A 72,089-nucleotide genomic window follows, 5' to 3' on the forward strand; every position below is an offset into this window, starting at 1 on the left:
ACTGGAATTTACTAATTCAAGCAGGTCCAAAACATACAGATGTCAATACTGGGCAACTCAGTATCAGATGATAAAATTGTCAGTATAAAATATGCATACATTGAGAAAATTGGTACTTTGATCACTCTAGCTGTATCTCACTGTTAGTCACTCCATGACTCTTTTTAGAATCATGTACCCCTTTTGAAAGGACTTATCACTGCTGGGAAATCTTAATTTCTTAAATGTATGTCATATATTCTTATTTTCTTCCACTGTTCTTCTAGTTACTATTTTCCTCTTGAGGCCTAAAATTTCATATTATTTAGTGTTCTGTTGTGCCAATCCTATTCTTCAATTTCTAGGAATTTTTCATCTCAGAATTTGAAAAATTTTTCATCTCAGAATTTGAGCACATTAAGGTGATGGTTTTCAAACAGAGTTTCAGCCTTGACCCATGGGCAAATTCATTATATAACTTCATTAGGTGACTATATATATATTATATATATGTGTATATACTTGTATATACACATGCGCACATATACACACTGAGATATGTATAAGTGATATATATATGCAGTTGCATGTATATATGTATGTATGTTTACATATATATCAAGTTACATATATACACACATGTGTGTATTCATATATATTATATACATACAAAGATGATATAAATGTGTCCTCATTCAAAATATTTACATTTAGTACAATCAGTAATGTGGCTAGGTGTCAATCTATGAACTTGATATTTGCTTATTGTCTTTTTTATTCACTGGTCTTTTTGCTGCTTTTTTTGGATATGATGAGTACACTTTTAATGATTCTCTTTTATTTCTTTTGCTGACTTATTAGCTACAATTTTTTTAATTTTTTAAAATTTCATTGAATATGTTAATATTTAGAGTTTACATCTTTAAGTTATGACAGTCTAGCTTCTGATGATATTATACCACTTTATGCATGATACAAGAACTTAAAAATCATGAAGTTCTCTTTTTTCACTTCCTGAACTTTGTGCTATTGTTTTACATGTAATATTAAACCCACACTAATAAAGTTGAGCAGCTGAATTTAAAAAATACTTCACTGATTTTACCATAGATATAACTTAGAGTTCTGGCTGAATTCATTTCTGCTGAATTTGCTATGGCTATATTCTCCAAACTAAATTGTATAAAAGTTGTAACTCAAAGGAGAAATCTGCAAGTGTGTATGTGTGTGTTGTGAGAGTGTGTGGTGGGCCATCTCTGCAAACCAATAGAAATAATTTATATCACAACATTTGGGCCATGCTCTATGAATAATGGTCAGTGATTAAATAATTGAAATTGTTTTTATTTGTATTGTTTTGTTTATTTTTCTAAGAAGTGGAGGATAATACAACAATTTTATACTTCTATTTACTATTTCTAAGAAGTGGAGTATAATACAGCATCTCACATTCTATCACAATTTCAATGAAAATGAACTGAGAAAGCATTCAAAGATTGTTTAGCAACTCATATCATTTTTTTTTTACAGAATTAAAACAATCAGTCTTTTAATAAATATTTAATTGGCAGTGGTTTTCAAAATAGATGTCCAAATGAAATTACTCTGCATCAGCCCCTGTGCTAGGAGTTTTTAAAAAGTGTTGATGTTATTTAATCCCTAACATGAACTATAAAAGTAAGCACTAGTTACTCCCATTTTTGTAGATGAGGAAATGGAGGTGCTGAAAGAAAATGTAACCTGTCATATCTTCTAAACCATATTCCACATAGAAATGCAGACCATATTCACTGGACAAAAAAGAGTTCAAAGGTTCTATCACTCCAGTGGAGGGCCAGAGGTTTAAAGATAGCTACATTTTAGCTTTGTCAGTGGATATTTTAAAGGAAGGAAGCCAGGAAGCACCATTAAGAGAATGTTTGTATAGTGTTCTGTGATGGCAGAAAGATTTTTTCTGACCATTCACTAATTAGGCAGCTCTTTATATACAGAATTTCCTGTGGAAAGTAAATAAAACCTTCCAAGAGCCAAGAGCCAGAAAAAAAAATAAAAGCAGACTTGAAGTGATCATGGAGCCATAGGAAATGCTAGTACAAACACAGCTAGACAGAAAAATAGGAAGCTATGTGTTGGGGGAAAAAGAGCTATAGCATTGAAAATAGGTCATGGAGAGCCCAATCAACATGAAATTGTGCAAAAGAGAGAAACAGCAGAGTGCAGTAATGCTTTTAAAGAGCCAGACTGTGAAAGTGAGCAGCAATTCGGATTACAGGATAAATTCATGTTCATTAAGTTGCAAATGAAGTCCATAAAGCTTCCTCAAATGACATAAGAAAACTGCAGAAAAATAAAAAATTTGAAATATGCACACACATCCTTCTCAGATTAATGAACTGTTGTCACTGAGATATAATCAAACAGCCTAAGTAAACCTACCTCTACTGTTTACATGTATCATTAGTTCTGTTTTAATTATTTACAAATCTATTCTGTTATTTTTTCCCCATCCAAACACATTGCTCTCATATTCTTAGAGCTCTTTTGAGAAACAAAACTCTTTTTTTTTTTTTTTTTTTTTTTTGTAGAAGAGGGATTTCTAAATCTCAGTGGGACCATCCTCATAAATACGTATTTGGGTGAATCTCCCCGTACTCCACTACCTTCCCATTAGAGCTCACAAAAAGGGAAACTGCATTCTGAAAGCAGGTGTCTGCATAAACTCACCATAAGTTTACAAAGACAAGTTCTTCTTGCATGTATAAACTTGCAAATATTAATGGGAACACATTGTATTTTAAAAAGTACTCTCCAACCTTACTCCTTTAAATTTCTCTTCATATTTTAGTTATGACAGCTAGTGCCTTAGATACTCTATTTGATAGAGATGCATTATAAATCAAAATCAAGTTCTAAGTAGTTTTAAGGCTCTCTTGCTCAGTAACTCAAAGTGCCACATTGATGGCCCTTGATTAATTTAATTGCACACTGTGTAAGTTTCATATAGTTTTCACAAAATTACAATATTCACAAAGTAAAAAGTATATGCAAAGAAATAAATTATATAAGAGAAATAGGAATATTGACAGCATTATACTACCTAATACTCTGTGAATAATTCTATAAATATCCAAGGAAGATATTTGTGTGGCAAAATTAAAACACTATTTGAAAGGTTTTAATAAATTTTACTTGCCCCAACATATTTAAAAAAGGCAAGCCAAAACATCAACCTGTATTTCTGAAATAGGTAGGTGTTACCTAATAAGTAAACAGAGAGCTCTACAATATATAATAGGCATAAACCACACTGCATGTTTAGTGTAACTGAATAATAAAAACAGCCTACATAGGATTATGTCTTTTGTTTTCATATATGTGCATCTTATAAAGTATAATCATAAAATATTAGGACTAATATGTTTTGCTGAATATGGTGCTTTCTTTTGCAGTTCAAATTATATTTTAAATTATATATTTAAATTATAGAAGTAATATATGCAAAAATTATGGTAGGACATGAGAATATTAAACAAAAAATACCATTTTGATCCCTGAAACTCCCTAGAGGCTGCTACTCTTAATAAGGAAACGGTTTCTGGCCAGGTGTGGTAGCTCACGCCTGTAAAGCCTGAACTTTGGGAGGTCAAGGTGGGAGGATCCTTTGAGCTCAGGAGCTGGAGACCAGCTGGGGAAACACTGTCTCTACAAAAAAATCAAAAATGTGACATGCCTGTAGTACTAGCTGTTCAGGAGGCTGAGGTGTGAGGATTGCTTGAGGCCAGGAAATCGAGGCTGCAGTGAACCTTGACTGAGCCACTGCACTCCAGCCTGGGTGACAGAGCAAGACCTTACTTAAAAAAAAAAAAAAAAAAAAAGCAAAAAAGAAAAAGAAAAAGAGTTTCCGTTTTGGTTACTTTTATAGTTACCAGTATAAGTTTAAATTGTATACTTCTATTTACTATTTTATAACGTTCTATAACATCTGTTGGCTACCAACTATGAAAGGTGAACAATTGATACATCTACACTAGAACAACTGAAGTGCTTACACTGTCTCTTACTGCCCTTTTCCACCACAGCTTCCGGTTGTGGTTATTACATTTCATTTTCTGCGGCAGTGTTTATAAATTTAGTGCTTATATCCATATTCTATGATTAATTAATTTTAATGAGTATGTGTTAACGCCCTACTATAAAATGTGATACTATTATAATTTCTATATTTTCTAATAACTCTCCCTTTAATATTTCACTTTTAGTTACTTTTAAATTTTAAAGGTTATTTTTAGGGATATCTTCCAACACTAAAAACTAATCATCTGATTCTCTTGACACCAACTAGATGTTCAACAATTCAGTTCAATTCTAACACTAACTACTCAAAATTAGTGCAGATTCTGTCATTTAAGGCCTGAGTTCCAAAATACTGCCCCCAACTTTAGATGCTGGTTTCAAGTCCCAGACGTCCATACTTCTGATGAACATCCTCATAATGTTTGATAATTTGTGAGGGTGGTCTCAAAACTCAGGAAGACGCCACTTATATTTACTGATGTATTAGAAGGTTACAAATTAATAGCCAAATCAAGAGGTACATAGGACAAGGTCGGAAGGGTCTTGGGCTGAAAGCTTCTGTTGCTGTGGAGCTGGGCTGCCGCACAGCATGTGCATGGGTTTGTCAGTTCTAAGGCTCATCACATTTTGTTCAAGAGTCTTTATAGAGCTTAATCTCCAGCCCCCTTCCACAAAGTCAGAAGGTGGCATTAAAAGTTCCAATTATTCTGATCATTTTGAAGTGATCTAGGGATGTCACCCTGAGTCACCTTATTCACATCTCCAAATCATGTGAGGAGCTCAGTGTCAGGATCCAGAGACAGATACCAAATATATTTCTTATTATACCATAGTTATTATAAATTATATTTTATTTGGTAATTGTATTAAATATTAATGGCTGGATTTAGTTTACACAGCATTTGAAATTTATAAAATTATTCTCTGTAAAAGCAAGAGTGTGACTGGAAAGCAAATAAAGGAAATGTAGTCTTCAATCAATTAAATTTCCTGTGGTAATGACAATCTTCCAAGTGGCAGGGTCTACTGGATCCTCTTTTAATTATTTTAGAATTGGTTTATGATCTCTGTGTTGTATATACATATACTTGGTTATAGCATGATATTGCATCATATTTTCATTTAGTATGCTTTGTTACTGAACTGTGTATACATACTTCAAAGCATGCTTATTTTTCTTCATATTTCATTGAGAATTCAATGGTTTATAAAATTCTAGGAACACCTATTTTTTCCTCCCAGAGCTGTTAATATATGTTTCAATAATATACAACTATCTAGTTATTGGTATTTCACCTGAAAGAAGTTTGATTATCATTCATTTATTCATTCATCTGGCAAATACTTATTGAGTTCTGAGTATGTATAGAAACAACAATGATCAACAGTAAAAAAAAAAAAAAATTCTCCTTGGGAAACTCTATTAAAAATATTGACTTCTGGGTCCTGTGATGACAAATTGAATTAGAATATCTGGGAGTATGGTTTGAGAATTAGTACATTCTTAAAGTTATCCATCTAACAGTCTTCTAGGGTTGAGAACCACTGCTAGAAGGAGATTGGGCCACTTTACTATATCATCTGTATCTCATACAAACCCTTCTATTTCCATAAAAGTAAGAAAGTAAAGGACAACAAATACTGGGAATGTTCTTTGGGTTTTTTGTTTATTTTATTTTAATCTTTGTGGGTACATAGTAGTTTCCTATAGGTATTTATTTATTTATTTATTTACTTATTTAGTACATGAGATGTTTTGATACAGGCATACAATATGAAAAGTGCACATCATGGAGAATGGGCTATCAATCCCCCGAGGCATTTATCCTTTGAGTTACAAACAATTCAATTACACTCTAAGTTATTTTTAACTATACTATTAAGTTATTATTGACTATAGTAAACCTACAGTGCTATCAAATAGACAGTTTGTATTTACCAAATAAAAATCATTTTATTCATTCTTTCTAACTCCTTTTTTGTACCCACTAACCACCCCTACTTCCTCCCAACCCCCCCACTGCACTTCCTAGCCTTTGGTAATGATCCTTCTACTCTCTATCTCCATGAATTCAATTGTTTTGATTTTTAAATGCCACAAATAATTGAGAACATGTGACATTTGTCTTTCCATTCCTGGCTTACTTCACTTAACATAATGATCTCTCCAGTTTGATTCATGTTGTTGCAAATGACTGAATCTCACTTATTTTTTAATGACTGAATAGTGCTCCATTATGTATATGCAGCACATTTTCTTTGTCCATTTATCTTTTGATGAACACTTAGGTTATTTCCAAATATTAGCTATGGTAAACAGTGTTGCAACAAATGTAAGAGTGCAGATACATCTTCAATATACTGATTTCCTTTCTTTTGGGTATATACCCAGCAGTGGGGTTGCTGGATCCTATGGTAGCTCAATTTTTAGGTTTTTGAGGAACTTCCAAACTGTTCTGCATAGTGGTTGTACTAGTTTACATTCCCACCAATAGTTTACAAGGGTTCCCTTTTTGTCTTTTCTTTTTTTATTATTTATTTATTTTTGAAATGGAATCTCGTTCTGTCACCAGGATGGAGTGCAGTGACGCAATCGCGGCTCACTGCAACCTCCGTCTCTTGGGTTCAAGCAATTCTCCTGCCTCAACCTCCCGAGTAGCTGGGACTACAGGCGTGCCACCACGCCCAGCTAATTTTTGTACTTTTAGTAGAGACGCGTTTTCACTATGTTTGCCAGGATTGTCTCGATACCTTGACCTCGTGATCTGCCCGCCTTGGCTTCCCAAAGTGCTGACATTACAGGTGTGAGCCACCTTGCCCGGCTGGGTTTCCTTTTTCCTACATCCTCTCCAGCATTTGTTTTGTCTGTCTTTTGAGTATAAACCATTTTAACTGAGGTGAGAGATTATCTCATTGTAGTTTTGCATTTCTCATTTGCATTTCACTAATAATCAGTAATGTTGTGCACCTTTTCATATGCCTGTTTGCCATTTATATGCATTCTTTTGAAAAATGTCTAGACAAATCTTTTGCCCATTTTTGGATCAGATTATTAGACTTTTTCCTACAGAGTTGTTTGAGCTCCTTATAAATTTTGGTTATTAATCTCTTGTCAGATGGGTAGCCCTCTGCTAGGGCCTTATGGAAGGAAAACGTGGGGTCAGAGCCTCCACACAGAGTTCCTACTGGGGCACCACCAAGTGGAGCTGTGAGAAAAGGACCACCATCCTCCAGACCTCAGAACAGTAGATCTACCTACAGCTCTCACCCTATGCCTGAAAAAGCTGCAGACACTCAACACCAGCCCATGAAAATAGCAAGGAGGGAGGCTGTCCCCTGTAAAGCCACAGGGGTGGAGCTGCCCAAGAGCATGAGCACCCAACTTTTCCATCAGAGTGACATGGATGTAAGACATGGACTCAAAAAAGATAATATTGAAGCTTTAAGATTTTACTGCTCTGCTGGATTTCAGACTCGCATGGGGCCTGTAGCTCCTTTGTTCTGGCCAATTTCTCCCGTATGGAAGGACAGTATTTACCCAATACCTTCACCCCCATTGTATCTAGGTAGTAACTAACTTGCTTTTGACTTTACAGACTCATAAGTGGAAGGGTCTTGCCTTGTTTCAGATGAGACACTAGACCGTGAACTATTGCGTTTATGCTGAAATGAGTTAAGATTTTGGGGAACTGTTGGGAAGGTATAATTGGTTTTAAGGTGTGAGGAAATGAGTACTGGGAGGAGCCAAGGGCATAATAATATGGTTTGGCTGTGTCCTCACCCAAATATCATCTCGAATTGTAGCTCCCACAATTCCCACATATTGTCTGTCGGAGGAACCTAGTGGGAAGCGACTGAATTATGGGGTCAGGTCTTTCTTGCACTGTTCTCTTGATAGTGAATAAGTTTCACAAGATCTGATGGTTTTAAAAAGAGGCATTCCCCTGCACGAGATCTCTCTTTGCCTGCTGACATCTATGTAAGATGTTACTTGCTCTCCTTGCCTTCTGCTATGATTGTGAGGCCTCCTGAGCCATGTGGAACTGTTAAGTTCAGCAAACCTCTTTCTTTTGTAAATTGCCCAATCTCCAGTATGTCTTTGTCAGCAGTGTGAAAACAAACCAATTCTTCCTAAAAATACAACCCGTCCTAAAGAGGAGAATATCAGAGCTGTCTAATTCTTCTAAGGTTTTTATTTAACGCAAAACCCATAAAAATACAACTGTGAAGAATAATTAAGAACTATTTGGTCCTAAGGAACTCATTGTTGAGACAGCAGTACCTAAGGCACAGCAAAAATCTTAGGTGGTAGACCATTGTTATGGCCTCCCTTACAGTCTAAAATGCTTTAAAAAGACAGAGAGAGATTATTTAATTCTGGGCTCTTCTGGACTCTCAAATCCCAAAATACTTTTCTCTCCTATTTTGGAAAGTCCTCCTGGGAATGATCCATGGAAATTCCTCCTCAGAAAGTATCAATTTCCCTATGATGTTATTCTTACCATAATCACTGTACATCCTTGGGTTTAGCATGAGAAGCAAAATTCCATAACCAAGAGCGAAGTATTCTGCCTGCTTTATTAAATTATAGTAATATTTCATTACATTAAAGGAATTGAAAGCTTCCTTCATTCTTGTGTTCTGATTTCCATCATCTGAAATTTTTCACATTCTTAGCAAAAATTATGTCCATCTTTTAAATTTGACTTTAATACAGTAGAGACTTAAATGGTCTGTTAGCCTGACTGAACCACTATTTCTAATAGCTACCTTTCAATTTGCTATGCTCATTCAAAACTTGAGTCTGTTTTTCATCCATTTCAATGTTAATATGCACTCTAGTGGTTCCCACTTTGAAGTCAGAGGGAAAACTTTTGTGCAGAAAAAATGCCTTCAGGGAATACAATAATGCAAATTATTTCTCAATTGAACATAAAATATTTAGCACAGCCCGGAAATTTTAGATATAAAGTCTACCTCTTCTCCTTTTTCATAAAGAGAAAAAATCTTCAAATATATTTTTCACGTTTCTAGTCAATACTGTTAACATGATGAATATGTCTTGATGTTATTATTAAAAATGAAAATTGATGTTATTTTGCTATAGAAAAAAATGGTAATTTGAAACCATTATCTATCTACTAACTACATTTAAGAGTTTACACTTTTTCTCCATTTCTTCCCTTAATTATCATTAGTATTTTGTTTAACTTCTTAGACACACTTTCAACAGGAGATATAAATAGGAAAAAGTAGACATTATTTTATTATGCTACAGGTCTAATTCATTGCAATTATAAAAAATATTAAATAATACTAAGCTGCCACTGCAGCAAGCTTAATTTACTCAGTTACAGAAATGAATGCACTAATTACTTCACTAAAATAAAAAAATTAAATGGAATACAAAAGATATAGAAGATACAAAGATACAAAGGTAATTCAAGCATAATAGTAATATTACCATTTATACTTAGACTATGCAGCACAGTTTCTTTAAGGTCGATATGGAATAAAAATCATTTTGTATCTATCATTAACATTTGACATATTATTATTTTCATACTGGCTCAGAACACTCCCTTTGCAAAGAGGCGTTAAGTTATTAAAAAAAGAAATCTGGAACATTTAAAGCCAAAAGAACCCTGACTGAAAGGAAATCTGCTCTCTCTGTTAAGTGCTAACTCTCCTTTAAGCATTTGTTAGTATGCCAAGCACACCATCTGTGCTCTATTACTTGTTGTTTTGTAATCTCAACATCTGTTTATGAGAAAATATGTGCTTGCATACATTAAAGACTTGCTTTCCATACAAGAATTTGAAAGTTTTTTATGTTAATCCACATGTAATTTACTCTTAATTTTTCTTTGTGTTCTCACCTGAATAATGAAAGCTAAAATATTAGAACATCTGAAAAGCAAAGACTAACAAATCCATGTAACACAACATGAATTGAAAATAGGAATATAAATTTATGTAATCTTCATGAATTTTATTGTATTTAGACTTAAATTTTATACAAGTAATCTGGAAATATCAGAGATCTTTTACTACAAAATTCTATCCACAACTCTGTTGTATTCATAACTTAATAAAATTACTTATTTGAATGTAAGACATCTACTCACATAATATTTTCTCTGCTGTAAAACCTTTACTTCTCATTTTTCATTGAGGGAAATCTGAACTTTATGATGGGTACCCAATCAATTGTCACCTCAGTTAAAAATAATTTTCCGGCCGGGCGCGGTGGCTCATGCCTGCAATCCCAGCACTTCGGGAGGCCGAGGCAGGCGGTTCACGAGGTCAGGAGATCCAGACTATCCTGGCTAACATGGTGAAACCCCGTCTCTACTAAAAATACAAGCAATTAGCCGGGCGTGGTGGCGGATGCCTGTATTCCCAGTCACTCAGGAGGCTGACTCAGTAGAATGACGTGAACCCGGGAGGCAGAGCTTGTAGTGAACTGAGATCGCTCCACTGCACTCTAGCCTGGGAGACAGAGCGAGACTGCGTCTCAAAAATAAATAAATAAATAAAAATAAAAATAAAAATAAATAAATAATAATAATAATAATAAATTTCCAACTTTACCCACATATGTCAATCCGGTTTTTACTACACATAATATGCAGTTATACTTTGTTTTTTTTTTTTGTCAATGTTATAATTGCACATAAATAGATTTATTTGATAAATCAAATAAAATTGAAAGACATAATAAAAACTAGAAACACATTCTTTAGGTCTTACTTAACCTAAGCCCTTTTTCCAGAGACAACTATTTTCAAAAGTATCATTTATTTTGTCCAGGTATTTTTAAATAAAATAAAGATATTCTTTAAGTTTTATTTCCCAATCTATCAAATTTAGACATCACTTATTAATTTCCTCTTATGCTAGGTAGTGGTTTAGCCATTTTATTTCAGGCATCTTTCCCTACCTTTCATTAAGCCAATATAGTTACATCATAAGTGTGCATCAAATCAACAGACAGTGCTGATTTTATTTTTATGTATAATTGTGGTTTGTATTCAATCCAAGAATTATAGATAATATTTATTTGTATATTCCTATCATGTTTTTCTTGACATAAATAATTGCACTTCTTTCATTTGTTTAGATTTTTATGCATTAATTGTTATTTTTCGTTTCTAAATACACCAACAGATTTGTTAAATGTTGGGGATAATTTTCTCAAATGCTCCAATATATATTGATAACATATAAATTGCATTTTTAGATTTTGCATGCTGTTCTGAGTGGTTATCTTCTGTGATCGATGCTTAACTGTCATCTTGGAGATCTGCTCTCCTCAAGTAATAGAGCAATGGTGCCAGATGGATTACCTGTCCTCCAGAAATTTAGTATGCTTGCTTGTGTTGCTCCTTGTTTGGTTGTCAATCGTCTTTAATAGCTTTCTAAGTGCTTAGAAATTAAAATTTGTGTATCATTTCTCATATTAGGAAAAAAGTGCCACAGACTTGGAAATGGGCAAAATATTGCTGTGTGTTCTCTTTCAGTGAAGTGCTGGGCATTGTCTGGCAAACATTTTCAGGAATGGCCTGAACTATACAGGTATGTTCCCTTAAAATTCTTTCCATTGACTAACCTATTTTACAATTGCATAGGGGTAGAAATCAAGGTGTAGAAAACTGACGGTCATTCAAATTATGTTTTTCCATAGCAATGCAAATGAGTTTGTCTAGTAGGTAGAGATACAATTGATTTCTGCCTTAGAGAAAAGATGATCCCAAACATTAACTCATACCCCTCTAGTGGATAAAAATCTGGCATATTATTCAAATGACATATTGCTTTTACACAAAAGATGTGTATATATATATATATGTATGTGTGTGTGTGTATATATATATATATACTAGGAGTGTATATATATCTACACACACACACACATATATATATATATATATTCAAATTCTGCTTTGAACTGGTGTTACCTTTCTTTCTATTTTTTGTAGAAATATAGTTTTGCTATGTTGCTCAGACTGGTCTTGAACTGTTGGTCTCACGTGATCCTCCCACCTTGGCCTCCCAAAGTGCTGGGATTCCAGGTATAAGTCACTGTGCAAAGCCTAAACTGACTAATAGGGAAAAATAAAATCTTTGATGTATTTTATATATTAATAAAAGTCACATTTTAATCTTTTGTTATATTTTGAAAAGTAACACTTCTATTTGAAAATATTTTGTTACAGTCTCCCACTAGATGGATAGCTATACAGGACAGAATAATTTTCTTTCAGAATTTTTAAGGCATTATTTCACTGCTTTTTAGCAGATCAGAAACTTTATATCTTTTCCATTCACATGCCTTTGTATATCATCTGAATTCTTTTTCTCTGGGGCTTTTAGGGCCTTCTCATTTTTAAGAGTCTTCTTATATTTCCGGGTGTAAATTTTCAGAATCTACTGGGTATTCAGTAGTTCTTTAAGCCTGAGAATTCCGATTTTTCACATGAATATTCCTTTATCTATTTGAGACAACATGGAGTAGTGGTTACAAATGTAAGCATTACTATTAGACTATTTATTATTATTATTATTATTATTTTGTAAATTTCTGTATTCATATTCTTACTTTTCAAGAATTATTTCTTTTAACCTGATTTTTTTCTTCTGGTATAGTCTTTTTATGACAAAAATACATTGTCTACAGTTATGACTAGAATGGTAATTGGACAAAAAAGGATACAAAAAACGTAGCATTAAGAGAACCTTTGTAATTCAAAGGACATGTAAAAATGCTCATTTTAGCTACAGTACCTGGAAAGAGAAGTGGCAGGAAATGGGGATGAAGAGGTAATATGTGGCTAGTGAATGAGTTATCTTCCCTATTATGTTATTATCCCTATAGTTTCTCAATCTGCTTTTTCTGTATCATGGTTTGTTGCTTTAACACAATGTCATCTTACCAAAATTTCTGTTCTTAAAACTTAGTATTAAATATTTATTTTCTGCTTCTTAAAAGTCAAATTTACTTCTAGTACACTTATCTTACCATCCAAAAATTGTTTTCCATTTGAAAACAAACTTTCACCATTGTTCCTTTCACCCACTCCCACTCTGCAGCCCAGCTTTCTACTCTGACATTTTACTGAGCAGTCTGGGCACTTCCGCCGGTTTTGTATGTCACTAATAATGTGACCAGGCAAACTGCTTTAACTCCCTGGCCTCATTTCTAACATCTGTGAAATGTGGATAGTAATTCTTACCCTACAAGATTATAGGTAATATTAGTTAATGTAATGCCCAAGTTAATTGGTATGCACCATCAAAATCATCACGGATTTTGCATGTTGTTTAGCAAAAGGTGGGATAATCAGTAGGATTCCCATAAACATCACTTTAATAAAAATACAGAGTCCAGAATGAAGGTCCATTTGGGAACAGATTTAGTAAATTATGGTTCCATTAGCACAGAGTACTCAAACTGCATAAATCATTTCTGTCCCATCAGTACACCAATGGCAGGAGCCCGACATGAAAGGGCTGTCAAGATTTTTATAAATTATCCTGCCTAATCTTTCATTTTTCAAAAAGTTATGTTCTATACCATGCAATTATATGGTTTGCATTTTTTGCTAGGTTCAATTGTATATCAATCTCATCTTTTAAATTCTTTAAAGACTGGAGTCTAATTTTAAGTTTTTTATCCCTTAGAGTTTTTTGCAGAATATTAAGTAACTGCATTTAGTTATAATAATATTTATTAACTAGTAGGTGACAAATGTTTATCTGAAATTAAGAAAAGGAATCTTCTGCTTTTTAAGGGCAAGGGAATGTTTATTGGAATCTAAGGTATGGAACTGTGGAATGTTTCTGTTGGTAGAAAAAGATTAGTCTGGCCGGGCGCGGTGGCTCACGCCTGTAATCCCAGCACTTTGGGAGGCCGAGGCGGGCGGATCACAAGGTCAGGAGATCGAGACCACAGTGAAACCCCGTCTCTACTAAAAATACAAAAAAAAAGTTAGCCGGGCCCCGTGGCGGGCGCCTGTAGTCCCAGCTACTCGGGAGGCTGAGGAGGGAGAATGGCGGGAACCCGGGAGGCGGAGCTTGCAGTGAGCCGAGATAGCGCCACCGCACTCCAGCCTGGTGGACAGAGCGAGACTCCGTCTCAAAAAAAAAAAAAAGATTAGTCTGGCTTCAGTGAAATATAGTTGTAAGTCATTCAGTTTAAAGAAAGGTCCTGTTTTCTTCTTGGAACAGAACAGAAAAAGAGTGTTGTTGTCCCCTTCAAGGCCAGAGCTATTGTCAGCACGGCAGTTACCAGCTAAGTGTAGTTGTGTGCAACAGAAAGATAACTTCATTAGCATCATTTGTAAGAGTCAGCGTGGGAGCACCAGTGAGGCCTAGAAAAAACAAAGTGTGGAACCTGTTCATCATCCTGAAGTACTCCCAGAGAAGTAATCAAAATCATTTGAGTGAATAAGTAATTTCTGGTGATGAAATTGAAATGATCCAGTGACATTATTACTTGGAGTATAACTATATATATATATTATACAGAAATTAATGGATGCACAATTTTTATCCTGATGTTTTTATCATACTGAGATGATATGAGCATGTTCATTAAAGACTTTTTATGCATATTTTCAAAGACTGTATAATATTCTATTCAATAAACCATTGCCACTACACAACTTTTTTTTTGTAAAAAATAAGTTATAACTATGCCACTGATTATGTAATTGGGTAAAAATTTATGTTTTGTAGTCTCAATGTATATAAAATGGTTTTCTTAAAAAACTAGGCTCTTTCCATTTTCTTTCTTTCACCATGTATTAAAGTATCTATTTCTTTAGAAGTTTACCAATATTTAATGTTAAATGTATAAGCATTTTTAGTCACTATAGAAGTGAAATATAAACTTTTTCTTGATAACAAAACTGGAAAGAGCTTTTGGATTCTTTCTTCTTGGGGAAAGTTTAAAATTTTTCATGGATGGGAAGAAAGGGATACATACGTATTTGAATGGCTAAATGGGCAGAGTGCCGTAAAGACTGCTTTTATCTACTAATATCTTTTCTTTATCAACAAATATTTTAGTTGTGAACATTGCTGCTTAGCTAAAGACTACATTCCCTATGTTCTCTGCTAGATTGAACCACGTGATTACTTTCTCACGAATGAGATGTGAGCAGAAGTGATTATGTGCAAGTCTCTTCTTATCACTTTTCCCGCTTCTCCTAGGTTGAAATTAGAACACATAAAAGTATCTAGAAATGGTCATTCTGGACCACTATAAAGCAAATGTCTGTTGAGGATGTCAGGGTGTTAGCTTTGAAAAAGCCTATTAAAATGCAGATGAATGTGGAGGTGACATAATAGCCCTAGATTGCCTAATCAATTTTTCCCTACAAAAAGAAATAAACTTGTATCTTATTTAGCTTCTTTGAATTTGCTCTGTATGTTACAGATATCTTTATTAATTAAAAGGAGAAAATAGAGAAAAAAATAACTGATTGATTCTGGAAAATGCCAATAGTTTGTCTTTGTATCTATTTTTGAAATAGTAATATTTTTATATTATATTTTATTGTGTATTTTAATATATTTATGTTAATTTTTAATATAACAATTTCCTTGGATATTTTTACCATTTTACTCTTCCAAAGGAGCTTTAGAATCATTTTGTTCAGTTTTCATTGTATTAAATTGGGATTTATATAGAGTTGACCTTAGTTTTTAAATATTATCTTCCTATATTGAAGTTATATATTTTTCCTAACAAAATATATAACTCAATATATTAATGTATTGCTGCATATATATTAGTAATGTATAAAATTTCTCATTGTTTAGTTGTAAAAGTTATCTAAGCTATTTTCTAAATGTTTTCTGGAGTATACATGTGTACACTCATATTTGTTTAACATATATCCAATACAGATAGTTTTTAAATTGTTTTAAACAATCTGAGAAAATTTGTTTGTAAATATTGATATTTCAAATCCTTTTATTTCTTTTTTTAAGAGTTGATTTTTGGTTTTTATTGTTTTTTTTTTAATCAAAAATGTCTCAAATTTTTTCAACTGATTTTTAGACCTGTTGAGATGGTCATTTTAAAAATGTGACCTGTCAATGTTTTAGTATATTTCCCAATATAAAATGAAGCATTTTTGATTGATCACTGTTAGGGACTGAATTGTGTTCCCCCTCGAAAAGATAGGTTGAAGTTCTAGCACCCAGTACTGCAAAATGGGACCTAATTTAAAAATAGGATCTTTGTGAATGTAATTAGTTAAGATGAGGTTACACTTGAGTAGGGTAGGACTTTAATACAATATGACCAGTGTCATTATAAGACGATGATGAAAAAAACAACTATCTGATGAGAAGGCAGAGACGGGCATTATTCAGCTGCAAGCCAAAGAATGTTTAGGATTGCCAGCAACACCAAAAGCTTAGTAAGCCTTGGAGCAGATGATTCCCTAGAGCTGTGAGATAGCATGGTCTTACTGACATCTTGATTTTGGACTTCTAGACTCCAGAGCTCTGAGACGATACATTTCTGTTACTTAAAGCCACTCAGTCTGGGGTACTTCATTAAGGGAGTGTTAGAAAACTAACATACAATGTTTAGATCGACTTTCCAAATTTTTCTTTATAAAAGATGTGATGTTGTAGAGTATTTCTTCTTCCTGTGCTTCTGAAACTGTCCCTATAAATTATATAAAGTTAATCAGAGAAAAAGAACGGGGAAAAAATGAAAATAAACCAAGCTTACAGCACATTCAATATTAAGCATTAGGTCAGCTCACTCTCTGACCTGCTTCCTCATAGTTGTTTGCAGCCTATTGTCCTGGAATTGTGCAGACTCTGTCACAAGATTATAATTCCTGTTAACTTCCCTATAGATAACAAAGTGAACATTGTGAAATGTTAAGTTTTTCATGTGAGATATTCTTTTAGGTCCTGCATACTAGTGAAACTACTGACATCAGCTGGTCTGAAGCTGATCTGAAGAACCCCCACGAGGAGCTGACTCACTAAAAATACAGTTTCCACATCCTGATGATTCTATACCACACATCCCTAACAATCAATGACCCCAATGTTCCTGTTTCTCTACCTCCATGATCCCCTTAAAAATCTGTATTAGTCAGGATTCTCCAGAGGAACAGAACCAATAATATATATTTATCTCTTAATAAACATATATATAAATAATATAAAAATATATAACATATAAATATATAATATATATTTATTTATAACACATAAATATATAATAGATAATATATAGATAATATATAGATACTATATTTATATATTATATAAATATATATTTACATGTATAATATATAATATATATATAAATATATTATATGAATTAGCTGAATTAGCTTACACGCTCATGGATGAAGTCGCAGGATAGGTTGTCTGCAAGCTGAAAACAGGGAAGCTGAGAGTACAGTCTTCAATCTGAGAGCCCCTGGGAAGCTGCTGGTGAAAGGCCCAGAGTCCAAAGATCGAAGACCAAAGAACCTGGAGTCTGATATCCAAGGGCAGAAGAAGAAGAAGCGAGAGTTTGGCATAGGAAGAAAAAGCAAACCAGAAGACTCAGCAAACAAGCTTATCCCCTTTCCTCCACCTACTTTGTTCTAGCCATGCTGGCAGCCAACTGGATGGTGACCACCCACATTGAGAAGGGTCTTTCTCTCCCTGTCCACTGATTCAAATATCTATTGGTCTCCTCTGGCAACACCGTCACAGACACATCCAGAAACAATACTTTTAGTCACCTAGGAGTCCCTCGACCCAATCAAGTTGACACCTAATATTAAATCTCACAAAACCCCAGCCCAGAACTTCTTAGGGAGACAGATTTGAGGGTGTCCGCTCATCTCTTCACTCAGCCACCCTGTGATCATTAAACTTTCTTTGTTGCAAACCCTGAGGTCTTGGTGTATTGGTCTGTTACTGTGCAGCAGGCATACAAACCTGTTGCTCCTGTAACACTTACTAAAATGTCAAAAGAGCTTTCTGTTTTTTTAAAAAAAGATATATGTTTAAATACTGCTAAAACCCATCTCTAATGCTACACACACTGACAACATAGTGATCATTACATCATATTCAAACATAAGCATATACATTTGTGTCATTTTAAAAATTCAAACACCATAGTATTGACTCATATTGACTCACTATACATTTGATACTTCACCACCTCTTTTTGTCAATATCTCTCCAGTTATTCCACCCCAGGGTAGAAGAACGAAACCTCAGGGTCTTTGTGTTGAGTAACATGGGGAAATAGAAATAATATATATGGGAAGATATGAAACAATGAAAGACATTGTAAGTTTATGTTTTTGAAACACTCTAGTGATAAGCTTAGTGAAAATCTAGTAATGAAACTCAGGTAAGCATCCAAATAATGTAAATCAGTTTATGGTAAGAACTACATGGATGCTATGAACTACTATAGGCTTCCAAAATAGAAAGCTACAACAATCACAAGTGATAATAATTAGGGGAAACTTTATGAAAGTGATAACATTTTATTTGTGTCTTACTGAATGGGAGGAATTTTACTAGATAATTATAGAAAAATAATATATTCCAGATGAACAAACATTTGGACAAAGGATGTTTTGGAGCATGTCAAAAGATAAAGGAAGAAAACAGGGTGAAATATAAATGTGATGGTTAAATTTATTTGTCTGCTTGTTTAGCCATGGTGCTCAGGTATTTGGGATGCTTCTGTAAAGATGTTTTGGGATCAAGTTAATATTTAAGCTGATGGGCTTGGAGTAAAACAGAGTAAAAATCTCCCCAATGTGTGTGGGCTTTTTCTAATCAGTGGAAGGTGTGAAGAGAGCAAAGATTAACCTCTTCTGAGAAAGAAGTAATTCTGCCAGCAGATGACCTTCAGATTTGAACTGCAACATTGACTATTATCTGATCTCCAGTTTGAACACCTTCAGGCTTGAACTATATGATCAGCTTTTCCTGGGAGCTATGGACTGAATTGTGTCTCCTTAAAATTAATATGTGGAAGCTCCCAACAAATACATCCCCAATGTGAATGTATTTGGAGATGGGCTTTTAGAAGGTAATTAAGGTTACATGAAGTTATAAAGGTGGAGCTCTAATGGGATAGAATTGGTGGCTTTATAAGAAGTGGCAGACAGAGAGAGATCTCAATCTCTCTCCACCATGCGAGGACACAGAGAGAAGGTACAAACCAGAAAGAGAGCCCTCACCATAATCTGAACACTGACGAACTTCGATTTTGGACCTTTTAGACTACAGAATTATGACAAAGAAGATGTCTGTTGTTTAATCCACACAGTCTGTGGCATCTTATTATAGCAGCCTAAGCTTATACCAGGTCTCCAGCCTTATAGCCTTTTGACTTGAACTTCAACATCAACTATTCCCTATCTCTGTCCTGTTAGCCCACTTTGCAGTTTTGAGACTTTTCAGCCCTTGTAATAATGTGAGCCAATTCCTTGCAAGAAATTTTTCTCTGTGTATATACAGATATTATTTATCCTGTTTCTCCAGAGAACTCTAATATGGTGGGGGTATAACAAAAGTAGAAGGAAATAACTAAAATATTACTAAGATTATGCAAAAAACCTTAAATTTCAAGTTAAGAAGCTCAGCATTCATTCTAGGAGTTCTGGAGATTTCCAACCATTCACATTTTCATATATATATATTTTTTTTCCTAGCTGAAGCAGGCTACAAACCATTTCCACATACCTTGTGTGCAAGATATTTATGACTTTTTGATAGTCTACATGCTTTTGCCTCTACTCAGATTCTTTTCTTATTTCCTCTCTTTTGTTTTTTTTCACCTAATCATTAAGTCTTCTACAAATGACTTTTTTTTTTTTTTTTTTTTTGAAACAGAGTCTCGCTCTCTTGCCCAGGCTAGAGGGCAGTGGTGTGATCTCGGCTCACTGCAACCTCTTTCCCACGTTCAAGTGATTCTTCTGCCTCAGCCTCCCAAGTAGCTAGGACTAAGGGTGCATGAAATTATGCCCAGGTAATTTTTTGTATTTTTAGCAAAGGTGGGTTTTCACTATGTTGACAAGGCTGGTCTCCAACTCCTGATTTCAAGTGATCCACCTGCCTTGGCCTCTCAAAGTGCAGGGATTTACACGCACGAGCCACTGTGCCCAGCCTTCTCTGTGACTTTTGATGATCTCTCTGGAAGAAACTTTTTATTTTTTTCCTTATATTGCTTCATCAATCATGTAATCTTCTGTTCTCTTCCTCCTGTCTGTGTCTATCTACCCATCTCTTATTTACATCATAAATTATATTACTTTTATAAGATTCCAAGTTTTATTTTCTTATCTTTTTAATATTTAGAAAACGACTCAAACCTCCAATGATTCTTGAACTGGAATGATGAAAAGCTCTAATCAAAACTCCAAGACCAATTCAGTTAGTGTCTTATGTAGTTACAGTTATTTGACTTTGGTGAGTAGTATGAGTTGGCATTAGAACAGAGGAAAGGCAGAAACACCAGTTAGGAATCAGAGAGATGAGTCCAGGTAAGAGTTACTGAAAGTCTAAACCAAATTGCAGCAAAGAAAATGGAAAAGGTAAGAGGAATGTTCTGAAGTTGGAGTAAAGGACTGGAGTAAAGCACTGAATTACGAGTGACATAAAATGTTAGAGTAAGAGTCAGGTCAAGAATGTTTTATAATTAGGTGACTTTATGCCTTTATAAATGCTATTTCTTCAGACAGAGAAGCTCTTTTTTATATATCTTTTTGCTGACAAACTGACTTCAAGATCAAATTTAGTGGTCCTCTCTTCTAAGACCACCCAGTTTGAGATTAGAATCATCTTCCAACACTTTAGATTGGTTTTCTGTTAGACTTATAGGTATTTCCTTAGCATGGTTTTGTATCATAACCACAGCATTTAGCATTACAGATCTGGTTAATTATCAAGTTACTCCTCAGGACAAGGCCCAGATTTTATTTTATTTTTATTTTATATATTTTTTATTTTTTTTGTATCTTACTTCTGTAATAGCTTGGCTCCAGACATAAAATAATGGAATAAAATAAGACAGACTAGCATGAGAAAATGTTTAATGTATAAGGAAATTTATGTGGAAAATTATCATTAACATAAAATAAATAATTTAGGAGTAAAAGTTTAGTAGAATTCTGACTTCAGTTTTATTTCTTGAGTTTGACATGATGGCATGTCTAGTCATGTTACTAGACTTTAAAAAACCCCATTCATGTAGCAATAAAAAAGGCCTTGCATTTCAGATGATACAGTTTCTGGAGGAAATATTTTAAGTATAATTTACATTGAAATGACAGTTGAAGTAGAAGAAGAGATTGTGATCACCAAAAAATAGAGTGAGAAGAATGGATACTTAAGAAGACAGGCTTAATCAATACCTCTGTTGAGAGCGTCAAGACAGAAATGCACTAACTGTGATAACAATGTCTGGAGGCCGGGCGCGGTGGCTCAAGCCTGTAATCCCAGCACTTTGGGAGGCCGAGACGGGCGGATCACGAGGGCAGGAGATCGAGACCATCCTGGCTAACACGGTGAAACCCCGTCTCTACTAAAAAAAATACAAAAACCTAGCCGGGCGAGGTGGTGGGCGCCTGTAGTCCCAGCTACTCGGGAGGCTGAGGCAGGAGAATGGCGTAAACCCGGGAGGCGGAGCTTGCAGTGAGCTGAGATCCGGCCATCTAGCCTGGGCGACAGAGTGAGACTCCGCCTCAAAAAAAAAAAAAAAAAATGTCTGGAGAATACCTGGAGAATTGGAACTGAGTAGACCCAAGGAAATTAAGAGGAAATATTAATAGCACAATTTCACCACAAAAAAAAAAGTCAGAATTTATAATTTGTGGGTCAGTAGTAATTTTTGAAAAAATTATGTTTCAGAAGGATGATAATACTGTATTCCCTCTTTTGGCAAACTTTTAAAATCAATCACTTTTTATTATAAATATAACCTAATTATAAAACAGAAAATATAGAGTACAAAAATGGAAAAACATCCCTAATCTCCAAACGCATGCACTAGCATATGTAATTTTTTCCTGGCTCCATTTATTTGATTACTTTGTGTCTCATATTCTCTAAGTTATTCAAAACTTGTGTGGTGGCAGACCCTAATGTGATCCCTCAGATGATTCCTATCCTGGCATTTACTCCTTTGTGCAATCCCCTTCCACAGGCAGGACCAGCGACTTTCCTACACCATAGAATACAGCAAAAGTAAGACAGTGTTACTCCCATGATTCAGTTATACAGCATAGGAAACTTGAGATGTCACTCTTGTAATTATGCTATTATATAATGCTCCACCTTAGCACACTGGAGCTAAAAACTCTCCTTGAAACTATGTTGGAGAAGCCCACAAGGCAAGAAACTGGGAGTAGACTCTGAGAACAGCTGGCAGGCTCCAGGCTCTGAGGGTATCCTCCTGCCAATAACCAGCAAAAACCAAGGACTCTCAGTCACACAGGAAAAGAGGAAATAGTTTCTGCCATTACTCACCCAGAATGAGCTTGGAAGTGAATTCTTTCCAAGCTGAACCACAATATGAGAATGGAGCCCAGCTGCCACTTTGGTTTCAGTCGTTTTGTCCCCAAAATGGATGAATTAATTTTTTTTAATTAAAATATATCATTGTATATATGTATTGTGTATGACATGATGTTTGAAGCATACAGTCATAGCCACATAATGAGGTTTCAATGAACAATGGGCCACATATATGATGGTGGTCCATAAGATTACAATGGAGCCGATAAATTCCTATTGACTAGTGACATTGTAGCCATCACAATGTTATAGAGGAATGCATTACTCAAGCGTGGTTGTGATGATGTTGGTATAAACATATGTACTGTGTTGCCAGTCCTATAAAAGTATAGCACATACAATTATGTATAATACATCATACTTGAAAATGATAATAAATGACCATGTTATGGTTTATATATTCACTATACTATATCTTTATCCTTTTAATAAGTAGAAGTATATAACTTCTACTTATAAAAATAGAAGTCAACTATAAAGCAGGCGCAGGCAGATCCTTCAGGAGGAATTTCAGAAGAAGGTGTTGTTATTATAGGAATTGACAGCTCCATGTGTGTTATTTCCCCTGAAGAGCTTCCAGTGGGACAGGATGTGGTACACAGTAATGCTGATGATCCTGGCGCCATGTAGGCCTAGGCTAATATGTGTGTTTCTTTCTCAAATTTTAACAAAAAGGTTAAAAACACTAAAAAATAAAAATAAAAATTGTAAATGAAAAAAAGCTTACAGAATAAAGATATAAAGAAAGAAAATATTTTTGTACAGCTGTACAATGTGTTCCTATTTTAAGCTGTTATTACGAAAGAGTCAAAGGTTAAAAAATTAAAAGCTTATAAAACAAAAGTTACAGTAAACTAAGGTTAATTTGTTATTAAAGAAATAAATTTTTTAAATAAATTTAGTGTAGCCTACATGTACAGTATTTATGAAGTTTACAGTGGTATACAATAATGTCCTAGGCCTTCACATTCACTCACCACTAACTCACTGACTTACCCAAAGCCACTTTGAGTCCTGCAAACTCCATTCATAATTGCCCTGCACAAGTGTACATTTTTAATCTTTTATGCCATACTTTTAATGTACTTTTTCTATCTTTAGATATGTTTAGATACACAAATAGTTACCATTCTTTTACAGTTGCCTACAGTATTCAACATAGTAACCGATTATACAGGTTTGCAGCCTAGGAGCAATAGGCTCTATATACACTTTAGGTATTATAGTATGCAATATCACTTAGGTCCATGTAAGTATACTTTATGATGTTTGTACAATGACAACAGAGCCTAACAACTCTTTCCTGAGAATGTACCTCTGTTGTTAAGAGACACAGGAAAGTATACACATTATGGAATGGGTAAATCTATGCATTACCTCATACAGTTATCATTTTTTGTGGTGAAAACACTTAACATCCATTCTTTTAGCATTTTTCAAGAATACAGTAGATTATCATTCCACAGTCACCATGCTGTAATTCATTTTTTTCTTTTTCTTTTTTTTTTTTTGTTTGTTTGTTTGTTTGAGACGGAGTCTCGCTCCGTCGCCCAGGCTGGAGTGCAGTGGCGCGATCTCGGCTCACTGCAAGCTCCGCCTCCCGGGTTCACACCATTCTCCTACCTCAGCCTCCGGATTAGCTGGGACTACAGGCGCCCGCCACCATGCCTGGCTAATTTTTTTGTATTTTTAGTAGAGACGGGGTTTCACCATGTTAGCCAGGATGATCTCGGCCTCCTGACCTCATGATCCGCCCGTCTCGGTCTCCCAAAGTGCTGGGATTACAGGCGTGAGCCACTGACCATGCTGTAATTTCAACGTATTAATACTCAAAGCCAAGGGTTCAGCTAAGCTGTGCCTGGAGTCATGACCCTACCTTTTATTCATGTGTAAGAGCATAAGGCTCCTTGACAGGTAGACTTACAGGGACCACAATTTAAAAATTGTTCCTTAATAACTCACCCAATAGGCCGGGCAAGGTGGCTCACGCCTGTAATCCTAGCACTTTGGGCGGGCGGATCACGAAATCAGGAGATCGAGACCATCCTGGCTAACACAGTGAAACCCCATCTCTACTAAAAATACAAAAACCTTAGCCGGGCGTGGTGGCTGGCGGGCGCCTGTAGTCCCAGCTACTGGGAGGCTGAGGCAGGAGAATGACGTGAAACAGGGAGGAGGAGGTGGCAGTGAGCGGAGATCGCGTCACTGCACTCCAGCCTAGGAGACAGAGTGAGACTCCGTCTCAAATAATAATAATAATAATAATTCATCCAATTATTACTATGTTTATTGTGTGCCTACTTATGTATCTATGAATATATCTATCTGTATTGCATTATAATATATACATTAATTTTACTTTATATTAAATTTTTTTCATAGTATTAATTCACCATTTGTAGGATTACGTTATGTAATGAGAGAGGACAACTATTCCAGAATTAGCAAATCTTTTTAAATTTCAAATAATGTTTTATAATACCATATAATTTGTTTCCCACTGGAAGTTAACTCATTATCCTATTGGCATTTGAAGCTTCATGGTGTTAGTTCATTAAATGATATATTCATTTAAAAGAATTTTCTGAGGTTTGTTTCATAAGCTCTTATCAAACTGGTGAAAGAGAGCAATGGAGGTAAAATATTCAAAGGATGTTGGATTAAATTTAACTTTTGTAGAAGGATCTGAAGTTTAAGATAAACTATTCCAAGTTTGAGCAGTATGGAAAGAAAAGCAGTAAGTTCTGATAATACTTTCCAATCTGATTAGTATATTAGTATATATAAAGTTAACAATGTAAAAGAGGGAATATATGACAATTTCTTCCACTTGCAAGAAAAAAATATGAAGCAGTAGCAACTATGTTATTATATAACGTCTTTCAGTGCAAGAACTGATTTTGAAGCATTTTTTTCCAACATCATAATGCTTTTTCTACTTCATAATTTCATTGAAATTATATAGCTGTCACAAAGTCATGGTTTGTGAACTGTAGTAATATGTGCTAAGAGTACGTTGTCATCATCTTGCCATTAGCAATCATATGATGGCTGATTTTTTTCATAAGCAAATTATTCATTTAGTGTAAGACTTTAAAAATTAATTGGCCCCCTAAAAAGATTTACATGATATGAATAATTCTAATACTGGAAAATTTTATATTTTATGATTCAACTTAAAGCTTTAGCTTCTACATATGCATACATATATGTAAAAAAAAGTGTGTAAATACCTACATATACATATATAGTTAGCAAAATGCACACATCTTTACTCCATGATTCTTCAGTCTAATAAGTCATTCATGTCCCGCAAGCCTTCAGTTACTTCAGATGCCATCAGTTTGCTCATCATGGTTATCCAACCTGATTCATGTCTACATAGCTCTAATATCATCTCTTCTTTGTTATCTTTGTTCTTACAGATTACTGAAATAGTCTCCTAAGAGTTTTTCCTGTTCCCAATTTTTCATGACACTTGAGTCAGGTCAGGCCACTATAGATTGGCTAATATTCAAGGCTGGTAAGAATAAGTTATGTTGACCAATAAAAGATACGCTACAAACAAAGGGATATCACTTCCGGTGTCTAATTCCCTATTAAAGTAGGAACAAATTTCAGTGGTCAGTGCATTAAGAGAAATAACATGATTGAAAGTTAAGACTAGTAGTTGGAACAAATAGTGAAAGTGTAAAATAACAGGCATAGTTGAGTGTAATTATAGTGTGCTATGCAACTCAAAACTTTTACTCAATCACATGAGGAATTATAACAAAGAAGGTGACCAAATGTTTTATACCTTTACGAAGTACTATGTCTAAGAAAATGAATGAAAAGAGCAAGAAGTCAGATCAAAAATATACAGCAGTAATGACTTTACAAGATGTAACAAGTAATTTTTAAAATTGTTGGACTGAAATGATAATATATACACAAACAACTCAATATGGTCTCTCTTCCATTTGTCCCTAAATGCTACTTTAAAATTTTCTTTACAGTAAAAGGTATAAATTGTTATTTTAAAACATATACTATCCCATTCAATTTAAATAACAATTCTATAAGAAATGTATTATTTACATTTCAGAGGTTACACAACTGAGGCCCAAGATTACACAAACTGTAAGAAATAGAGGGACCTGGGTTTTGTAAGAACTAGAGAGACCTGGGTTTTGAATCATAGTTCCAAATGTAAGCTTTATCAAGCCATGTAACAACTATTATATAGATTAGTAGTTTTCAAGTGGAGTCATTTTGCCCTCCAGAGAACATTTGGCAGTGTCTGGAGATAATTTTGGTTGTCACAGATGGGGTAAGAAGGTCTTGCTGCTGACATCTAGTGGGTAGTGGCCAGAGATGTTGCTAAATGTTCTACAATGAACAAGACAGTTCCCCACAACAAAGAATTACGTGACCCATAATGTCATTAGTGCTGAAGTTGAGAAACTTGAAATAGATGTTATGTCCTGATAATACAATAATAAATATAGTATATCAGAGGAAACTACAGATCATAACTTGAGAGATTCATAGAAAAAATAGGGAAGGAAAAAACTATTGACTTAACAATAATAAGACAAAGTAAAGACAAAGCTCAATAAAAGCTTACCTATGACTTTATGAGAAAAGTTTTATAATATAATAAAATAGATCAAGAAAATTCTATGAAAAATTTCTGCCTTCTCAAGATGGAAAATGTGATTTCAATCATTTTAGAAAGAGTATTTACAAATAAAATGTAATTGGACAGGTATTTTTCTTCGTAAAGTACACATTTCCTCTATTTATGGACATTGTAAATTATAAAACACATCACCCATTTCTTAGAAGCTCAATGCAAAAACAAAATATACATATTTAAAAAGACAACTAGAAAAGTGTAATTCCATATAGCACCAATTCACTTTAATTTTTAATATCACAGGAGATCTCTTCCTTACTCCTAATAGGTCTAAATGATCATCTGAATCACTTCTAGAAGTTTGCACAGTGTAAGCTAACAAAGCCTGTGCTTATGATCTTGAAATTATTTGTGTCTTGAAGAATTGATTGTCATTGTATAGCATATCAGATAATTTCAGAATTTCATGTGTATTTCCTATTTAGTAAAACTCATTATTTTTCTGTTCAATGCTGGAAGGTAAACAGTTTATCTTGAAAATCAGCTGGAAACTTTTGACAGATACCTCACCAATGCCTGAGTGATAGCTTTCTGTGACACAACAATAAATCCTTGGTCTTCCGAAGGTTTGTAAATTCTCTGATGGTCTGAAGGGATTTGGTTATTTCTACTTTCTAAACTGAATTGCTGGACTATGATAGAGAACAATTGGTATACACAATAGTTTTAATTTTAAGAATGCTCCATAGCACAATCTTTGGAATAAATTTTTAGGCACAATTAGGGATTCTAAACTTAATTTTGCCATCTTTTCAAATAATTAAACTGAGAACAATTGGATGAGAACATGTCTTCAGCCTTCTCTTCTAATTCATCATCACAATTAGGGATTCTAAACTTAATTTTGCCATCTTTTCAAATAATTAAACTGAGAACAATTGGATGAGAACATGTCCTCACCCTTCTCTTCTAATTCATCTACACACACGCACACACAGTGACAATAACAACCAGAGTCAACACTGACTTCTTGGCCACTAGATAGGCAGAAATCACCTTACTTTGATTCCAGTTTCAAAAATATTTAGCATTTTAATAGAATGGACCTAGAAATTCAACAAATAAGGTCTCTTATCTTTCATTAAATTAACATAATTTTAAAAGCAAAATTGTGTTGGTTGAAACGATTTATTACATGATCTTCCATACAATTAAACTATATGGTTAAAAGAAAAACATATAATTTGTATTCAGTATTAACTTATTATATAACACAATTTTACTCTAAAATGACACACATTACGACTGTAAGGGAAATAGATGATTTTAGTATCATATGATCCTAAGAATATACTATCAATAATTTTCAACTTTGTAAAAACCTGGTCTCTAATTTTAGGCCAATAATTAATGTCATTTCAGAGCAAAACTGTGGTATACAATGAACTAAATGTTGAATACAAATTATATATTTGTAATTTAATCATGTAGTTTAATTATATTGAAGACCGTGTAATAAATTGCCTCAACCAACACGTTTGCTTTTAAAATGATGTTAATTTAATGAAAGATAAGGGACTTTATTTGTTGAATTTCTGGGTTCATTATTTTAAGATGCTAAACATTTTTTAAATTGAAATCAAAGTAAATGACATCTGCCTATCTATGGGTTAAGAAGTCAGTGTTGACTCTCTGATTGTTGCCATTGTCACTGTGTGTGTGTGTGTGTGTGTGTGTGTGCGCGTGTAGATGAATTAGAAGAGAAGGGTACTGAAGACGTAGTTCATATTCTCATCTAATTTTCTTCAGTTGAATTATTTGAAGAGGTTGCAAATTTTAGTTTAAATTATAGATATTGGGCCTGAAAATTTATTCCAAACATTATGGTGTGAGACATTCTTAAAATAAACAACTATTATGTATCCCAATAATCATCTGTTGTAAGCCCAGCAATTCAGTTTAAGAAGTAGAAATGGCCAAATCCCTTCAGACAATCAGAGAATTCACAAGCCTTGGGAAGATCAAGGATTTGCTGATGTGTCAGAGAAAGCTGTCACTCAGGCAATGATGAAGTATCTGTCAAAAGTTTCCAGCTGATTTTCAAGATAAACTGTTTACCCTCCCACACTGAATGGAAAAATGATACGAGTTTTACTAAATAGGAAATACACATGAAATTCTGGAATGTTTTGATATGCTATACAATGACAATAAGTTCTTCCACATGCAAATAATTTTAAATGTATATATATACACTTAAGTATATATATATAATAACTTCATATCAATATAAATTAGTTGTATTTATATTAGCTTTATATACAACTATTTATATATAGATATATGTATATCTACATCTCAAAAGGAAAAGCTACTTTATCTGTTTTGTTAAAAAAATTATTTAAGCTTTATCTCAAGTCAAATTTGAAATTATCGCCACACATTTGCTACTAATCATAATTCACCAACTTCCATTATTTTAATAACTTTTTGTATTTTTTATACAAAGAATATACAGAAATGACAGCTATCTGGGGACAAGCAATATAATATAGTTAAGAAACACCTTCCCCACTGTTGAAAAAGTGTTTCTGCACCAACCTGGGTAATTTGCAGACTGACAATTTCCATTATTTTTAGTTCACTTACATATTTCTCATGAATTAATTACCCTTTATATCATGCTCCCTAAAGAGGTGAAAACTAAAGAGAGGTGGCCCATTTATTTTAAGTGTAGTAAACAAATGAGGATGGTATGCTAATGACTCCTATCTTAATTCATCATCACATACAAGGAAGAAGACTGAATTGTGTGAACATTATTTTTTTTTTGGTGGGTAAGGTTGATAGTAAATTTAGCACGATGGCTCTTCCTGAACTACGACGAGAATGAACCGGCCCCAGAGTAGATGTGTGTATGTCATATGCCATCCAGATATATGACTTGTAATATTAACAATAGCAGTCTACATTTTTGTCCAGGATTCAGAGCATTCAGAGACTTGTTTTGTCCAATATAATTTTAGCAGAAGTTATAAAAGCAGAGGTTTGAAAAGTATTTGCATTGTTGGTGATCCTCTCTTGTGCATATTACATCACAATGAAAATAAAATGTCCAGCAAGTCAAATATTGCATATGGGGGAAAAAAAGCAGGGGTAGAACCCAATCTTTATCGGTCTATCTTCAGATGCCTGAATGCCATCAGCTGAGATCAACAAGACTTTTAGCTGAGTCCAGCCAAATCTGCTTAAACTCAGTTGACCCTCAGACTATGAGAAAAATTATTGTTTTAACCCATGGGATTTTGAGGTGGTTTATTCAGAAGTGTTGTGTGTGTGTTTTTGTGTGTGTGTGTGTGGGGGTGTGCATGCTTACTAACTGACACAGTGCTGGAGAACTTATGGAACAAGGAGTGTAAGAGTGGGATCTAGCATCATTTATATGTTAACGACTATGAAACCATTAAATATATTTAACGCCAGATAGTCATGGGTAAAGACATATAGAAGAAAGAGCAAGATATTCATGAGAGGTGGAATCAATAGTTAACCAACAAGAACAGTTTTAAGTAAAGCAGAACAGTCTTAGAAGCAATGCTAAATTTGAAAACAATTACTACATTTATAAGCAATCTATAATGTCACTCCAACATCACTGAAGAAGACCTTTGTAACAACATGACTTAAAGAGAAATATTTTTGCATGTATTTATATGGAGTGGCTGTATGGTAAAATACAAAGAGCACATATTTTGAACTAGATTAAAAATAAAGCTCTTCAATTTGCTACTCATGTAGCTTTCAAAATCTCATTGTTCTCACTCCTAAAATAAGAATACTTCATTTATACATTTGTTGTGTAGACTAATGAGATATGCATAAAACCTTTCTCAATATACAGTACTCATTGTTGTTATTATACCTGGGACTGGGTCAGTGCCTACCTTATAGTTGATCCTCAGTAATTGGTAGTGACAATTATTATTTTTGTTTTTGTGAGAAAAGAAATCTAATATTCTGTTGATCTATGAAATGGTAATTAGGAAAGAAATATTTGTAACAGTAACAATGTTTCAGATATAGATTGCATAGCTGAGTTTGAATGGTGAGTGATTATAAAGTCATGCTGAAGGATGTCAAGACTTTTCCGCAGTAGTGTACTTGATCTGATATCAGACAAAAACAAGTATGGTATAAACAGAAGAAAATGTTATGACACATTAGAAAACAATTCAGACTTATAGAGACACAAAGCAAGAACAATAAGATAGCAACACAATGAACAAAATTATTCAGCCTTTCATCTTAAACAACTCTGGATTTTTTTTCCAATAAAACAAAAAAGTAGGAGTGATAGAACCACACTTTGGTTATACTCACTTGTTTATTGTATTACATAAATTAACTATTGGTCAAGTTGATTGTGGTTCACATTTACATGTAAAATAATAAGGTCTCAGGACCAGACCTTATTTAAATTTATGTGCTTTCTTTTTAAGACTGCTGACTCAAGAGATCTCCTCATTTATAAAAACAGACATTTATTACAGGCTATACTAATACTCACAGAAATCATAGCTATCATTTATTTAGCACTCCTTATATGCTAGACACCGAACTAAAAGTTTTACATGCATTATTTAATTTATTACAAAGTTCTAGATTTTACATATGAGAAAAATAAGGTTTCCAAAGAATAAGGAACTTAATGTCACAGAACTAATAAGTACAGGGATCAAGTTTGAATTTAGATTTGATTCTCTTCAAAGTCTGTGCTCTTCATTACCAGCAATTGTAGTTTTACCCCAAGTAAAGAGATTTTGTGTATAAAGAGTGCCTATTCCACTCTTTTATTCTCATGCTATTTTATACAAAAATCATGTAAAAAGCTATAAACAAGGATAACACATGTGTGTCCAGAGAAAGTTGAACAGGTAGAGGATGTCACGTGTCCTTGGACAAATTCTACACTTGAATTGTGCCTCTCAGCAGTACTCTGAACCCACTGACTATCTTCTCTTTGTTGGAATACTTTACTTTCTTTTTTAAGTGTTTTTTTCAATTAGTGCAATTTTTCTCTTTCACTAGGGCCAATTTAGTCTGATTACAGAGATGAACTTCTCTTTTTGGACATTTTCATGGGTCTGACAATTTTTAAATTTTACTCTAACATACTAATGATGGTTTAGTTTGCCTTAGATAAACCATGTTGCAATTTTTATAGATCATTACACATTTTTGTTGTTGCTTTTCAAAACAAAAGAAGGAAAAAATATATTTATTGTAATTTCTTTGTGTTAGGGTGGGATCCAAAGTTAGCCTATTTATTTAATAAAAACACTGGCAAAAACTGTCAAAATAAATTTTTTAGAAACATAAAAGTTAACCAACAGTTTACAAGAACCTGAAAGTATTTATTTAAGACAAATGGCGAAATATAGAGAACAGCAAACTACATTTTGTTTGTAATTATCCCTATTCCCATCTCTCTCTCTTCAGCTCTGTGCTAGCCTTGGAAAGCACAGCTCCACCACTACAGTGAAAACAAATGTGCTAATATCAACTGAAAGGGATATCATGAGATTGGAGCTCCTCCAAAACACTCATTTACTGAAAACTGTCATTTACAAGAGATTGAAGGTATATGCCCCTTCCCCCATTTATACATTGAAGTCCTAACTTACAACATGATAGTGATGGTATTAGGAGGTAGGACCTTTGACATGTAATTAGGTTTTAAGGCTAGATCTCTTATAAATGAGTAGTGTCCTTATGAAAGAGATCCTGGAAAGCTCTCTCATCTTCTATATGTGAGGATACAACAAAAAGTTGGTAGTCTGAAAACCTAGAAGAGGTTTCAAGAGGTTGAAATGCCCTGATATGTTTCTGGGAATCTAGAAGGAACATGCATGTATGAGGTTGTGTACGCACCCAGGAAAGATCTGAGAAGGCCCTAGGCTATCACCTCTGATTGACCATGAGGCACTGGAAAAGAAGAACTGAAGGTTATGTTACAATTATAAATTGTGTGCCTGAGCACTGAACACACACCGTAACACACATTTAGCCAATTGACAAATCCAAAGAGACGTAATGATTCATGGAAGCAAATGGTTTGGCTCTGTGTCCCCACCTAAATCTCATCTTGTAGCTCCAATAATTTCTATATGTTAATTGAGGGAACCAGTGAAAGATAAATGAATCATGGGGCAGCTCTTTCCTATGCTGTTCTTGTGATAGCAAATAAGTCTCATGAGATCTGATAGTTCAAAAAAGGAAAGTTTGCCTGCCTAAACTCTTTTCTCTCTTGCCGCCACCACATAGGAAGTACCTTTCACCTTCTTCCATGACTGTGAGGCCTCCCCAGCCATATACATCTGTGAGTTGAATAAACTTCTTTCTTTTGTAAATTGCCCAGTCTTGAATATGCCTTTATCAGCACTGTGAAAACGGACTAACACAGAAAATTGGTACCAACAGAGTGGGGCACTGCTGTAGATACCTGAAAATGTGGAAGCAACTTTGGAACTTGGTAGCAGGCAGAGATTAGAACAGTGTGGACAGATCAGAAAATAGGAAAATATGGGAAACTTTGGAACTTCCTAGAGACTTATCGAATGGCTTTGACCAAAATGCTGAGAGTGATATGGACAATGAAATCTAGGCTGAAGTGGTCTCAGATGAAAATGAGGAATTTGTTGGAAACTGGAACAAAGGTGACACTTGCTAGTTTTAGCACAGAGACTGGTGGAATTTTGCCCCTGCCCTAGAGATCTATGGGACTTTGAACTTGAGTGAGATGATTTAGGGTTTCTTGTGGAAGAAATTTCTAAGCAGCAAAACATTAAAGAGATGACTTGGGTGCTGTTAAGGGCATTCGGTTTTAGAGGGAAACAGCATAAAACTATGGAAAATCTGTGGCCTGACAATGTGATAGAACAGAAAATCCCATCTTCTGAGGAGAAATTCAAGCCAGCTGCAGAAATTTGCATAAGTTATGAGGAGCCAAATCTTAATACCCAAGACAATGGGGAAAATGTCTTCAGGTCATGTCAGAGACCTTTGTGGCAGTCCCTCCCATCACAGGCCTGCAAACCTAGGAGGAAAAAATGGTTTTGTGGACCAGGACTAGAGTCCCTCTGTTGTGTACAGTCTAGGGACTTGATGCCCTGTGTCCCAGCCTCTCCAGCCATGACTAAAAGTGGCCAAGGTACAGCTCAGGCCATGGCTTCAGACGATGCAAGCCCTACACCTTGGCAGCTTCCATGTGGTCTTAAGCCTGCAGGTGCACAGAAGTCAAGAACTGAGGTTTGGAAACCTCTGCCTAGGTTTACAGGATGTATGGAAATGCCTGAATGTCCAGTTAGAAGTTTGCTGCAGGGGCAGTGTGCTCATGGAGAACCTCTGCTGGGAGAGTATGAAAGGCAAATGTGGGGTGGGAACTCCCACACAGAGTTCCCCATGGGGCACTGCCTAGTGGAACTGGGACTAGAGGGTACCGTCCTCCAGACCCCAGAATGGTAGATCCACCAATAGCTTGCACCTTGTGCCAGGAAAAGCTGCAGACACTCAATACAAGTCTGTGAAAGCAGCCAGGAGGGAGGCTGTACCCTGCAGAGCCACAGGGACAGAGCTGCCCAATACCATGGGAACCTCTTGCATCAGTGTGACCTGGATGCAAGACATGGACTCAAAGGAGATCATTTCAGAGATTTAAGATTTGACTGCCCTGCTGCATTTCAGACTTGTGTGGGGCCTGGAGTCCCACCATCTTGGCCAATATTTCCTATGTGGAATGGCTGTATTTATCCAATGCCTATATCCCCATTGTTTCTAGGAAGTAGCTAAGTTGCTTTTGATTTTACAGGCTCATAGATGGAAGGGGCTTGCCTTGTCTCTGATGAGAGACATTGGAATGTGGACTTTTGAGTTAATGCTGAAAAGAGTTAAGTCTTTGCAGGACTGTGGGGAAGACATGATTGGTTTTGAAATGTGAAGACATGAGATTTGGGAGGGGCCAGGAAGGAGAGGAATTATATGGTTTGGCTATGTGTCCCCACTTAAATCTCATGCTGTAGCTCCTAGAATAACCATGTGTTGTGGGAAGGACCCGGTGAAAGATAATTGAATCATGGGGGGCAGGTCTTTCCCATGCTGTTCTTGTGATAGCAAACAAGGCTCACAAGATCTGAAAGTTTTAAAAAGGGGAGTTTCCCTGCACAAGCTCTCTTCTCTCTTGCCGCCACCATGTAGGAAGTGTCTTTCACCTTCTACCATGATTGTGAAGCCTCTCAGCCATGTAGAACTGTGAGTCCAATAAACCTCTTTCTTTTGTAAATTGCCCAGTCTCAGGTTTGACTTTATCAGCAATCTGAAAATGGGCTAATACATGACATGTAAGGAAATCTAGGCACTATAAATAGCTAGTCACCAAACTAATCAAGCAGAGACTTCAGTGGCTATACATGATGATAAATAATGACTTTACAAAATTAATTCAGCAAAGTCATTAGGCAAATAAAAAGAAACAACACCAAAAGCAATAACAAATAGCAATAACTATAAACAACGAGAAAAGGATAGTATCTTATTTCTAGAGTTGTCTCATTAAATTTTTAAAATGTCCAATTTTCTATAAAACTTATGACATGTAAAGAACCATGACAGTTAGATACATATACAGGAATAACAAAGAAGTAGACAGAAATTGTCCATGAAAAAGCACAGTTGTAGGACTTACTAGACAAAGATTTAGTCAATTATTGTAAATATGCTCAAAGAACTAAAGAAAACATTGTCTAAAGAATTAAGTATGAGAATACTATTCCAGGAAATAGAGAATATCAACAAGGAGACAAGAATATTTTTTAAAAAGATATCCAGTAGTTGAAAAGTATTTTAAGTAAATGAAAATGCACTAGAAAAACTCAGTAGCTGAATTTGAAAAATAAGTCAATAATAATTATTTAGTTTGATAACAACATTTTAAAATAAGAAATAAATATAAATAAGCAAAAGCTCAAAGACTTGTGGATACCAACACATTCATAATGAGAGTCCCGGAAGGAATGGCTATTATTTAAAATTTTATAGCCAAAACTTCTCACATTTGATGAAATACATTAATCTACACATTCAAGAAGCTCAACAAACACCCAGTAGAATAAACTGATAAAGATCAACACAGATATACACAAATCCAATGGTAAAGAGCTGAGAAAGAAGAGAGGATCTTGAAAAGTGCAAGGAAAAAGTGCTTCAACAACAACAAAAAGAGATTTATAATAAGATTAGTGTATTGTTTCTCATTAGAAACCTGGAATTCAAAAGCCACTAAGATGACATCTTCAAAAGGTTGAAGCAAAAAACTGACAACCAAAAATTCTATATTAGCAAAATTATCCTTCAAAAATGAAGAAGACCCTAAGATATTCCCAGATTGAAAACAAAACAAAACAAACAAACAGACAAAAAACAGGTAATTTTTCACTAGTTGTCTTGCCCCATATGAAACTCTCAAGGGAGTTCTTCAGGCTGAAGTGAAAGAAAGCAATACAGTATCGCAAAACAAAATAAATAATTAGCACTGCAAAGAGCACTGCATAGGAAAGCAACATTTTAAAATCATAAATATATTTTGTTTGTAACTCTTTTTTCTTCTAAGTTGTAAAATAACTGCATAAGCCAATGCTTATGTTATGGTCTGAATGTTTGTGTGCCCTAAGATTAATGTGTGAAAATTTAATACCATTGTGTTGGTTTTAGAAACTGGGGCATTTGGTATGACCTCAAACTACACTACAAGGCTACAGTAACCAAAACAGCATGGTACTGGTACCAACACAGAGATATATACCAATGGAACAGAACAGAGCCCTCAGAAATAATACCACACATCTACAACCATCTGATCTTTGACAAACCTGACAAAAACAAGAAATGAGAAAAGCATTCCCTATTTAATAAATGGTGCTGGGAAAACTGGCTAGCCATATGTAGAAAGTTGAAACTGGATTCCTTCCTTACACCTTATACAAAAATTAATTCAATATGGATTAAAGACAAATATTAGACCTAAAACCATAAAAACCCTAGAATAAAACCTAAGTAATATCATTCAGGACATAGGTATGGGCAAGGACTTCATGTCTAAAACACCAAAAGCAATGGCAACAAAATCCAAAATTGACAAATGGGATCTAATTAAACTAAAGAGTTTCTGCACAGCAAAAGAAACTACCATCAGAGTGAATAGGCAACCTACAGAATGGGAGAAAATTTTTGCAATCTACCCATCTGACAAAGGGCTAATATGCAGAATCTAGAAAGTACTTAAACAAATTTACAAGAAAAAATCAAACAACCCCATCAAAAACTGGGCAAAGGATACGAACAGACGCTTCTCAAAAGAAGACATTTATGCAGCCAACAGACACATGAAAAAATGCTCATCATCACTGACCATCAGAGAAACGCAAATCAAAACCACAATGAGATACCATCCCACACCAGTTAGAATGGAGATCTTTAAAAAGTCAGGAAACAACAGGTGCTGGAGAGGATGTGGAGAAGTAGGTACGCTTTTACACTGTTGGTGGGAGTGTAAACTAGCTCATCCACTAGTTCAACTACAGTGTGGCGATTCCTCAAGGATCTAGAACTAGAAATAACATTTGACCCAGTGATCCCATTACTGGGTACATAACCCAAAGGATTATAAATCATGCTACTATAAAGACACATGCACATGTATGCTTATTGCATATTCACGATAGCATTGCACTATTCACGATAGCAAAGACTTGGAATCAACCCAAATGTCCACCGGTGATAGACTGGATTAAGAAAATGTGGCACATATACACCATGGAATGCTATGCAGCCATAAAAAAGGATGAGTTCATGTCCTTTGTAGGGACATGGATGAAGCTGGAAACCATCACTCTGAGCAAACTATCGCAAGGACAGAAAACCAAACACCACACGTTCTCACTCATAGGTGGGAACTGAACAATGAGAACACTTGGAAACAGGGTGGGGAACATCACACACTGGGGCCTGTCATGGGGTGGGGGGAGTGGGGCGGGATAGCATTAGGAGGAATACCTAATGTAAATGATGAGTTAATGGGTGCAGTACAGCAACATGGCACAGGTATACATATGTAACAAACCTGCATGTTGTGGACATGTACCCTAGAACTTAAAAAAAAAAGAAAATGCGGTATTTGGAGGTAATTAAGTTTTGAGGGTCAGTCCTCCCAAATGGGATTAGTGTTCTTATAAAAGAGGCCCCAGAAAGCTGCCTTGCCCATTCTACCAGGTGAGAACACAGCTAGAAGGCACCATCTATGAACCAAAAAAGAGACCCTTGCCAGACATCAAATCTAACAGAACTTTGGCCTTGGTCTTTCCAACTTCCAAAACTGTACGAGATAAAATTCTATTGTTTTTGAACTACCCAGTCTGTAGTACTTTTTAATAGCCGCCCAAATGAACTAAAAAGGTATACCTGAAAATATAATGTATAAAAATGTATTTTTATGACAATAAAAACACGAAAATATGAAGAGAGGATGGAACTATATAGGAGCAAAGTTTTTGTATATGATTTAAAGTAGTTGGTATTAGTTCAAAATAAATTGTTATGAGTTTTAGGTATAGTTCTTAGGGAAATCACTAAGAAAACAATGCAAAAATGGAGTGAAAGAAATATCAGCAGAATTAAAGTTGCATACTTAAAAATACTTACTTACAATAAAAAATAGAGAAACAATGACACCAAAAAGTAATAAGACAAAGAGAAAATAAGTAACACAATAGCAGATATAAATCCTTCATTATCAGTAGTAACATTAAATGAAAATGGATTAAACGTTCCAATCAAAAGGCAGAAATGGGACAGAATAGATTAAAGAACAACAAGATCCCACTTCAAAGGTATATGTAGATTTAAAACAAAAGGATGGAAAAAGATACACCATACAAGCAGTAACTAAAAGAAAGCTGGAGTGGCTATACTAGTATTAGACAAAGTAGATTTTAAGATAAAAATTGCTACTAACAATAATGGAAAAAAAATTCCAAAGTATATGAAGCAGAAACTAACAGAATTTAAGAGAAAAAAATTAAAAAGTAAAAATAATAGCTCGAGACTTCAATACTCCACTTTTAATAGTGGATAGAGCAACTAGACAAAGGATCCACAAGGAAACAGAAGATCTGACAACTGTAAACTACTAGAACTAATAGACAGCTAAAGAGCATTCCATCTAACAGTAGTAGAGTACACATTCTTCAAAAATGCACATAGAACATTCTTCAGTACAGAAAATTCCCAGGATTCAATCATTGGGAGTTATAGAAATAATAGTAAGATAGGGTTTTTGCCATAATGACAATGTTATTAAAGTCTAATAATGAAAAGAATGTGAAAGTATATAAAGGCCAATCTACCTTGAAGAAAGAAAAATTTAAAAATAAAATAGAATATCTATTAAGAACAAGGAAGTTCACTTGAGGTTGTAACTTCTGTTGGCGATATAACAATGTTGTGTGCTTGAATTTTTTTTTTATAGTTAGTATTCAGTTCATTGTTTTAATCTATAAATAAAGCTCAGAAGGAAATCTTAAGTCTGATTTATCAAAATAATCAGATACTATTCATTGTCTGAAAAATAATACCCATGTAAAGCACTCACAAAACTGAAGCTGAAGTTACTTTTATTTTTGCTACCCTTTTAAGTGCATGCCTAGACAAATGTAGTAAGTTATCAAAAATAGCACGTGTAAGTCCATGAGAACCCCTGAGAAAGGAAAAACTTGGAACACATAGGTGTTTTTTATTCCAAGATCTCTGTAATAGAGATGAGCATTCTATTTTTTTTTAAGTTACATAATACCAAGCTGAATATCGCTGCTCTAAACTCATGCAATCAAAGTTCAACTGGATTCTTTTCTCCTTCAGTTGGGGTAACAGCTTAAATTTATTAATTATTAACCACGTGCTAGGCTCCTACATGTTGCTGCATTTAATCCATCAATCCTTGATTGCTGAATCTTATTATCATTTCACAGATGTAGAAAATGAGGCCAGAGATGTTAAATATCTTGCCCATGTTCACACAGTGAGGTAAGGCCAGAATTCCTATGCAGGTCTGTGTGATTGAAGAAAAACATGTTTTTCATTATTAGACACTATCATAAAATATTTTTAACCCTGATTGACAGCTTATCATGTTATACACCACAGCAGTTCCAAACTGCATCTACCGTTTTCCAGATTCTTAACATCCCCCTTCACATTACTCAAGGCAGATAATTTTTTACTCAGACCAAGTTCAAATGCTTCTCTCAGCTTCCCTCAAGATAACCTCAAATTGCCTGGCATTTTCAAACACTCTCTTATTCTTGGTTTTCTTATACCCAATTTATCTGTTCCTAATCTGTCTTTAAGATCAGCAGTCACTTTCTGTTTCTAATAACTTTTATCATCCTTCATGTTCTGTTTTCACTCGGGTTCTCCCAGAAGCAGACCATGAGGCAGTGTTGAGTTTAAGAGCACAAGAAGTTATTTTGTAAGTGATACCAAGGAACACTACTAGGGCAATGAAGAAAGAAAAGACAGTCAATAAAGCTTTTGTTATTAGGCAAGTTCTTTCTGAGAGTAACTTAAAAGTTAAACATGTCAGGGTACTGGCATAGCCAATGTAGACAATATGATTCAAAGTTATCCTACCCAAGGTGCAAAGGAGCTGGAGTATTTATTTACTAAGTTTCTTCAAATAGTGGTTTAGGGCTGGGGTTAGAGGGAAATTCTCTGACACTACTAGCCTATAAGGTGAGCAAGGACAGCAGATTCTGGAGACCAGAGAAAACTCTCAAGCAAAGTAATGCAGTTGTTAGATGTTGGAATTTAGTCAGCTATATACTAATCTGATTAGTGGGAGGGGATATGGGTATGGTACCGATAGTATATGTCTATGCTGTTTAAAAATATTTACTGTTTGCAACTGATGATAAATTTAAATAATCATCATAGTTTTCTGTCAAAAACTCACAATGATTTATTAGAATATGAAAAAGATTCAGTTTCTTCTGTACAGGCCGCAGAGTGGCAGCAGCTGCGGTGACTTGGTACATGGTTGTTGACATCACCCTTGCAATGGTGACTCCTGCCCAAACAGCATTTACATGGAGAGGAGGATGGACATATGGGTGGAGGACCCATGGCCCAGTGCCCTGGAAAGAAGGATACTCTGACTCTTGCATGATCCTGGGGAAGGGAGTGTTCCAGGGACAGGAAGAAGGAGTCTTTGTGAGCAAAGGCCTCTGGAGGCCCAGGACTCTACCTAACCCAACAACTCCAGGGGAGAGTAGATCCTCAGGGGAGGCCTTCTCTCCCTGTCCCCGCAATGGGTTCCACAGCAGATGGGGTGTGGTACACACGAGGGAGAGGTTTCAGGGGCCAAACCCAGGGTGAGGGAAATAAGAGGAGGACAGCAGGACTGAAGGTCAGGCCCAAGAGCTAAGCAGATGCCAAGAGGCCAGCATCTGTGAGGTTGGAGAGACTCTCGATCAGGGATGGGAGTCATTTCTGATGACAGAGTCTTTGAGCGACAGTTAAGAGCCAAAGAGAGATAAAAGAAAACACTAACCGCAAACATCAAATATTTTTATTTGCGTCCCTTTCTACTTTTCTGCTCACTCCTTTTATTTTTGTATCTAGATTCTTTTCCTATTTTCACCACTTAAATATAAATTTTTTCATGAATCTGCCCATGATGCTTCTCATTTCAACTCTTACCCTTGGCAGTCTTGTGGTTTCTATTAAATCAGTGCAATGACTCCCACATCTAGTAATAAATTTTAACCCAATTTTTCATGTCCCAGAATGCAATTTTAAGTTTTAAACTTCCACCGAAGACCCTTCCTCTGTATTTAGTGCCTCAGGATGTCCAAACTTGAGGTCACAAACTTCCTTAGAAAATTTTCATATTTAAAAAACTGTTTATATGTTCTTTCTATTTAAATTATCAGGAAATTCCTAATAATCTTTAACACCTCTACTACTGACACCAACATTGAATCAGTTACCATTTTCTGTAAACTATCTTTCCATAATATCTCTTTTCTGTTTCTTCCTCTTCAGTTTCCAGTTACCACACTCATTCAGGCCCAGGGATTTCATTATCCTTGACTTGGCTATTTCAATAGCATCCAGACTCTCCTTTTAAAAAATGTTCCATGTCTGCTTCTGCTAAATCGATTTTCTTAAAGCACAGCTTTGATCAGGTCATTTTTCCCACTTAAAAGTCTAAGATGCTGCCTAGTGCTTTTAGAGTACTGCTGTAATTAAAAGAACATGAGCTTTAGGTCAAGCAGAACTGGTCCAAATGTCTGCTCCACTGCATATAACTGTGTGGCATTGATAGAACTATTATATTTTGTGGTTTTTCAATATCCTCATCTGTAAACCAAGAGTAATTATACCTTGCTAATAGTGATGACACGTTAAATAAGGTTATATAGGATGCAACTTGTAAACCACCCAGACATGCTATAGGCATTCAGTAAATAAAGTATTTTCCCATTTTTTGAAGATTCAGTAGCCTAGAATCAAAAGTCCTTTAATAATGACAGAATATAAATGTTACTAAACAAATTAAAAAGAGAGTCAAGAAATATTCAGGTGAGTGTTTGTTTTTCTAATAACGGGAAAGAGCTTACTAGACATAAAGGCAATGAATACATAATAGCAACAAATTAATGGCTTGGAATAAAAATTTAACAAGAGTTCTATATTGAAAATAATAAAAATAAAGTGAAAAAATTAAATATAGTAGTAATATATGTATTATATATAGCAAGCAAAAGTTAATGGCCTTTCTTTAAAAAAGACTCTTACAAATTATCAAAATATAAATACCACAATGGTTTAAATGTACAGAGAATCTGAACTGGTAATTCAAGATGACATATTATCAATAGTCAATACTCAGTAGTAATTTAAGTGTCTTGTCCAAAATAGCAATAGTGCTACAGTTGAGAAATCCTGATTTAGATGACGACTTAATTAATATTACGTCCCACCCCACCACTGAAAAAAAAGCATTTTTAGTTTTTAAATCCTTGGTAATCCTAAGTAATTTTTAATAAACATTAAAACACCATTTTAGCAAGGTTCTAATTAACTAAATTCTTCTTCTATTCAGTTTCAGTATTTTTCACTGTACATCCAGTCATTGGTCCTAACACAGCTTCTGAGTCAGCATAGAGAAGACAAATCTTTAACTCAAGTATTTTCTTTCTACCAATTAAAGAAATATATTGTTTTCTCCTTGTGAACTCTAACAAAGGCCCCTTTTCTTCAATGACTACATGTATTAATTCATTTAAAGAGTCCATTTTTATCATTGCAGCATCCAGAAATACCATAGACTTCCAGAAAATGTTTGACTGTCATATGTGTGGATGAAAATAAATATTCTTAGTACAATGTGAGCAGAAGAAGGTATACATACATTTAGGTTAGTATTTTTTAATTAGAAGCAATTTTGTCTCCCAAGAAACATTTGGCAATTTCAAGAGATATTTTAGATTGTCACGACCGAGTAATTGCTACTAGAACCTAGCAGAGACCAAAGATGCTGGAAACTATCTTGAAGTGCACCTTATATCTTCAACAATCAGACTTATCTGGTCCAAAATAGTGATATGCTGCAGTAGAGAAATCCTAATTTAGATGATGGTTTAAGTAATATTATGTTCATAAAAATGGAAAAAAAATCTTTTTTTATTTTTTAAAAACCTTAGTAAATTTTGTCTTAGGGAGAGGGTTATAGATGTTATCAAGCTTTGAAAACGATTATTCTCTGAATAGCTAAAGGGTCATTAACAAATTTCCCTCTGGAAAATTGCTGGCTTCAGCGATGATTTTCTGGTGCAAATGTTACTCTCTTCATGAATACATTTGCATTCAGTTAGAGAAATAATTCATTTGCCTTGTAATCTTGTCTATGGTATAATTATTCTATTAGGTTGATGCAAACATAATTGCAGTTTTGGATGGTGAATTTTAAATCATTGTAACTATACTGAAACGCATCTTTATTAATCAAAATGGGAACAATTACAATTAACACATTTTGCCAATGAGAAATAAGTTTGCTTATTCTTGTAGTAAAAATCTGTGCTTCAGGATTTGACAAACTTTTGGAAAGCATTTTCTGCATCCTGCTGGTTGTGGAAACATTTTCCCTGTAAAAAAAAAAGTTGTAAAAATGCTTTAAGAAGTGGTAGTCAGCAGGAGGCTGAGGCAGGAGTATTACTTGAACTCTGCAGTGAGCCGAGATTGTGCCACTGCACTCCAGCCTCGGCGACAGAGCCAGACTCTTTTTCAAATACATACATACATACATACATATAAAAAAGTGGTAGTCGGTTGGCAACAAGTTGAGTGAATATGGCGGATCAGGCAAAACTTCGTAGCCCAATTCATTCAACTTGTGAAGTGTTGGTTGTGCCACGTGCAGTCAGGCCTTATCCAGGAGACGAATTGGGTCCTTTCTGTTGACCAGTGACGCTGCAGGCGCTGCAGTTTTCAGTGCATTTTATCGATTTGCTAAGCATAATTCTCAGATGTAATGGTTTTGCCAGACAGGATTCAGAAGGCAGTAGTGGATCAGACTGGCAGCAGACCACCAACAGTGACCATGACCTTTTTTTGGTGCAAGTTTGGCTTTGGGAAGTGCTTTGGAGCTTCTTCTCAGCCCAACTACCGAGCTAGTCATCACCAGTTGTCATATAAAATCCACCTTTTGCCACACAACACAATCCAATTGAGAAATTGTTCGTTGTTGTGTAGAATAAGAGAAGGTAGCATTTCGAAAGGTTGATTTATTTTTTATTTTCACTCAGATCATGAGGCACCCACTTATCAAGCTTTCTTATCTTTCCAAATTGCTTCAAATGCCAAATGACCATGGTCGACATTGAGTTCTTTGGTGACTTCTTGTGTAGTTTTAAGAGATGGCTTTGATGATTGCTTTCAGCTGGTCACTGTCAGCTTCTGATGGCCGGTCATGATGCTCCTCATCTTCAAGATTCTTGTCTCCTTTGCAAAACTTCTTGAACCACCACTGCACTGTATTTTCGTTAGCAGTTCCTGGGCCAATGCGTTGTTGGTGTTGCAAGTTGTCTCCACTGCATTATGATCCATTTTGGACTCGAATAAGAAAATTGCTCAAATTTGCTTTTTGTCTAACATCATTTCTATAGTCTAAAATAAACTTAAAACAAACAGCAAGTAAAAAGTCATTAGCAGAAAAACATAAAGCGAGAAATGCCCATTAAAATGATGTATGACATAACGACATTTATTTAAGAATGTATTCCATTATCAAATGGCAAATTCCAACAATACAAAAACCGCAATTACTTTTGAACTCACCTAAATGCAAAGTTCCTAGACTGGTAGGCTTCAAAAGGAAATTGGTTTTACATCAGGGGATAAACAAAGCAACAATCTGAAGTTAAATAAATTTGTTTGGCAGAGTTCCTGACAAACATTCTTAGAAAAATTATTGTACCTGAAAATTACTTTAATTATTTGACTGTGAGGAAAAGATATGCAAGGTGAATGAAAATACAAATATACACCTTTGTTTGCAATCTGCATAAAGAATCAGAGTGGCAGTGTTAATTTAACATGTCCTAGGTTCTGTTTCCTTCGTTTGAGCAACAGTTTCTAAAAACAATGAGAAACGTATGTCCCTATTCTTATAAAACAACCTGAGACCAAAACAAAAGTTACTTCAAATCAATGGTCCTCAAAGGTTTTCTGATTGCAATTGGCAGAGTTATTATTTGAAGACCTGGAATCATTAGACTGTCTGGGTTGTGGAGACCAAGGCTTTATCATACAGATGAAGCCTCCAGATAACAGGTTTCAAAGAGAATAGATTGTAAATATTTCTTATCAGACTCAAAGAATCTGTTCTATCAGTCCTAAGGTCTGTGTTGGTGTTAATGGTAATGAGGCATGTTGGATTTCCCCTTCTCTTCACAATGTGAACTAGTTTTACAGGTTAACTTTGGAATGCCCTTAGCTGAAAGGAGGGTTTCATTTATACTATCAGGGGCTTAGAATTTTAGTTTACAGAGTCTTTAAATAAGTAATTAAATAAAATGAGATTTTAGTGGGGACCCTAATCCAATATGACCATTTTCCTTATAAGAAGAGAAAATTTGGACACAGAGGTACAGAGAGAAGATGATGTGTAGATAGAAGTAGAAAACAGTTATGTACAGCCAAAGAGGGAGGACTCAAAAGAAAACAGCTCTGCCAATCTTTTGATCTCAAACTTCTAAGCTTCAGAATTCGAGATAATAAGTTTCTGTTGTTTCAACCACTCATTGTGGGTGCTTCGTCTTGCTGCCCTAGTAAACTAATACAATGTTCAAACAATACTAATCTTCCAAATGGAGTATTCTTGAATGAGTGTCATAATTTCTCAACCTACGTAGCACATTAATTTTGAATACTTTTAAAACATTTCAATTAATTGTTGCTTCATGTTTCCAAGGCCCAATTTAGATTTTTAAATCAAGGAACACTTTTTTTTTCAGTTCTGCAAGTTGTAACAGATATGTAGAATTATGACACCTCTGCCATAATAAAGTTAAAAGACAGTTCCATCACTCCCCAAAATTCCCCTATGACTCTTGGTAGCTGTTATGTCTTGGATGTTCATCGCCTCCAAATCTCAAGTTATAATGTGATCCTTACTGTTGGCAATGGGTCTTGGTGGGAGGCACTTGTGTCATGGGAGCAGATCCCTCATGAATAGTTTGGCACCAACCTTACAGTAATGAGGGAGTTCTTGTTCTGTGATTTTGTGAACAAGAGCAGGTTGCTTAAAGGAGCCTGGCACTTCCGCCTTCCTCTCTGTTGTTCCCTGTCTTGCCATGTAACATGTTGGCTTCCCTTTGCCTTCTCCCATAATTAGAAGCTTCCTTAAGCCCTCACCAGGAGCAGATTCCACCACAATGCTTCCTGTAAAGCCTCTAGAATCATAAGACAATTAATCATCTTTATGAATTACCCAACCCCAGGTATGGGTAATTTATAGCAACAAACCTCAGGTATGGGTAATTTATAGCAATTTTATGGCAACAAAAGCAGACTAACACTGTAGTCAACCTCAGCCCTATCCTTCCCTGTTTCTACCACTCTACTGTTCTTTCCTTATATTTTTGTATTTTCTAGGATGTCATATAAGAAACCATTCTTTGCCCACTATTTAACTCTTCCTCTAAAACCAAAACCAAAAGAAACAAAAACAAAAACATTGAATAAAGTATTTGTATTAGTCCATTTTCATATTAGTATGAAGAAATACCCAAGACTGGGTAATTTATAAAAATAAAAAAAAGAGGTTTAATGGACTCACAGTTCCACATGGCTGGGGAGGCCTCGCAATCCTGGTGGAAGATGGATGACGAGCAAAGGCACATCTTATATGGCTGCAGGCAAGAGAGCGAGTGCAGGGGAACTACTCTTTACAGAACCATCAGATCTCATCAGACTTACTCACTATCACAAGAACAGCATGGAGAAAATTGCCTCCATGATTCAATTACCTCCCACCAGGTTTCCCATGACATGTGGGGATTATGTGAACTACAGTTCAAGATGAGATTTGGATGGGGACCCAGCCAAACCATATCAGTATTAAAAACAAAAAAAAAAACGCTGAAAATTATTTACATAACAAGTACTTATAATTACTCAACAGTGGTTTCTATCACAATCAGCACAATCAGCAATTGAACATTTTGTTAATAATTTGCATTATTTGATTTGGGATCTGTTAGTTCAGTTGTTAGCTAATCTATAGTAGTAAGCCTACATTCAAACTGTAGATGATTTCTTATGCATATTTCAACTTAAAAATTGGGACTAATGTGGTTTTTTTGAATATTTAAATACTTTTCATAAATACAATATGATGGGCAGTTTTCAATATATAGTATGATATGATATGACATGATGTAACATAGCATATACCATATAATTAATACTGATAATACATAATACATAATCAGTATTAGTTATTTATTATTTTATATGTATGTATATATATTTTACTTAATATTCAATAAGCTATGTTGGTAGATACTAGCTCTATATTACAAGTTAATAAAGTTCTCAGAGAGGCTTAAATTGCTCAGAGGTTTACTATATTATATGACAGAATAAATATCAGACCAAGATGTGTCCAACTTGAAAGCTCTTGTTCTTCATGGTGTATCAATCACATGTACAGTCTATTTCCTTAGTATTTGAGCCCTGTGAATTTTCTTATCATTAATTTTTCTAGTTACCCATCAGTGTGCTTAGGATTCCTGATAGACATAGCAGAACCCAAAATACATGATGTATTCTTAGGTAAAACTTTTGAGAGAAATAAATAAAAGTCATGTTGGAGTTTTATGGAAGCCTTATAATATCAGCATTATTTTGTCCAAGGGTATTGGGCAAGGACCTCTTTGGTGAGGGTCTTAAGCCCCACAATCAGAAAGGTGGGGAAGGATTGGGGCAGGTAAAAGGAGGGCAGGAGAAGATTGGACAGATTCTGTTTCCTGAGGCCTGTTCCAAGGCCTAAAATATCCTCCATTTAAACAAAAGTTTATAACAAGGCCTACGAAAGTTATGAACCAAGGACTGTGGACAAAAACACAAAAACATATATGTGTATGTGTATACATATATGTATATATATTTGTGTATATATACACATGTGTATATATGTATATTTTATAACTCTACATAAAGTTATATAACTCTAGATTTGAGGAGGAGTATCCATTTAGATATACAGATTCAAAAACTGTCAAGACTCCTGTTATTGACAAAACAGTATATTATCATAGGAAGAAGTTCATTTTAGATCTATCAGTAACTGAGTATAACTCTATAAACTGTCTAAACCTTAGCTAAGGTCTGAAAATACTATTTTCAGAAAACACTTACTATTTAATTGAATTTTGTCTTGAATATATGATTGTTGAACTGTTTTTTGCATTAACCTAGTTATTATAATTATGATTGTTGTACGTTTCTTACATTTATGTTGTCTCGTACTTATGATAAAATTCGGAAACACTTAGGGAAGCAGTTTTTAAAGTGTGGTTCACAGAACTATGCAATTCCAAAGACCCTTTTAGAGGAATCACTGGGTCCAAGCGATTTTTTTAGCACTATTGAGACACTGTACAATTATCATTGTATTGACAGTAAAAAAAAAGTAATGGTAGGCTTGGACCTTAGCATGAATCAAAGTAGTGGCACAAAACTATATTGCTAGCCATTATATTCTTCACTGCCAGGCATCCACAGGGTGGCCAGTTTCCTTGATTGAAACATAATAATTTTAATTGTATTAAACTTTTGCTATTAAGTACATGCTTTTTCAATTTTATGTGATAAAATTGAAAGTATTAGTGCATACCAGAGTAACATGGCTGCCTGAAAGAAAAGCACTTATGCGATTGAGTTGAAATCTAAACTAAGGGCTCTCTTTCCACCCAAGAAAGATCATTTGTACTTAAGAGAACAAATGGTTGATCAATTGTGGTTATTGAGATTTGAATTTTTGGAAGATATTTTCTAAAAAATGAATCAAGTTAGCTTTGCGGTTGGAACAACTGAGAGTAGGTGTCATTGATGACAAAATCTGAGCTTTTAACAAAAATTAGAATTCCAGAACAATGGTACCACCACTGTGATTATGACAACTTGCCAGTACTTGAAGACGTATTTGATGGGATCAGTGGTGATATTAACGAATGTGATGTTAAAATATCATATAATGTCTATTATCGTTTGAAAGATCTGCATAACTCACATTTTCCAAATATTCATGCATAATGTTACAAATTCATGCATGCTTCAAAAATCCACTTGTAATGCAAGATTTTAATCTAACAAATGAGTATTAAAGCTTAATAATATTTTAGATTATATATAACAGCTAAGCTTCAAACATTACAAATATTCAAATCTTGACTTTATCAAAAATGAATGGTTCCAATTACCTGAGAAACCTATTAAAATATTCCTGTCTTTTCCAAGTACATTTTTGTGTGAAGACATTTTCCTTGTTTACCAAAACAACATTTTATCAACCAATTAATGCAGAGGCTATTAGTCAATTGTATACTACCATAAATAACTGCCTGAGACTGGGTACTTTATAAAGGAAAGAGGTTTAATTGACTCACAGTTCAGCATGGCTGGGGAGGCCTCAGGAAACTTACAGTCATGGTGGAAGGCCAAGGTGAAGCAAGGCACCTCTTCACAGGGCAGCAGGAAGGAGAACAAATGCAGGAGGAACTACCAAAGACCTGTAAAGACATCAGATCTCATGAGAACTCACTCACTATCAGAGAGCAGCATGGGGGAAACCACCTCTATGATTCAGTTACCCCCACCTGGTCTCTTCCTTGACACAAAGGGATTATGTGGATTATGGGGATTACAATTCAAGATGAGATTTGGGTGGGGACACAAAGCCTAAACATACCACACACCTATCCTTTTATTGTTAAGCATTAAAGAAATTTGTGAATCTGTAAAGCAATACCACTCTTTTCATTAAATTATTTTGCATATTTTGGAAAATACAGTATAACTCCCCACAAAATGTGCTATTCGTGCTAACATGTAGTAGGTTTATCAATCCTGTCTGTGAATAAATATTTTAAAATAAAAAATACACCTTCTAACTTCATTCTGTTGATTTCATCTCTCTCTCTAGTAGACATAACATACTAATTCTTACTGCCAAAACCTCAACTGATGTTTTTCTCTTGCCCAAAGTGTTTCTTATTTTCTCTGTCTGAGGAACTCTACCAGGCTTTTAAGGTTAACCTTACTTACACTTTCATGATTACTTCCTTATCCACCTTTATGGTGTACAGTTCATTTATTCAACACATCTTTATTAATCATCTACTATCCTATATTCTGAAGTAAAGCTGTGAACAAAACATAAAACTTTCTGCCCTAATAAAGCTTACATACTATTAGGGGGAGACAGATTAATTTTAGAAAGATATGTCTATAAAATATATAATATATTCACTGGTTATAACACTTGAGGAGAAAACTAAAGCAAGGAAGGAGTATCATGAGTGTCTGGAATTGAGGGGGATCGACATTTTGGAATGGCTTGCTAGAGAAAGAGCAGGTGGCCATGTGAGGAGGGCAGAGAAGGCTGGCAATGCATATGGGGAAAAGAGTGTTTCACTTGAGGGAGCAGTAAGTACACAGGTTCCACTGTGGGAACCTGTCTGACTTGTGCAAGAAACAGCAAAAAGTGTCAGTGTGGGAGGAAAAGGGTAAAGCCGTAAGAGAGTCACAGGGGACGGATCAAAGAGTTCATTTAGGAATCCAAGGCCTTATAGAAGCTTAGTGATTTGCATGGCAGTGGAAGGAGTTCAGCAGTGGATCTAACTGTGTCTTAAAAGGATAACTCCAATTTCTACATGGAAAACAGGTTATAGTGGCAAGGATAGAAACACGGATATATTTAGAAACTTGCAGCAATCCAAGGGCATCAAGGTAGAAGTAGGGAAGCTAATGAAAAGTGGGAAATTTATGGCCAGATTTTGAGGCAAATCATATTCTGTGGGATCTGTGATATGTTACCAGATGAGTAAAGATGGTGTTTTCATATAATGAACTTCAAATAATGAAGTGAAACAACTATAGGTAGAGCAGTAGAGCAGTTTGATAGGGGGTGATGCTATGGGGTAGTTGGAGGAGGAACAGGGGAAAAAGACTAAGAACTGTGTTTTGAACCAGTTAAGTTTGAGTTGCCTATTAGACAGCCAAGTGTAGATGTAAAAGAAACAACTGGATGCACATGTTTACAGTTTAGGGGATAGGTACGAGTGGAAAACAAAATTTGAGAATAATCTGCATACAGGTGTTAGTAGGATATGAAACTAGATGAGACCACACAGGAAGTAAATATAAATAGAAAACTGTAAGTACAAAGACAAGTGGTCCAAGGACTGAGCCCTGGAACATTGCACTGTCTACATGTTGGGGAGATAAGGAGGAACTAGGAAAATAAACTGAGATAGAACTGCCCCAAAATTAACAAGAAAACCAAGTGAGGGTAGTATTCTAACGCAAAAAAAAAAAAAGAGAGACACTTTTTTTTTTCTTTTTTAAAAAACATAAAATCCAAATATGTAATCTCAAAAACGTAAACACCCAGAGTATTTAGAAGGTGTGGGAAGATCTACAGTCCTCAAAGTACCTGTGCAGGAAGATACAACACAGGAAACACACAATTCATCTCTTGTTGAGTCTCCTTCCCAAAAGACCAAAAGTGAATACCTAATTATAAATCCACGGAAACTACACTAGACTTGTATGTACAGCTGTGAAAATCTCAAGTCTAATATGTTGTATCCCATACTCTATATTTAATCCATTTATAAGAGCTCCTGTTACTGGTTAGGGCTTCTCAGCCCTGAGATACAGTAGTGAGTAAAGCAGATAATTATACCTGCCATAATGAAGTTTATATGGAGTATATATTTCTTAAATGTGTTTTTTTTCTTAAATGTGTTTTTTCCCAGCTTTACTGAAGTATACTTGGAAAATAAAAATTTTATATATTTACAGTCTACAACTTGATATTTTCATATACATATACACTGTGGAATAATTGCCAAAATCAGACTAACATATCTATCATCTCACATAGTTACGGTTGGTTTGTTTTGCGGGGGATGACAAGAACACTTAAGATCAACTCTCTTAGCAAGTTTCAGATATATGATAGAAAAAAAGACCATATTTTAAATAATAAAAGATTCTGATGAGTCAAACAGTATAATAACTCAGAATTCATAAAGTCATCTCTAGATCGAACAATGAAAAAGTCAGTGGTGACACTAGTAACTAGTTTTGATGGAGTACTGGAGATTAAGACCTGAAGCAGACTTAAGAGGAAATGTAAGCAGAAAAAGTGGAGACAATGAGTATGGAAAAAATCTTCATAGAAAAGTCATTATAAAAACTAGTAGAAAATGGATAACATTTGCAAAGGGAAATGGAGTTAAGAGGATATATATATGTATATATATATCATATATATAATTTATTTTATTTATGTAAATATATTTTATTTATATAAATATGTATATATATTAAAGGATACATAGTAACTTGTTTGTAAGCTGATGTGAAAGATCAAGTAGGGAAGAAAAAATGGGTGATATGCAAGGGATTGGCTATAATGATTTACTGCAGAGTTGAAGCCTAGCGGAAAGGAATCATGGACCAGAGAATATATGGGACACCTTCCACATGTATCAGCATAGAATACTAGTTAAGGGCCAGATCACCTGGTTTAGAATTCTAGTGCTGCGCTTAGCAATTTGACAGGCATGTTATTAATTTTCTTTGTGTCACATTCCTCACCTCTCAAATGATAACAATTAACATGATAATTAAACCTACTTCAGAAAGTTGGTATGAGAAATAAATGGGTTAATATTTGTAAAGGGCTTAAAAGAGCAAGCGCTCTGTCATATATGCATAGGTAAAGCCAGACAAAAGTTCATAGATAGAAAAACAAATAAATTCCTTAGTTATCTTCCTCATTATATGAATTCCCATTACTCATTTAATCCAAATCACATTGCTGACCATTCACTAGCCATCTCCTATACTGGTAAAACATTTGTAACCTGAAGCTAGACCCCTACGTTAGAAAGCAGTAGTGAGAATTTTGGCCCTGGTACTAACTTGTTGCATTCCCAATTTTATTGTAACTCAGACTCCTCAGCTGTAAAAAGAGAGTGAAAATAAATCTATTTCCTAGTGTTTTTGAGAAATAAATGAAATAAGGTATGTAAAGCACATTGCCCAGTACATGTAACCTGGTATGTACTCAATTAAGGCTGATTATTACAATTGTTATGTTGCCCTTAGATTTTGGCAACGTGTCTGGTATTTTCACCAACATAAATGTGCTATGAGAAAGAGGGAAATACACTGAGATTAGGTTTCTTTCTTTTTCTAACCTCTCCTATTCTTCTTATCTATATTTCATACTGAAAGATAAAACTTTGAAAAGAGGATATTGGCCAGAGGATGAAAGGATTTGCATAATCATGAGAGCAACAGATTTCTTAGGCCAAAAAAAATCATCACTGTCAATGATGTGTCCCATAACAGATTTAGCTACTGGATTGGCATACAGACAAAAACATTACCTAATAACAAAACTACATTAATTGTTTGGGGATTTTTGTGCATTTGCATAAAAGAGTTGGTTTTTTTTGAAGCTAACATCTACATATGACTCAAAAAATTTGATGAAAGTAAGATTAAATTAGTAAGTGCATATGTGTGAAGATGATTAAATATGAAAGAAAATAAAGTATCTACAGAGGTAAACAAGCAGCAGAAAAATCAGTGGTTCAGAGACACTCAAATTTTTGTTTGTATAATAATTACGGATGACTAAGAGTTACAATACTAAGAAATAAATAGACGAATTGCACACTATCTTCCAGCTATTCCAATAGTGCATTCTGCCTTCTTGCATACTGGGATTTCTTCAATTTGACTGACTCTGTACTAGGTTTTTAGTTTGGAGGAGAAATTCTGAGTTGGCTAGGTAATACATAATTAAGAAGTAAAAAAAGAATTAATGTTAGGTAAAGAGGAAACTTAGGATTGATATATATATATTTTTTTACATAGCTGTTATCTGAAAAGTATCTTCAAGGATTTCTCAAAACTGAAATTCTTTGTTGTATTCATGACATTGAAGTAACCTTAATTTGAGTGACGGCAGAAAGATAATTTGGAATGAGAAGAATGGGCAGTGTTCTTTATTGAGTGGAGATATGAATCAAAAAACAGTTCTGCATTTATGCACTACAGTGAACACTGGGTGGATGCATTCCCACAATAGAGAAATTATAGTTCAATATAATTTAAAAACATTTAAAAATCATTTTCTCTAAGTAGTAAACAAAAAGAGAAAAATAGCAACTTGAGGTGGGATTCCTGTAAATGTCACTCGAATTTGACCTGATAGAAGATGAAAGATATAAGCATCAAACAAAATTTGTTTGAGCTGGTTGATGTTCAGCAAAGTATGTAGTCTTTAAACATCACTTTGTGCATCAGTAAAATGCTTATAACAACAGCTTCCTTAAAAGATTATCATAATGATTATAAATGACTGCAATGAGGCTACCATAATAATTGGCACATAGGAGATTCCATGTATATTTGTTTTTGTGGCTCTGTATTTGAACACCATTCAAATGTAAAGAGCAATTCAAGGTAAGTGGAAGTTCACTGTTTCTAATAAGAAAAACAGAAGAAACAGTTTTTTCCTGTACCATTCTTGTGGTTAGGTTAAATCAAACAAATATAAGTAAGCAGATGCTCCTGTTTCGTATTTGAATTTTGAAGGAGTGAAGCAAAAGTTCAGGTCAGTGGAGACATTTGCATAGTACAGTGGTTGTCAACTGGGACATTTGTGCAATGTCTGCAGAAATTTTTGATTGTCAAGATTCAGGGAGTGCTACTGGTATCTAATGAGTAGAAGCCAGAGATGCTGCTAAGCATCCCACAATGTACAAGAAAGCTCCATACATCAAAATCTCATCCAAATGTCAATAGTGGTTAGGTTGAGAAAGCCTGGAATCATACTGATAGCAGAGAGAACAATGCAGTATCACAGCAGCAGTTGTGTAGAGATGGCAGAATGTCAGGCTGTCTGGTCAAATTGCAATGTCATGAGCAAATGGCTCCTGTAAAAACATTTGGCAGCTTGGCTATGACTTGCCTCTTGGCATTCATGCTTAACCTTGCCACTTCAGATTTTTATTAATTTTGCAAGCTTCATGACCTGATATTCCAATAAATTCCTTAATGCTTCTGTTGATGAATTTTCATGTCAACCAATCAAGAAAACCTGATCAGTAGAAATAGTCAATAGCAATTATTATCATGATTAATATTGTTATTAATAATCACATTTATTAAAGAGATAATTTAACCAACTTTATAATATTATTAATAGGTACCACTTATTAAGCACTTCTATTTGCCAAAAGAGTAGAAACATACTATTCCATTTATTCCCTAAAACCACTTTGTGAAATAAGCATCAATATCTCTATTTTAGAAATGATGAAACTGAGTCAATTTGTAGTCATTCAGCTAATAAGTATCAGCTCCCAAATTCCAAATCCAAATCCAGATCTTTCCAACCATAATCACTTTTGTTTATTAATCAGGTTATTTTGCTACCGAGCTTTCCATATACATACATACACACACACACATATATTTGTATATTTATATATATATATGCATATAGAGAGATGTATACCTCAACCTAACTCTCTTTCACTAAAAGCCAAAATTCTAGCATTCTGTGCACTTACTCTTTTCCTCGTTTCTATTTAATTTTATTCTACTCTATTCTGGCTTTTTATCCTTAACATTCTATCAGAATATCTCTTTACAAATCACTAGTGGCTTCTATGTGGTCTTCATCTTTGTCCTTTCTTTTCTCATGCCACTCACTCTTCCTGGCTACCCTGGATGTCATTTCATAATGCCTTATAAATTTAATTTATGTTAACACTAATTTAGTCAATAATGATATAAAAAGAATTTAAATAGTTAGTTAAATCCATAAACCTTCAGATAGCTACCTGCCTACTTGTCAAATAATCAAAAGAGGAATTCGATGTACTTTTAGAAACAAAATTATCTGAACTGATATTACACTCTGGTTCTACCTTATCAATTGAAACCATATCATTTATTGCCACAAGGTTTGGTTTACGGTTTGCTCTAATATGTTCTATGCTTCTTTCACTTAGAATAGCACAGTATGGTATTATAAAAATTAAGTTATATTAGTCTTCAATTCACACATGGAGAGAATGACTTTATTTCCTTGCCTGCATCTTTTTTTTTTTCCTGCCATGAGGCAAAGATTGTTTGATATTATTATTTAAGGACAGAAAACCAGAAAGCCTGTTAAACTTATCAGAGAATCCTATTCTCTTACATTGTGGCTAAAATTATAGCTATATGGTGAGAACTACATACTGAGTACTATTAAACCTGCAGAGACTCAGAGATAGTCTCTCCATTTGCTGGCCTGCAGCAGTTTCTCAGAGAGTGGGTGACAGCAGGATAGAGAAATATTCTCTCTCTGTATACTGTGATTAGCAGTGGCTATCCCATGACAAAGAAGAATTAGGCTTCTAAAATAACATTTCAATTTCAAGGGCTTTCTAAGTGTAAGTATTCACATGCCACTTTCCTGCAAGCAACCTGTGGAGTGACAGCACAGCTAGGTCAGAAGGGCAATCTGGTCTCAACTGCACAGTGTTGGAAGAATTGGTTTTGAGCCCAGGTCTCCAGTTCATATTTTTCCCACGTTTTCAGTGACTTTCCCTTCAAGAGGAGCTGCTGCCCATATCTGTCAGCTGACCTAAGTCAACTCTTCTTATTAAGATATTTTAATAATGCAGAACTTCAAAAGAAAAGAGATCAGGTTCTACACTGCTTTGCTTTGAATAAAGGAACCTCCTCAAATTACCCACTACCAGAAACAGAAATGCCTGACAACTTTTAATAGTCAATTTATCTCACTTGGCAATCAACCATAACACCAAGCATTCTTTTATAGAAAATAGTTCTGTTTAGGGTTTAATAAATAATAGTGCATAGAATTATGATCCCGGATTGATAATGTCCCATGAACTTTGGCTGTATGAAAGTGATAGGCCTGTGAACAGCATACTCAAAAATAAATTGTATCTTCATAAATATTTAAATTCATTTCCACCAAATTATTCAAAATAGGTTGAAATATGTTATTTTACATGAATTACATCTGGGCTCTAATCCTATTTAGGGATGAAAAGAGACTGACATTTGCATTTAATATCTAGGGTAACACATGTTGTGAAAAGATGTCATGTTATAACATTTATAGTTTCATCCTTTATCTAAATACAAACTGGAAATTTTAAAATTATTATGTCAAATGACATTTTTGTATTTGCATTATGCTTTAACTCTTCTATGGCTCTTCCTCAATTTCTCTAAATTGGAATTTCACTAAAATTATGCATTCTAATCATGGCATTAGGAAAATCTAACTCTGGAGAAGGAATCCTAAATTGGCTGGGTCATAACCGAGAAACAAAAAGGAACTCTTCTCTTCTAGATAAACAGGGAAACACAAAGTAGCCACATTTGTCCCTATTTTTCTTTCTTTTTTTTTTTTTTTTTTGAGACGGAGTCTCGCTCTGTCGCCCGGGCTGGAGTGCAGTGGCCGGATCTCAGCTCACTGCAAGCTCCTCCTCCCAGGTTTACGCCATTCTCCTGCCTCAGCCTCTGGAGTAGCTGGGACTACAGGCGCCCGCCACCTCGCCCGACTAGTTTTTTTTTTTTTTTGTATTTTTTTAGTAGAGACGGGGATAGCCAGGATGGTCTCCATCTCCTGACCTCGTGATCCGCCCGTCTCGGCCTCCCAAAGTGCTGGGATTACAGGCTTGAGCCACCGCTTCCGGCCTTGTCCCTATTTTTCTAATTTGATAAAGCATAGCTAACAGAAGTTGTGTTGAGAGAATTAGATATAATGTTAGCATTAGATACAATGTTGAACAAAGGAACAAGACAATTTCATTGTCATTACTGAACATTTGTATTTGATATCCCAGCCAATGTAATAGATAAGTAGAAGGAATGAGATAAAACCATTATTTGCTAATAACATACTTATCATCAAATAAAACTAAATTAATTAAATGATAGAATATTGAATTAATGAAACATTTTACCAAAGTGGTTAGATACAAGTTCCTCACATAAAAATCAATAACTCCACTAGTTAACAGAATAAGCAGTTAGAAAATATAACAGTTAAGAGATCCCCTTCACAGTAGGTATAGTAAAATTGTTAAAAATATGAAAAAATTAAAACTTTTTTAAAATAATAAAATTTTCGAATAATAGAAAAAATATATTTATTGGTGGAAACACTTATTATTTATTTATTTATTCTAGAGACAGGGTCTCACTCTGTTGCCGAGGTTGAAGTGCAGTGACATGATCACAGCTCACTGAAACCTTGAACTTCTGGGCTCAAGCAATCCCCCTACCTCAGCCTCCCAAGTTGCTAGGACTACAGGTGTGTGCCACCACACTCAGCTAATTTTTTGTAGAGATAGGATCTCACTTTTTTTCCCAGGCTGATCTAGAACTCCTGGCATCAAACGATCCTCCAGCCTCAGTCTCCCAAAGCATTTAGATTACAGATGTGAGCTGCCATGTCCAGCAACATTTATTCTTATAAAAAGAAAACTTACGAATTCAAGGCAACCCAAATTAAAAAGAATTTGTTAATGAAATTCAGTGAATGAAATTGTTTATTTATATGGAGCAGTAAATATCAAAAATACTCTATGAACCAGAGGCAGACTTCAGTTGGAAATCCCAAAGAAGACAGCTGAGATACAGGCCAAAACACACAGCTAAGCTGAGGGTCAGAGGTGCTCTGTTGGCAGTTCAGATCCCTGAACTGATCTCATGTCTGATGTGATATGTCTGATGTGAGAGCCATGAAAATCAGCACATCAGTGTCAGTCTAGTGGCCTATATAGGATTTCACATGATCCTCCGAAAGAAATACCATGCAGCTAACGGTTGCTGTTGCCAGGTCACCATCCTGGAGCTGGAGTTTGCCTTAAGACCTGAGAATGATCTCATAGGCATGAGCCACAGAGTTTCATGAGACATCTGGTTTGCCACATAAGAGGAAGAAGGGTTGGGGTGTGGCTGGTTGGGGTACCTTGAGAGGAGGAATGACAACATCCGGGGCTTAGGATACTGTGTCCAGATGACTCTACTGATGCCAGCAAGTTCTAAGCACTGGACGGAGATTAGAAACTTCCAGGTGTACTTCCTCTGTCTGCATGCTGATTCACCAGCTGCTATCATGAGATGCCGGATCAGAGATTACCAAACTATGAACATTTCCTATGTGCTCAACACCATAATTATGAGTGCATCATCTTTTTTCTTTTTCATGTCATGCATAATACTTCTTATCAAAATTCTAGTATTTGTAGGGCATAAACCTATAGCAGTACTGCAAATAGTGAATTAGTCTATGTGTGAACTCACATTTTTCATGCATTACAATTATATCTTAGTATATATGATGCCGAATATATTCACAATTTTATACATCTTGTTATCATGATCTTCCCTGTGCCTCAATTCCCTGGAATAGTCATGGCATTTTTTCCTTAATTCTGGATAATGGAGAGTTTAGTTGAATTGACATTGATTGGGTTTAGCGGGATATTTTATTTGATTTACAGTCATTTTTGTGTATAACTAAGTGATTGCCAGCCACAGTTAAAATGACCTTCACGAAGACTCCTAGCACTCACCATACTGACTTACATGGATGCTCAAAGGTGCATGCCAGAAGTAATATTGAAATATGAGCACATTCTATATCCCTTAGAGCCAGAAGTGTGTGGAGGAGAAACACGGTTTGAAGTGTATAGAACCAGAACTAGAACTATGTGGAAAATTCTTTCAGTCACTATATGTGCAACATTTGAAGCAGTAGAATGTCTTTGCTTCAATGTCTGGCCAAAACAGAAGTCTTCTTCTATCAGGAATATACTCACAGAAGCATCAAATACAATTATATGTGCACACTCTTTTTTGTTCATTTGCTTATTTTAATGGAAATTGCTCACAATGGGATTTATCAGAATCATTGCTTTTAGGATTTGGACTGATAGCAACATTATAATTCCTGAGTACATCCCTATATCTGTACGTGAAGTCTCGTGTTTTTTGTATAGGGATCATGTCTTAGCATGTCTAACACATTTTGTCTTGATGAAGTCTAGCAGTTTCAGATAAAGTAATGTGTAAAATTGACACCAATGTAGCAAAATAGCCTGAAGAAACAGTGTTCTAGTGATAAAACTCCAACACCTTTGTCAATAATTCAAAATATGTAATGCAAGAGCAATTTGTTACAACAGGTAAAGAAAGGTCAATACAGCATAGAAATAATTTAAATATGCATTTGAAGTGCTCTTGAGCAGGCATTCATTTCAGACTAATTTTGATTTCATTTTTCCAGGATTACTGACCTCGCCAAAATTTAAATATGACAGGAAGAAAGTATACTAGTGAAAGCCAGACAAGTATTCTTAAAGAAGAAAGAAAATAAAGATCATCATAGTTTCAACATGTCAAAACTACTTTTACACAGTGGATCTTAAAATATCGAATGATGAAAATTATAAAAATACTTTAAAAACTTCTCAGTAATCAAAAGTAAAATTTAATTAAGCTAAATAAAAGACTAAATAATCTTTAATATCAACTCTATAGAAAATCATATCTCAAATTATTGCTTTATGCAGAGATGATAAAATATTATTTTGGACAAATTAAGAACAAAGTATACAGGTTAGTCTGGCAATAAATTAATTAAAATATTGTGTTATTTTTCTATTTAAAATATTTTAGTACCTTTTGCACATGTGTGTAAATTTTCTTCTGAGAATAAAATTATTACTATTGATAACATTTCTGTGCACAGTCTAAATAGCAAAAGCAAGTTAAATGATCTGTTAATTATGCCACAATTAAAACAGGGAAAAATCAATTCATGGCATAAATATCATACTCTCTTCCAGATATTAGTGCTTTTTCTTTGTCAATGATATCCTCCACAGATTCTGAGCAATACTGTCTAATAGTATGAAATTACAAATAGTTTAGTAACTCAAGTATAGTATTCTGAAATGATTTATTTGATTCTTGTATTACAAATAATGTACATTTATAATGGGCTGAATGATGGCCCCCACTTCTCCCTCTGGTGGTATTTGGTCCATCAGCAAATCTTATTAACTCTACTTTCAAAATATATTCAGAATCTAACCACTTCTTACCATCCTACTGCTATCTTCCTGGTCCAAGATGCCATTATTCCTCACCTGGATTTTCCAATAGCTTCCTAACTAGTGAAACTTCTTCCCCCTTTGTCCCCTTTCCACCTTATCAGTCTATTGTCAACACAGCAGCCAGGGTAATCCTGTTAAAATATGTCAGATTTCCTCACTCTTGAGTTCAAATGATTCCAACACATTGCCATCTTACTCTGAACCAAAAACGAAGTCGTGCATTGGTTTAAGAGGAGCTGTGCGTTCTGGACCCTACAACACTCATTTGCCTCTGATCTTATCTTCTGCTACTCTCACCTCCTTTATTTTTCTCCAGTCATGATGACTTCCCAGGAAACATCACTTTCTTACCTCAGAGATATCTCCTTTGCTAGTATTTTTTTTTTAAACTTGTTTGACTCTCTAATTTCCTTTGGGACTTTGCTTAAATCCACTTTCTCAGTATGGTCTTTTCTGGTAAAACCTGTAATTACAGCCCTCAGGCACTTTTAACCCTCATTCTTGTTTATTATTCCCTGTAGCATGTATCAGTAGCAAGCACAGTATACATTTTATTTCTGTTGTTTATTTTCTTCACACTGCCATCTGGAATATAAGCTTCAAGAGGGCAGGGAATTTTAGAAATGCTTTGTTTGTAACAATGCCTGTAGAATTTACAAAAGTGCCCTGCATAGAGTTGAATACTAATTAAACTACATACTAGTTTAATTTTTTAATCTAAAGTGAACTTCCTTGAGTGATTTTTCAAAGGCAGTCTGCATATATAAGTCAGGCTATACTTTTATCAATTTACCTGGTAACATGCATTGCCACTACTTCTACCTCTGATCTTTGGCTTCATGGTCTCTCTGCAAAATCACTGCAGCAGTCTATGATGTTGTCACCTTGCTTCATAGTTTGCTACTTTTCACAGTATAGTCAATGTGCTCTTTCATAAATGCAAATCTGGTCATGGTCATCCTATTAAACAAACTTCAATAGATTTAATTCTAGCATTCTTCCTGTAAGATCCCTTTTTTCTCTTACATTCAAGGAGAAATGTTGGATAGATATAAATGAGAAAATAATGCTGAATTATAATATAATGAACTTGGAGCCACATAAATTACTGAAAAGGGAATTATTTACAAATTTTGATACTGTAGTTCTTAGGAAACAACACTCGTGACATGCATCATAACTCATGGCAATTTATGAATGTGTAGAAAAAAAGGACATTAAGGACTGGGGTTTTAATAGATTAAAAAAAGTGCTTGCTTTTTGTTTTTGTTTTTATTCAAAAAAGAACAAAAATCTTTTTTGGGGGACAGGGTCTCACTCAGTTGCCCATGCTAGAGTGAAGTGCTTTGACAACAGCTGACTGTATCCTGGAGCTCCTGGACTCAAGCAATCCTCCCATCTCACATCCCAAGTGGCTGGGACTACAGGCACATGCCACAACACCCACCTAATTTTTAAAAAAAACATTTTGTAGAGATGAAGTCTCGGTATGTTGCCCAGGCTGGTCTCAAACTCCTGGGCTCCAGTGATCCTCCTCTCTTGGTCTTCCAAAGTGCCAGAATTACAGATATGAACCACCAAGCCCAGTCAGAAAATGCTTTCTATTGCTTTTCTTGTTGTGGGGTTAAATAATTTGGATCATTTCTGTTTTCTGTTCATGGTATTTTGGCCAGTTGCATGGGGCTATGGATCAACTCAAAAGCAATTAACTTTTTGGAATATGTGTAATTTTAGTTTCATTTGAACTAGCTAAGCAGCACAAGTGATTCGTATTTTTGACTGATTGTGTGATTTATACTTAATCCTTTTAAAAGTCTTCAAAGTGAACATTTAATATGTTAGAATGCTACCATATTTTAAGTTTATACAGCAAGGGTCCTAGATCTAGAACTTAAACTGTGTCTGCATGTTGAATAGCTAGACATATCTGGGTAGCTATAAATAGCCACAGGAAGTTTCATTGGCAGGGATTTTATTGGCTTGTGAACATTGTGAGCTAGGTGAAAAATGTGCAGACTGAGTGCTTTAACATTTGAATGCAAAATCAGAATCTTGATAGTACAAGGTGGTTGCTTTACACATGAGTCCCAGGGTTGGAAAAAGATTTTCCTTGTTCCAGCACAAACAGCACAGCATAAGGGACGAATGTTTGCATTGCTGCGGGCCAGAAAGAGAAAATAAAGAAATACAAACCAGGGAGCACGCTCTGGGCACCAGTTGTTTGCCTATTGAACACCTCTGCTTTATATCAGAAACAATTCTCCCCATTTTGATTGGAATGGCTCCTCTTCTACTCCATCCTTAGGTAGTGATAGGATCTGTCAATTATGGAAACCCAACCCACTATCCAAAGCGATGAGGGCACAATTTATATCAAGCCAATCAGAATTTCCTGCCCTTTCCCCCAAGGATTATTGGAATTTTAATTAAAGAGAAAGGGAGTTACTTTCTGATAGTGAAATGAAAGATTCCTAAAGCTGCCAGGATAAAGACTTTAATACCTTAAAGGAATTAGCTTTAATAGGATAAAGCCAACCTGAAGAGGGAAAAAAAATAAAAATAATAAGATAGAAGAAGAAAATGAGAAGTGGTAGAAAGAGGAAGACTGTGTTATGCTAGGAGAAAATGGATAACAGAAATAAGCAGGGGTTGCAAGCCTAATTTCAGACAAAACAAACTTTAAGCCAACAAAGAAAGAAAAAAAAAGAGGGAGAAGGGCATTATATAATGGTAAAGTGTTCAATTCATCAAGAAGACCTAACTATCAAATATATGTGCACCTAACACAGGAGTACACAGATTTATAAAGCAAGTTCTTAGAGACCCACGAAGAAACATAGACCCCCGCACAATAGTAGTGGGAGACTTCAATAATTCAGTGACAGTATTAGACAGATCATCAAGGCAGAAAATTAACAAAGGTTTTTTGGACCTGAATTCAAAATTGGAATAAATGGACCTGAGAGACATCTATAGAACTCTCAATCCTAAAACAATAGAATATACATTCTTCTCATCATAATATGGCACATACACTAAAATTGACCATGTACTAGGACATAAAACAATCCTCAGCAGATGCAAAGAAACCAGAATCATACCAAACCCGCAAGCCACAGCACAATAAAAACAGAAGTTGAGACTGAGAAAATTGCGAAACACCATGCAATTAAATGGAAATTAAACAACATGCTCATGAAAGAATTTTGGGTAAATAATGAAATTAAGGCAGAAATCGAGAGATTCTTTTAAACCAATGAGAACAAAGATAAAACATATCTGAGTACCTGAAACACAGCTAAAGCAGTGTTAAAAGGGAAAATTATAGTATTAAATGCCTATCAAAAAGTTAGAACTATCTCAAATTAACAGTCTAACATCACAACTGCAAGAATTACAGAAGCAAGAACCAATCAACCCCAAAGCTAGCAGAAGATAAGAAAAAACAAAATTAGAGCTGAACTGAAGGAAACTGAGACACACACACAGAAAACATCATTCAAAAGATCAATGAATCCAGGAGTTGGTTTTTGAAAACATTAACAAACAGATAGTCTGCTAGTTAGACTAATAAAGAAGAAAAAAAGAGGAGATCCAAATGACCACAATTAGAAATGATAAAGGGAATGTTACCAGTGACCCAAGGAAATAAAAATAGCTATCAGAAACTACTATGAACACCTCTATGCACACAAACTAGAAAACTAGAAGTAATGAATAAATGTCCGGACACATACACTCTCCCAAGGCTGAACCAGGAATAAATTGATTCCCTGAACAGATCAATAATGAATTCTGAAACTGAATCAGTAATAAATATCCTATGAAACAACAACAACAACAACAAAAAAGCCCAGGACCTGATGGATTCATAACCGAGCTCTACTAGATATACAAAGAGGTGGTACCATTCCTACTGACACTATCCAAAAAATTGAGGAGAAGAGATTCCTCCCCAACTCATTCTATGAGACCAGTATCATCTTGATACCAAAGGCTGACAGAAACACAACAATAACAAAAAAAACTTCAAGTAAATATCCTTAATGAACACTGATGCAAAAATCTTCAACAATACACTGGCAAACCAAATCAGTGGCACATCAAAAAGCTAATCTACCATGATCAAGTAGGCTTCATCCATGGAAAGCCAGGTTGACTCAACTCACACAAATCAATAAATGTGGCTCATTACATAAACAGAACTAAAGACAAAAACTGCATGATTATCTAAATAGATGCAGAAAAGTCTTTTGATAAAATTCAATATCCCTTCATGTTAAAAACTCTCAATAAACTAGGTACAAAAGGAACATACCACTAAATAGTAAGAGCAATCTATGACAAACCCACAGCCAACATCCTACTTAATGGGCAAAAGTTGGAAACATTCCTCTTAAAAACCAGCACAATACAAGGATGCCCTCCCTCAACACTCCTATTCAACATAGTCCTAGCCAGAGAAATCAGGCAAGAGAAAGGAATAAAAGGCAACCAAATAGGAAAAGGGGAAGTCAAAAATTATCCCTGTTTGGAAATGACATAATTTTATATCTGAAAACCCAGTAGTCTTGGCCCAAAAGCTCCTTCAGCTAAAAAATTTCAGCAAGGATACAGGGTACAAAATTAATGTACAAAAATCACTAGCATTTCTGTACACCAACAATAGCCAATCCAAGAGCCAAATTAGGAAGGAAATCCCATTCACAAATGCCACAAAAAGAATAAAATACCTAGGAATGCAGCTAACTGGGGGCAGGGGCGGGTGAAAGATCTCTACAATGAGAATTACAAAACATTGCTGAAAGAGAGACAAAAAGAAATGTAGAAACATCACATGTTTGTGGATAGGAAGTATCAATTTCATTAAAATGGCCTTACTGTCTAAAGCAATCTAGAAATGAAATGCTATTCCCATCAAACTACTAATGACATTCTTGACAGAACTAGAAAAACCTATTTTAAAATTCACATGGAACCAAAAAAGAGTGCTAATGGGCAATAATAAAGCAATTCTAAGCAAAAGGAAGAAAGCTGGAGTCATCACACTATCCAACTTTATACTACAGGGTTACAGTAACCAAAAGAGCATGGTACTGGTACAAAAACAAATGCATAGATCAATGGAAAGAATAGAGAGCCAGGAAGTAAACCCACACACCTATGACTATCTGATCTTTGACAAAGTTGACAGAAACAACCAATGAGAAAGAGGCTCCCTGTTTAATAAATTGTGCTGGGATAACTGGCTAGCCAAACTCAGAAGATTGAAGCTGGACCCCTTTCTCACACAACATGAAACACAAGTCAAGATGGATTAAAGACTTAAATGTAAAACCTAAACCTATTAAAACCCTGGAAGACAGCCTAAGGAATACCATCCTGACCATAAGAATAGGCAAAGAAGACACCAAAAGCAGTTGCAACAAAAGCAAGGATTGACAAATGGGATCTAATGAAACTAAAGAGCTTCTGCACAGTAAAATAAACTATCAAAATAATAGTCAACCTATAGAGTGGGAGAAAAGAGTTGTAAACTGTACATCGACAAATATCTCACATCTATAAAGGAACTTGTAAGAGAAAAACAATCTAATTAAAAAGTGGGCAAAGGATATGAACAGACACTTTCAAAAGAAGACATACATGCAGCCAGCAAACGTGAAATAAAAAAGCTGAATATCACTGATTATAAGAGAAATACAAATCAAAAGTACAATGTGATATCATCTCACACCAGTCAGGATCATTATTATTAATATTAAAAAGTCAAAAAGTAACAGATGCTGATGAGGTTGCAGAGAAGAGGGAACACATACACTGTTGGTGGGAATGTAAATTACTTCAACCATTATGGAAAGCAGTATGGTGATTTGTCAAAGAGCTAAAAGCAGAACTACCATTCAACCCAGCCATCCCATTACTGAATATATATCCAGAAGAATATAAATCATTCTAATATAAAGACATATGCACGTTAATGTTCAGTGTGACACTGTTCACAATAACCAAGACATGGAATCAATCTAAATGCCCATCAGTGACAAATTGGATAAAGAAAATGTGGTAAGTATTCACCATGGAATACTATACAGCCATAAAAGAGAATGAGAGCGTGTCTCTGGTGAGAACACAGATGGAACTAGAGGCTATTACTAACTGGAGGTGAGTAAGCCAATGAACGCAGGAACAAAAATTCAAGTCCCATATGTTCTTACTAAGAAATGGGAGCTAAATGATGAGAGCTTACAAATACAAAGAAGGGAACAACAGATACTGGAGTCTACATGAGGGTGGAAACTGTGAGGAGGGAGAGGAGCAGAAAAGATAATTACTGGGTACACCTATATAACAAATATTCACATGTACCCCAAAACCTAAAATAAAAGTTTGTTTTTTAAAAAATAACATAATGTATAAAAATTGTCAAAGTGGCTGACACATAATAGAATTTTCTCCCTTATATTTTCATGTTTTTTACATTTTAATTAGGAACAAATAAAATAAACATTATTAAACAAACAAAAAAGTGGTTAAGATGGTGCATTTAGGCCGGGCACGGTGGCTCACGCCTGTAATCCCAGCACTTTGGGAGGCCGAGGTGGGCGGATCACAAGGTCAGGAGATTGAGACCATCCTGGTTAATATGGTGAAACCCCGTCTTTACTAAAAATACAAACAATTAGCCGGGCGTAATGGCCAGCGCCTGTAGTCCCAGCTACTCAGGAGGCTGAGGCAGGAGAATGGTGTGTACCCGGGAGGCAGAGCTTTCAGTGAGCACAGATTGCACTAGCCTGGGCGACAGAGCCTCTCCCTCCTCCCAGCTTCCACCCTCACGTAGACCCCAGTATCTGTTGTTCCCTTCTTTGTATTCATAAGCTCTCATCATTTAGCTCCCATTTCTTAGTAAGAACATATGGGATTTGAATTTTTGTTCCTGTGTTCGTTTGCTTACTAACCTCCAGTTAGAAATAGCCTCCAGTTCCATCTGTGTTCTCACAGGAGAAATGCTCTCATTCTCTTTTATGGCTGTATAGTATTCCATGGTGTATATGTACCACATTTTCTTTATCCAATTTGTCATTGATGGGCATTTAGGTTGATTCCATGTCTTGATTTTGTGAATAGTGCTGCATTGAACATTCACGTGCATGCATCTTTATAGTAGAATGATTTGAGAGTCCGTCACAAAAAAAAAAAAGATGGTGCATTTAATATTATGTGATTTGTGATTTTAATCACAATTAAAAGAAAAAGAAAACCATTTCTTGGCTAATATTAGAATGCATATATCTGTATATTTCCATCTTATGAGTAGTTTTCTGTATTGTGGCTATTTAGATTCATCTTAACAGAACGGTTTACTTACACTTATCATTTAAGTTGTAAAGTTAATTTTCTTCAAACTTTCTAAAAAAACATATTTTTTCAATGAAGATACTGAGTTACAGTAAGTAGGGTTACTTTCCTGACTGTCCTGTGTACTATTAAATAAAATTCTCTGTACCACAGTGAATTTCTATCACTGCTTCTGCTAATTATCTTAGTTCATGAAGTATTACTTTTACAGCCTATCGAACAAGATAAAAACCCTTCATCTTTAAAATTGTGAAGAATCATCTCTCTCAAGTTCACTAATTTCCTCGAATTTCTCCTTTTACAAAATGCCACATTTTATGTAACACTACACTCTTCAATGAATTCAGAAGTTTACAACACTCAATTTCAACCTGTAAAACCTAAGTTAATTTCATATGTAGAATATGTAACAAAAATTGTAGTTAGTTATTCCCCACTGCCTTATATGAATATATTTCATTAATTGAGTAGTTACTACAATGACTGAAATGTAAGTACTCAGCATGAAAAGTGGATAAAATGTGTGAGTTATTCTATGTAAACTGATAATTTTATATAGTTTAAACATAAATTATCTAAATTGTTATGCAAAAGCAAGTGAGCATTTGAGACTGGAGATGTTTAGAAAGAAGGAGACAGGATTCAAGAGAGCTCAATACTCTGTGAAATAGGACATACATGGAAGAGATTCGATGGTAGATATACATGATGAAAAATTTTAAGGCATTTGCTGTGCCGGGTGTAATATAAGCCTCCTGATCCTTTTGTCTGTGGAATTGTTCATAAAATTATACATCGCTCACTCATGTTTTTGGAGCTTGTCAATATTTTCTGAGGAGTGTAAAAAGGTACTGAGTTCTGCATGATATGTAGAAAGGAGCAATAACCATGACCACACTTAGGGAAGTCTACATTTAAGCCACAAATGAACTTGAACAGATACTCCTAGGTGGTTAAGGTCAATTTTTCTTTTCTTTTGTTTCTGTGATTGTACTTGATTGAATATTTTTTCAATGTACTAAATAATTTATTTTTCCATGTGGATATAAGTTGATAACAAATGTGTGGTGCTGGATTAACTACAGAGTCAAGAAAACTGAATTCTTGTCATCTTTCACCTACAAACTAACAGAGTAGGAAATGTAGTTAATCTCTATAGATTGTCTCAACATCTGCAGAAAATAAGATGCTTGAACTATTTAATAGCTAATCTTCAAGAGTCTCTTAGGGTTTATGTACCTCACCCCTGTTCTATATATGTTTATATCAGCATGCAAATTTAGTGGTTCAGGTGGTAAACTGTTCTAGTTCTTCTAGGCTTCAACATTCTATTCAACCTTAGAATAGATTAGAAATGCATGTGCAGGTTCTTCTCTTATCACAGAGAACTCTTTATTAATCTGTAAAATAAATCTAAGGGACTATCTAGAAAAACATCTGAAAATAAGGGTAGAGCATTCTCTATACCTGCACTGTCCAATAAGGCTTTTGTGATAATGGAAATGTTCTGTAATATGGAAGCCATCACATGCAGTTATCGAGTATTTACTTAAAATACAGTCAATGTACTTTCTTACCTCATTACGCATATACATTTTTAAGTATTTTTCTATAAAATATTTAGATGTTAATAAAAACTAAAATGCTGAAAGAAGACTTTTGAATTAACATGATTTTATAATTGAGAGTAGCTTTTTCAAACAAAAAATGATTTTTAAAAGTTTATAATTTTACACAAAAATTGAAAAGGTCTATATATAAAATGTATATAAAGTAAAGAAACGCAAAATATGAATTTGAATTGGCAACACATGTAACAAATAGCTCATTTTCTCAGGTTAGTTCACATGTATGAAACATAATAAGATGGCATAAAAAAGGTAATTAAAATCAGAAAAAGATTAAAAAGAATCGCTTTTAGAAAAAATTCTATACATATATAAATAGGTTCTCAATTTCACTCATATGTAAAGACATGGAAACAAAAGATGAGATTCTATATTTTGCCCATGACATTGACAGATATGAAAACTTGGGTAATATCCAGTGTTGGTGATAAGAATAGGAAAATAAGACCATCTTATATTATTGGTGCAGATGTATGTTAATGTAGTTGTTTTGAGTAGAAATTGGCCATATTTATCAAAGTAAAATTTATGTGAAATTTTCCAGCAATTTATGTCTATTAGTGTGGTCTTAGGTAGCTCTGAAGACTATACAAAAATATACATTGAATTATTCATTGCAACATTGTAATTAAAACAAACTAGAAATAAAGTTAATGACCGATAATAGGGAACTAATTAAATAATTTATAATGTATCAACACAAGAAAATATTATGTAGCTTTTATGCCTATAAAAGACCCATTTGTATTACTAATATGAATAGATCTCATA

This window comes from Trachypithecus francoisi, unplaced genomic scaffold, assembly GCF_009764315.1.
Source record: "Trachypithecus francoisi isolate TF-2019V2 unplaced genomic scaffold, Tfra_2.0 Lachesis_group11, whole genome shotgun sequence".
Classification (NCBI taxonomy): Eukaryota; Metazoa; Chordata; class Mammalia; order Primates; family Cercopithecidae; genus Trachypithecus; species Trachypithecus francoisi.